Source organism: Salvia splendens, chromosome 14 (assembly GCF_004379255.2).
Source record: "Salvia splendens isolate huo1 chromosome 14, SspV2, whole genome shotgun sequence".
Taxonomy (NCBI): Eukaryota; Viridiplantae; Streptophyta; class Magnoliopsida; order Lamiales; family Lamiaceae; genus Salvia; species Salvia splendens.
Window position 1 is genome coordinate 4,912,472 of NC_056045.1, and position 72,089 is coordinate 4,984,560.

General features: G+C 38.3%; 7 protein-coding genes, 1 long non-coding RNA gene and 1 pseudogene across 9 annotated transcripts in view; 6 read left to right on the top strand and 3 right to left on the bottom strand.

Moving 5' to 3' along the window:
• The first annotated feature begins 7,936 nt into the window (after positions 1–7,936).
• Positions 7,937–10,089, top strand: LOC121764662 (extensin-2-like). The gene has a single exon (XM_042160683.1). It carries the CDS (start codon positions 7,974–7,976, stop codon positions 9,753–9,755), a length of 1,782 nt encoding a protein of 593 aa, XP_042016617.1. The 5' UTR covers positions 7,937–7,973; the 3' UTR covers positions 9,756–10,089.
• A 9,580-nt stretch (positions 10,090–19,669) lies between these two features.
• Positions 19,670–22,408, top strand: LOC121764055 (extensin-2-like). Its single transcript, XM_042160145.1, has one exon. It carries the CDS (start codon positions 19,700–19,702, stop codon positions 22,079–22,081), a length of 2,382 nt encoding a protein of 793 aa, XP_042016079.1. The 5' UTR covers positions 19,670–19,699; the 3' UTR covers positions 22,082–22,408.
• A 1,893-nt stretch (positions 22,409–24,301) lies between these two features.
• Positions 24,302–27,132, bottom strand: LOC121763425 (ADP,ATP carrier protein 1, mitochondrial-like). The gene is made up of 4 exons (XM_042159435.1): positions 26,999–27,132; positions 25,454–25,957; positions 24,982–25,353; positions 24,302–24,887 (listed from the first exon to the last, which is right to left on the bottom strand). Exons 2-4 carry the CDS (start codon positions 25,949–25,951, stop codon positions 24,591–24,593), a joined length of 1,167 nt encoding a protein of 388 aa, XP_042015369.1. The 5' UTR covers positions 25,952–25,957; positions 26,999–27,132; the 3' UTR covers positions 24,302–24,590.
• A 2,082-nt stretch (positions 27,133–29,214) lies between these two features.
• On the bottom strand, positions 29,215–32,140 carry LOC121764056. The gene is made up of 3 exons (XM_042160146.1): positions 31,399–32,140; positions 29,982–30,524; positions 29,215–29,280 (listed from the first exon to the last, which is right to left on the bottom strand). The coding sequence occupies exons 1-3, from the start codon at positions 31,543–31,545 to the stop codon at positions 29,215–29,217; spliced, it is 756 nt and encodes a 251-aa protein (XP_042016080.1). The 5' UTR covers positions 31,546–32,140.
• Positions 32,141–36,267: 4,127 nt separating this feature from the next.
• Positions 36,268–47,261, top strand: LOC121765171 (ABC transporter G family member 12-like). Its single transcript, XM_042161216.1, has 9 exons — positions 36,268–36,665; positions 38,896–38,978; positions 44,232–44,693; positions 45,080–45,202; positions 45,285–45,410; positions 45,487–45,771; positions 46,199–46,471; positions 46,551–46,658; positions 46,718–47,261. The coding sequence occupies exons 1-9, from the start codon at positions 36,452–36,454 to the stop codon at positions 47,081–47,083; spliced, it is 2,040 nt and encodes a 679-aa protein (XP_042017150.1). The 5' UTR covers positions 36,268–36,451; the 3' UTR covers positions 47,084–47,261.
• Positions 47,262–48,556: 1,295 nt separating this feature from the next.
• Positions 48,557–53,531, bottom strand: LOC121765172 (protein TRAUCO-like). The gene is made up of 4 exons (XM_042161217.1): positions 52,389–53,531; positions 50,873–51,112; positions 50,125–50,237; positions 48,557–48,805 (listed from the first exon to the last, which is right to left on the bottom strand). Exons 1-3 carry the CDS (start codon positions 53,476–53,478, stop codon positions 50,143–50,145), a joined length of 1,425 nt encoding a protein of 474 aa, XP_042017151.1. The 5' UTR covers positions 53,479–53,531; the 3' UTR covers positions 48,557–48,805; positions 50,125–50,142.
• On the top strand, positions 49,025–49,121 carry LOC121766209 (annotated as a pseudogene).
• A 1,481-nt stretch (positions 53,532–55,012) lies between the features above and the next one.
• On the top strand, positions 55,013–59,026 carry LOC121765148. 2 transcript variants are annotated; one of them, XR_006042740.1, is made up of 4 exons: positions 55,013–55,231; positions 57,017–57,861; positions 57,942–58,332; positions 58,401–59,026. It is a non-coding gene; the product is annotated as an uncharacterized LOC121765148 (long non-coding RNA). The 2 variants fall into 2 exon arrangements; XR_006042739.1 differs by having other exon boundaries at positions 57,017–58,332.
• Positions 59,027–70,139: 11,113 nt separating this feature from the next.
• LOC121763724 (NAD(H) kinase 1-like) overlaps positions 70,140–72,089 on the top strand; it is a 7,688-nt gene continuing 5,738 nt past the window's right edge. Inside the window, exons 1-3 of the mRNA XM_042159789.1 lie at positions 70,140–70,471; positions 70,940–71,087; positions 71,267–71,386. Coding sequence (XP_042015723.1) covers positions 70,424–70,471; positions 70,940–71,087; positions 71,267–71,386 — 316 coding nt within the window. The 5' untranslated portion in view covers positions 70,140–70,423. The remainder of the gene's footprint in view (positions 70,472–70,939; positions 71,088–71,266; positions 71,387–72,089) is intronic.

Here is a 72,089-nt window from a genome sequence, read left to right on the forward strand (position 1 = left end):
GTTGTCAATGTTCTTCGCAGCTATTTCGAATTCCACCTTGAGGGCAAGGTGGTTTTCAACGGCGGGAAAGTTGATAGGGTCCTCGATTTAGTGAATCTCGCTGAAAGTCATCTCCAGTATCTTTATCTTATTTGATTTAGTATCTTTTATTTTAGTTAGTTAATTTCCATATCTTTTGTAATCTTTTATTTTAATTATCTTGCTTGATTAGCAAGATAGGTTTAGAGTTTAGAATTCTATAAATTATAGAATTCTCTAGTATTTTGATTCATTGAGAAATAAAGTTAAAACTTGTTCTCATTCTGATTCTGGCGGAAATCGCCCCCTAGCACCTCAACTAGGGTTTATCTTGTTCTTCGTTTTACTACAAATCGTTAGTGCTCTAAGGGTCTATCAGGGTTGCAGATGTTTACTTGTTTTTATTTAGGACTAATAATAGCCATTTAAATTACGAATTTTGATCAATCATATAAAGATTGCAAACAAAATGTTAAAAAAACAAAAACTAAAACCGTAGGGGTTGCAGGTGTTTACTCGTTTCTATTTAGGACTGATAATAGCAACGTCTTTTTAAGCATTCCAAAAATAACCTTTTGATTTAATATATTTGATCAATTCGTGATTTAAATTATATCTATAGATCGATACTTACTTACTCGTGATTTTAGAAGTACCTGCAACGACCATGCCCCCAATGAATGAGACAGGCCAGGGTAGCGCCAGAAGGGCTTAGGGAGGTCGGGAGGAGACGGAAGAAGCCGGCAGTCATCATCATAATACCCTACCAACAATCAAGTAATGATAAGGGAAGGTATAGATGAAAAGAAGCAGTGTTTTTTTTTCACTTACAAGAACTCCAGCTCCAGCAATGATCCCCATCAAGAAGTTAGGGACTAGTGAAGCCACAATCATCATCACACTCTCTACCATAGCAATGCATCCGAATAAATTCAGACAGAAGAAGGCGTAACGCGAAAAATCATACCGGTATTTCACCATAAAAAACGTTATGGTCCCGGTAATAGATGAGATTACAACCAAAAACGGCAATGAAGAAAAGAAGTTTGACAATATGAACACGGCCACCCCATAGTAACCGTTTAGCCTCTCGCGACCTGTTTGTCAATACACGAACTTTCACTCAAGTTTTTTTGTTTCTTGGTTTCCACCATGTTTCTTCTTTCTAAACAACTTGTGGCTTTTCACTTGTACTTTTCTCGGGTATGCCCAAGTGTATGATGTAAACCAGAGTTTCCTTTTTTAATTTATTTATTCATAAAAAAAAATGGCACCTTCCACCAATAAATTAAAGCATGTTTATTATTAGCCGATGATATTAAAATATCTTCTAAATGATAGAGATTTGATATTTCGTAGTTTTCATTCATGGCTTTAATTATGTCCATTTAAGAGAGAGAATAAACAAAGTGGAATAGACTTTTAGTTGTATATTCAAATGTGCAACAGTAGCGGATCAAAAAAATTTCATGTAGGGAGCAATAAATAGAAGTATAATATGTATCTTATATAAATTATTTATGAAAGGTTTGATTTAATTTTGAAAAATATTTTGTTATATGATAATAATATAATTAACAAAAAACAATAAAATAGAATAGTAGAAAAAAACGATGAGTAACCAAAAAAACGAAAATTGCTTGTAGAAATGAGCAAAAATGAAAGTAAACAAATTAAAACACAAGAACCACAGTCGCAAAGATTCAAACTCGGATCTCCAAGTTAACAATGGTTATACATTGTCACTTCACCAACAAAGCTTTAGATGTATACTTGGCTCAATATATATTAATTATTAAACAATCAAATATTTAGGGTACCGCTATATCCCCTGTTATACATTGGATCCACCGCTGTTCCTAAAGATTCGAAAACTTACTTTCGCAATTGGTTGAATAACCAGTTTAGAAAGCTTGGTAAAAACAATTTGTGGATCTCCATGTTATATGAAAAGAAGCTCGGAAGCTATAAAGAAGAAAGAAGACACGCTGGAGATGTATTTGCAGAAAGCTTTCAATTCCACATTTTTCATTGATTTAAATGTGTTGGAATAAGGAAATCAATTAATTGGAGAACAAGAAGGCAAGAGATGAAGTTATGGCAAGAATATAGAAGGAAATCAATTAAAGATTATGGAAAATCAAATAAAAAAGGATATTAGTATAATTAGAATATATTTTCCAACTATAGCTAGAATTAGAGCCTATAAAAGGTTGTGTAACCATTGAGAGAGAATTAATTAAAGTCATTCATAATGTAGTCTTTGAAGTTCTCCTCGTCTTTTACTTTCTGCAATAATATTTTATTTTCCCCATTATATTTTCTAACATGGTATCAGAGCAGGTTCGATCACTAGGATCGACGCTGCCTCTATAGCAAAAAAAAAGGCCTCATCATCGTCCCTTCCAAAAACCAGCCAAAACCCTTTCAAAAACAGCCATGTATCAGCCCCAAAAATCTCCCCCATAAGGAGAAAGGAGACTGATGGCAGCCAAGAACCACAACAGAGGAGGAGAGAAAGCAAACAGCTGAACAAGGATGCCGAGAAGATGGCCACATAGAATGAACACCGTGATAACCTTTCCGGAGACAGCTTGTGTCGGGTTCTAAAGCGGAGTCCATCACAGGGGGAGAGGCTGTCACCGGAAATTGGATACCAAGAATGCATCCGCTTGAGAGTGAGAGTTAAAGATATACTGGAAATAATGTTGAGATGGAGATGGGACAGCGGAAAAAGAGAAGAAGGCACTGCAGCGTGTAGACGATGCAAAGAAAATAACAGTCTTGTCACCGAGAAAAGACCCATGAAGAAACATAAAGGAGACTAATGATTTCACGTCTTCATTTTTACAGAAGTAAAGTTGGGCCCAATGGTTATTAGGTTCAAGAAGAAAAAAAATTGAAATGTAAATAATGGGCTCATAGTTTGAGCTAGAATGGACCGAGAATGGTCTTAAGATTAGCTCCTCGACGAGAGTCAAAACTGTCTGAATTAGCTCCTTGACAAGAGTCAAAACTGTCAGAATGAGCTCCTCGTACGAGTCAAAACTGTCTGAAGACACAAGTCAAAACTGTCCGAATTAGCTCCTTGACACGAGTTAAAACCATCAACAGAAAATTGAAGAACTCCTTGAAATGAGTCAAAACTTTCAATAACTCTTTGATACGAGTATAAACTATCATTGATGAATTGAAGAAGCTCTATGATACGGGCATAAACTAGCAATGGAAATTGAAGAACTCTTAAATACGAGTATAAACTATTTATCAAACTAAAGATCGTGCAAGTTAAGTGTCGAAAAACTCGATACTCAACTTGAGGGGGGTGTTGGAATAAGGAAATCAATTAATTGGAGAACAAGAAGGCAAGAGATGAAGTTATGGCAAGAATACAGAATGAAATCAATTAAAGATTATGGAAAATCAAATAAAAAGGATATTAGTATAATTATAATATATTTTCCAAGTATAGCTAGAATTAGAGCATATAAAAGGTTGTGTAACCATTGAGAGAGAATTAATTCAAGTCATTCACAATGTAGTCTTTGAAGTTCTCCCCGTCTTTTACTTTCTGCAATAATATTTTATTTTCCGCATTATATTTTCTAACAAAATATAACAAGATGCAATACATATATTCTTCATTCGAATGATCTACAACATTGTACTAATCTACTTTAACAGACTCTGAACATTGTACTAATCTACTTTAACAAACTCTGCAAAGCATGTTTCCTCTTTAAACCTCGCAACACCACGTCGTGCCAAGTACATATGTGGTCCTCCTTCTTAGCTCGCTTGTCTGCGGTTTCAACACGTGCTAGGTTGATCATTGGCTCCTTTTGTGCCGCACACTCCTTACTCTTCTTTGTCTCATTCTCAGCTCCAGTTCTCGTAGAGTTCGTGATTGTTTTGGCTCGTGCACAATGCATTGCAACTTGATCAGCTTGACGGTCCAGTGACTTGAGACAATGCATTGCTGCTTGATCAGCTTGGCAGTCCGGTGACCTGAGATCATGCATTGCGGCTTGTTGATCAACTCTGCATGTGGCGGCTTGATCAACTTGGTTAGCAGCGGCTTGATCAAGCCGCGGCATGCAATGTGAGCGTCGGCATGCAGCGGCTTGATCAAGTTGATTAGCAGTGGCTTGATCCAGCCTAGGCGTCTGATCATCTCTTCCAACAATATGTGATCACATAGTATGTCTAGAAGATTCGAAAGTGGACAACATAGCAAAAGCAATAACCCGACCGGAAGATGGACAAGACACGCTTGTTTTGGCGACTTGGCACTTGGCGGTCTATTAGATATGGTGCTCAAATTTCCCCTTTAAACTATTCTCTCCATCTCAACTTACTCAAGTTACATTCTATTTTGAATTATCTCAAGTTACTTTTTCTTCGCTAATTAATTCCAAATTCAGAGCATCGCCTGGCCCTATATTCATTAATTTTTTACTCCATGCTCTTCCCCAAGAGCACAACACCCACATCTATGCTCTTCTGCAAGGACATGCTCAAGGGTCCCACCATTAAATTATTTAATTTAAATACTTCAATTACTAAAAACATGTCTACAATATAAAAATACATTAAAAATACTCGAACTACTACTACAAATTAAAAAAATATTACATACTTAAATCCTAAAAAATAAAAATTACATAATTAAAATACCTTCGTGGAAGACTATTCTATCCCCAATGCTTTTCGGAGACCTCGTATAATTGCAAAATGTGCATCAAGTTGCTCGGGAGACTTGTGCGACGTATTGGCCATATTGAGTTGAGCCAAAAGGGTCCACAATGAGTTGGTGGGCGGTTGAGGTGGCACAAAGGGAAGAGGAGCGGCAACGGCAGCGGCACGACTGCGGTTGGTCGTCGCCTGTTTCCTTCCTTGCGGCCGGCGTTGGGAACTACTCGGGCCGACATCGAGGCTACCCAAGTTAGCTGCCAAGCTGGCTAGCCACCTCATTCGAGCCGGTGTTGGATAACGACCTCGACCGTTTGTTGGAGGAGCTAGAGGAGAATGATAAGCATCCCTTATACTTCGGATGCGTACGCACCTTCTGCCAAGTTGAGGTACTTGAATGCTTTGTAATAACAAGATTGGTAGGTTGCCATGGAGGCACTGATGATGTCGAGCTCGCTCTTGCCGCTCCCCGCCGACTCATGTTCCTGGAGGTAAATCCCCTGGAACTTTTGGATTTCTTCGTTGGCTCTGAAGATGACATTGCGCATCATACTCTCATTGCGCTTGATGGTTCCCTCCGGTCGGATGACATTGTACCGGCGAGAGATGCGGAACCAAAACCTATCCCCGGTTTGATTCGTGCCAACCTCCGGATCTTCAGAGATTTCCAAATAGGCTTTGAATAACATATCCATCTCCCTCGGAGTGTACGGGGTGCGGACATGAGGATCGCCGCCACGACCCATGACACGAGTGCTACGAGGAGGAGGAATATGAGGAGTTTGGGAGCGGCCGCTCCCTCCCGATCCTTGTTCGGGTGCCCACCCGTATCACCCATCGGGGGCATCTTGCTCGTCCACCGAGTAAGGATGGTAGCCACCAGGAATTTGAGAACCTTGGGTTAGAGGAGGGGGCGAGAATTCCATTTCCGGACTAGGGAACCATTCGTGGTTCCAACCACGGGAGTCGGAGGGGTGATCGCCGGAGCCGGATATTTTTTTTGCAAGAGTTAAGTGAAAGATTGAGAATTGATGAGAGAATTTAGATGAGAATTGTACTGTGTTGTGTAAAATTTTTTGTGTGGAAATGTGGGTATTTATAAATGAAAAATGTGAATTTTGGGGAAAAATATTTGAAAAATAAATTAAAAATAGTGAGAAAACGGTTATAATTTATTGGGAAGTGAAAAAATATTTTTTTATTTAAAAACGGTTTTTAAACTAATATTCGAATTTAAAAAATGAAAAATGCCAACAGCTAAGCCGTTGGCCAATGGTGTGCTGCCACGTCGCCCTGCTCAGCGGCACGGACGTGCTCGATGTATCGAGCAGCGCCGTGCCGTCGGCAAGAGGGCAGCGGCGGACGTGTCGCTGCCGCACCGTCGGCACGGACGCCGTTCGTTCCAGCAATCACCGTTGGGGATGCTCTCATGTACTCCCTATATTTTTCCCTTGGGCCACTTTTTTAAACAACGGTTAATTGTGGTTTATGTCCTTAGGTTTTTCTAAAATCTCTCTAAATCACATTTTCATTTAAAAATCCTTAAATTTGCAAATTTTTAATCTCTATCTTATTTTATGGCGACAGAATCACAGAATTGTATAGTAATGTTCTTTTCCACCTGAACATTATAATGTAGTCAATTTTAGCTTAGTTGCAAAATAAAATCTAAAAATCGGTCTCTCTTCCCCAAACGTAGGGACCTCTCTCATAAAATTCAAATTTTAGTGGGATCTGTTATTAATTGGGCTAGAAGAATTTTATGACAAAACAATTCCAAAGGAAAATTAAAGTGATTCAGGCCCATTTATATTTTGCTTATGGATTTATTTATTTTCTGAGCCCAGGATGCACTTTATTTTCCTACAAATTAGGATTATCGGAGTACTAAAATTTTTTTTGTTTATGAAATTTAATTGGAATTTAGAATCTGTAGGGTTTAACTGCATTATTGATCAATACTACATGAGTTCTTTCAAATTCAATTCCATAAAATTCCAATTGCAATACAATTTCAATTTTATGGTATCAAATGCATCCTTGTAAAATATTGGCGAAAGAGATTCTGGTAATAAAGTAGCATAGGAATTCTAGAAAATTTCAAAATCAAAGCTATAAATTTCTCTCAACGAATCTGTCTTCTGCGCAAGAGATTTTAAAGTCTTTGATTTTTAGTTTTCACGTTTGATCAGTTCTTCATGCTCATAATAGTGTTACTGTGCATCGAATTACCTTTTCCCCTATCTAAATACAAAGATATAATTAAAACAGATGTTCTAATATAAGAGAACATAACTTGAATTTCATGTGATATTTTTGTCTTCAAAAGTAATAAATATTATAGTATGTGTTATAATAAGGATCTCGATATTGGAAAGAACCCCATGACATTCAACGATTCTTGGCTCAATTCGAAGCCAGCTTAGACGAATTTTAGTAAACAATAATCTTAGATTAAATTGTTCTTTATCTCATTCAAAAAGCGTTTTATTCATCTTCTAAAGTATAAGTACTGAATTTATTAAGGTTAACTTTATATCTCTATCATAAACTGAAGTCAAGAATTTAATATTGGGGCTCAAACTACAGTTAACAATTATGAAAGATTTTTCGAACACATACAAGCATTCTATTGAGTCATTTTTTTAATCAAATTTTTATTAAAATTCATACCGACACCGTGATGATATTATAGATGAGTTATACTGAATATTATTAAACCTGTATATTTCTTTTGTTTATTCACCGTACATAATAAGTTTGACATGTGCAGGAATAACATATGTATGTTTCTTATTTTCTAATTGTGTGAATGCTAGACTTTTTCATCACATATTTAATAAAATGTTGTGTAGTTATCATGCGAGCCACTAAGTGTCAAATTCCCCCACGATGTATTCAAATTTTGTGCTGTTTAAATGTAGTTTTCTATTAGTTTTAACATCAAGATCATAACAATCAATAAGGAATATAAGTCCATTGACATTTAAAAAACAAATTACATAATTGCTATTTTAAAACAATTTCCAGCGTTGAATGAGATGAGGTATATTAGTTGTTTCATATTAAATGACTAGCTCTTACGGCAATCCCATAGGCATCCACCAACTCTTAATAAAATAATTGCAATTTGATTGCAAATTGTAGACTCATTCAATAAAATTGTAGAGAAGATGGCTATATAATGCTATAAGTTGCACAGAGGAAAATCAGAAAACAAAAAACATCCAACTCCACAACCTCATAGTCTTTCACTAGCAACAATGAAGAGCTTCATGGAACCCCGACTGTGGGTTCTGGTGGCTCTCGTCACCACCCTCGCTGCTACGACAAATGCCGACTCCACATGGAAGCCCGACTTGCCACTTCCACATCTTCCTTATCTTTACAGCTCACCGCCCCCGCCACTTTACAAGTATGAATCCCCTCCTCCACCGCCTTACAAGTACAAATCACCACCGCCGCCACCTTACAAATACGAATCGCCTCCACCACCGCCGTACAAGTACGAATCGCCTCCACCCCCACCCTACAAATACGAATCACCACCACCACCTCCATACAAGTATGAGTCTCCACCACCACCTCCATACAAGTACGAATCTCCACCACCACCACCCTATAAATACAAATCACCACCACCGCCACCTTACAAGTATGAATCACCTCCACCTCCGCCATACAAATATGAATCTCCACCACCACCTTACATGTACAAGTCACCTCCACCACCACCATACAAATATGAATCTCCACCACCACCACCTTACAAGTATGAATCACCTCCACCACCACCATACAAATATAAGTCTCCACCACCTCCTCCTTATGTGTACAAATCTCCCCCACCACCGCCTTACAAGTACGAATCACCTCCGCCACCACCCTACAAATATAAGTCACCACCACCACCTCCTTACAAGTACGAGTCACCTCCACCACCACCATACAAATACGAATCTCCACCACCACCTCCATACGTTTACAAGTCTCCACCACCACCACCATACAAGTATGAATCACCTCCGCCTCCACCCTACATGTACAAATCTCCACCACCACCACCTTACAAATACGAGTCACCTCCACCACCACCATACAAATACGAATCTCCACCACCACCTCCATATGTTTACAAGTCTCCACCACCACCACCGTACAAGTATGAATCACCTCCGCCTCCACCCTACAAGTACAAGTCTCCACCACCACCACCTTACAAGTACGAGTCACCTCCACCACCGTCATACAAATATGAATCTCCACCACCACCTCCATATGTTTACAAGTCTCCACCACCACCCCCTTACAAGTATGAATCACCTCCACCTCCACCCTACAAGTACAAGTCTCCACCACCACCGCCATACAAGTACGAGTCACCTCCACCACCACCATACAAGTATGAATCTCCACCACCACCTCCATATGTGTACATGTCTCCACCACCACCCCCTTACAAGTATGAATCACCTCCACCACCACCATACAAATATGAGTCACCACCACCTCCTCCTTATGTGTACAAGTCCCCCCCACCACCACCCTACAAATACGAGTCACCACCACCACCACCGTACGTCTACAAGTCTCCACCACCACCACCTTACAAGTACGAGTCACCACCACCACCACCGTACGTCTACAAGTCTCCACCACCACCACCTTACAAGTACGAGTCACCCCCACCTCCTCCATATCTATACAAATCCCCACCACCACCCCCTTACAAATATGAATCACCTCCACCTCCACCTTACAAATACGAGTCACCACCACCTCCCCCATATCTTTACAAGTCTCCTCCACCACCACCCTACAAATATGAATCACCTCCCCCACCACCTTACAAGTATGAGTCACCTCCACCACCACCCTACAAATACAAGTCACCTCCACCTCCTCCTTACGTTTACAAATCTCCACCACCGCCACCATACAAATATGAGTCTCCACCACCTCTTCCTTACCAATACAAATCTTCACCAACACCACCTCACAATAATGACTGTCCACCACCAGCATCTCCACCAATCAAGTACTAATCACCCCACTCCCTTCATACATCTCCTCATCCACCATGATCCAGTTTGTTATTATATCCCTTCACCTCCTTCAGATTATTTATTTACCAAAACCACCATCATTATCCCATTCAAACAAACCGTGGTTCTTTTTTTGTTTGCTCCATCATTAAAATTGTTGAAAATAAAGGTCTCGCCTCTCTTCGAGTATCCCTAATTCTCATAATCCTACCAAGAAGGAGTTGCGGAAAAAAAAGAGACGGATGATCGATGCTTTCCAATCTTTCTCTTTAATCTTAATTGTAACCTATGTTTGTTCATGTACTTATATATTTAATGGATTTTTTTATATCAATGTCTTCCTTGCACATATTGGATTTTGACAAACTAAGACTCATTATCTACAAACTAATTAGTCGGATCCTTATTAAGGGTTGCCAAACTGATTTTATTTAATAATTATAATCATACACTAATCACTTTTTTGTCACATATCTGGAAGAGCATTTTTCAAGTAACAAGAGTCAAATTTGTTGAAAATTGTTTGTAACTAATCATTAGACGACGTGCTTCTGTAATTTTTCGCAACACGAGATTGTTTTAATTACATCTGTCTGAGGAGAAAAAGTCACAAAATCTATCTCTTTTATCATTCGTGGATAGGTATTATTTTTTTTTGTTGATTTTCAAGATTTTTGATGGAGTACGAAATAAACAAGCCCAACAGCAGTAAAGCCCGAGACAGAGTATCAGTTCGGCATGACTAAAGAGTATCAGTTCGGCATGACTAAAGAGTATCAGTCCGGCGTGACTAAAGAGTTCAGTTCGGCACAACCAAAGAGTTCGGCCCCAGCCTACAGCTCGGTGAAAGCCAACTCATCAAGCTCTGCTCTCAGGTCGGCATCAAGCTCTACTCTCAGATCGGCAAAAGCTGCTCGGCAATAATTCAGCAGTTCGGTCTCAGTATTCGACCGAACTAGGAGATAGTGGACTCATGCAAGATTTCCACCTCCACTACACCGACGATCTATTTTAGTGGTGTCAAGCAGTCATTAACTCAGGCAGGATAGTGGACCCATGCAAGGTCGCCACGATCTCCACGACATCCACTACCTAATAAATGCTGCATGCCACGATCTTGGTTCGAAATATAAATAGAACCTAGGTCAGATAGATAAAGGGGGATCTTCTTCTGTTAAATTCTAAAAAGCTCTCTAGAGAGAATATCATAAAGCAGGCCAGTGTTGTAAGCTGTAATTCGCAGATCAAGCAATACAAACCTGCCCCCATTTCTCCCCGTGGACGTAGATTTACCTCAGTAAATCGAACCACGTAAAATCTCTGTGTTGATCTTCATTTATTTCCTGCATTTACAAACATCAAAAATTCGCCGCATCATCACTGGCGCCGTCTGTGGGAAACAGAGAACCAAATTTGTGATAAAGCGAATTTTTGATCCTTTTTCCACCCAAAAAAAAAAAAAAATGCATACCAGATCGCATAACACCCATAATACCGTTCGTGATAACCGTGAGGAAGCTAGTCCAGCTCGCAGGTCTGAAAAACGGCCTCGGGAGACATCTACCTCCAATTCTCACGAAGGAGCAAGCCACTCCAGGAGTCATCGCACAGAATTTTCCCAGCAGCCCGATTTAAATGAGGTTGTCAAGCTGTTTTTGGCTGAGAAGCAGGAGGAGTTCTTAGCCTTCCTGCAAAAAAGCCAGCAGCCAGAGAAGAAAACGGGGGATTCTCCCTCCTCCTTCAGACATGAAAGTCACTACCGCAGTAGTGACGTGTCCTCCAGGAGAGAGAATCCTCACCCCCGACATGTTCTTCCTCGCCGAACTCCTTTTGAAAGAATTCAGAGGGCACCGGTACGAAGTAGATTGGGACCACGTCTCAATCCTGAGACGCCACCCGCTCAGTTCGTACCATTGAACAAGTCAAGAGCGGAAATTTTCGAACTACATTCCGAAATGTTCGAAAAACCAAAACGGATGACGAAATCGGCCACACGCCGAAGTCTTGACGCATATTGCTCCTTCCATCAAACCCACGGTCACGATACCGAGGAGTGCCGAAATTTGGCTGCAGATATTGATGTTCTTGTGAAAACAGGAACGCTAAAAAAATACCAAAGCAAGCAGCCGAAAAACAAGAAACAAAAAGCAGAGGGGTACGAGCTGCTTTCCTCAGAATCCGAAAAGGCAACAGGATCCCGAAGACGATGACGAGCAACAATATGAGGGAGTAATCCTGACCATTGATGCTTTCCCTGCCGGGAAGACTAAATCGTCCCTGAAGCCGTAATTCCGGTTGAGATCGGCATACCCAGTTTCCGGACTCTAAACTTCTTCTCAGCAGAACTGAAGGAGGACGGACTGAGAGCCGAGCTAGATCTTGCCGAAGAAAGAAGAGAATTGGCCTGCATAAAAGCAGCCAAGTACAAGGAGCAAGTAGCCCGGTATTACAACCAAAGGGTGAAGAAGCTGCAACTTCAAGTGGGAGATCTCATCTTGAGAAACAACGAAGTCGGCCGAGCAGAAAAGCTGGGCAAACTCTAACCCACCATCAAAAATTTCCATATCGGGTGTCAGAAGTCCTCGGCAAAAGGTCTTATAAATTGACTCTCAAGTCAGGAGAATAAACGCCCCGAGCATGGCATATTTCCAACCTCAAAAAGTTCCATTTGTAAGAGACAGTTCAGTCAGTCTTATGTGTTTTCTTTGTTTTTTACTTGTTCTTGTCTCTACGTGCGTTGTGTCTGTCTATGTGAGTGTCGTCTCTTACAAATATAACTGAGGTATCTCGTTCTTCAAAGGCTAATCCCCTTTTTAGAACATACAAGCCAAAGATTGTGTGTCAAAGCTTCTACAGAAGATACAAGACCACAATTCAGCTTAAACAAGCAGTTCGTCTGAAACGAGCTGCAACAAGCCAACAATTGTGAGTCAAAGCTTCTACAGAAGATACAAGACCACAATTCAGCTTAAACAAGCAGTTCGTCTGAAACGAGCTGCAACAAGCCAACGATTGCGAGTCAAAGCTTCTACAGAAGATACAAGACCACAATTTAGCTTAAACAAGCAGTTCGTCTGAAACGAGCTGCGATAAGCCAACGATTGCGAAGTCCAAGCTTCTACAGAAGATACAAGACCACAATTCGGCTTAAGAATCAAGCACTTCGTCTGAAACGAACTGCAACAAAAGTCTGATTCTCGCGATAAAACTTGCCTGAATTACGACTAGGGAAAGTCCGATCCACGCGATAAAACTCGCCGAATTAGGACGACCAAGTTCGGTCAAAGCAGTTTACCTCATAAGACCGAGGACGACCATGTCTAGTCAAAGAGGTTTACTGCATAAGACCACTTCGGTTAACTGGGAAAGTCCGATCCACGCGATAAAACTCGCCGAATTAGGACAAGGGAAAGTCCGATCCCCAAATTAGGACAAGGGAAAGTCCGATCCCGAAATTAGGACAAGGGAAAGTTCGATCCCGGCGACAAAAATCGCCAAATTAGAACACAGACCAAAGACGAGTCCGGTCAAAGATGTTTATTTCATCAGACCGACAAGCCAAGTCCGGACAAAGATGTTTATTTCATCCGACCGACAAGCCAAGTCCGGACAAAGATGTTTATTTCATCAGACCAAAGACGAGTCCGGTCAAAGATGTTTATTTCATCAGACCAAAGACGAGTCCGGTCAAAGATGTTTATTTCATCAGACCAAAGATGAGTCCGGTCAAAGATGTTTATTTCATCAGACCAAAGACGAGTCCGGTCAAAGATGTTTATTTCATCAGACCAAAGACGAGTCCGGTCAAAGATGTTTATTTCATCAGACCAAAGATGAGTCCGGTCAAAGATGTTTATTTCATCAGACCAAAGACGAGTCCGGTCAAAGATGTTTATTTCATCAGACCGACAAGCCAAGTCCGGTCAAAAGATGTTTATTTCATCAGACCAAAGACGAGTCCGGTCAAAGATGTTTATTTCATCAGACCAAAGACGAGTCCGGTCAAAGATGTTTATTTCATCAGACCAAAGACGAGTCCGGTCAAAGATGTTTATTTCATCAGACCGACAAGCCAAGTCCGGACAAAGATGTTTATTTCATCCGACCGACAAGCCAAGTCCGGACAAAGATGTTTATTTCATCAGACCGACAAGCCAAGTCCGGACAAAGATGTTTATTTCATCAGACCAAAGACGAGTCCGGTCAAAGATGTTTATTTCATCAGACCAAAGACGAGTCCGGTCAAAGATGTTTATTTCATCAGACCGACAAGCCAAGTCCGGACAAAGATGTTTATTTCATCAGACCAAAGACAAGTCCGGTCAAAGATGTTTATTTCATCAGACCTAAGACGAGTCCGGTCAAAGATGTTTATTTCATCAGACCAAAAACAAACATCAACTTACCCCGTACCTTTATCCAGAATGCCGAAGTGACTCGCTTCGCCGAAGTAATTCACTTCGCTTTTCGGGGGGGGTAGTGATGGAGTACGAAATAAACAAGCCCAACAGCAGTAAAGCCCGAGACAGAGTATCAGTTCGGCATGACTAAAGAGTATCAGTTCGGCATGACTAAAGAGTATCAGTCCGGCGTGACTAAAGAGTTCAGTTCGGCACAACCAAAGAGTTCGGCCCCAGCCTACAGCTCGGTGAAAGCCAACTCATCAAGCTCTGCTCTCAGGTCGGCATCAAGCTCTACTCTCAGATCGGCAAAAGCTGCTCGGCAATAATTCAGCAGTTCGGTCTCAGTATTCGACCGAACTAGGAGATAGTGGACTCATGCAAGATTTCCACCTCCACTACACCGACGATCTATTTTAGTGGTGTCAAGCAGTCATTAACTCAGGCAGGATAGTGGACCCATGCAAGGTCGCCACGATCTCCACGACATCCACTACCTAATAAATGCTGCATGCCACGATCTTGGTTCGAAATATAAATAGAACCTAGGTCAGATAGATAAAGGGGGATCTTCTTCTGTTAAATTCTAAAAAGCTCTCTAGAGAGAATATCATAAAGCAGGCCAGTGTTGTAAGCTGTAATTCGCAGATCAAGCAATACAAACCTGCCCCCATTTCTCCCCGTGGACGTAGATTTACCTCAGTAAATCGAACCACGTAAAATCTCTGTGTTGATCTTCATTTATTTCCTGCATTTACAAACATCAAAAATTCGCCGCATCATCAATTTTATATACTATATTTCATATAGTTACCTGAAATGAGTTTTGTGGATGTATGAGATGTGCATAAAATCACTTGAGATGAATTTCAAAAAGTCAACTACGAACTTGTAAAACAATTTAAAAGGATTAATATCTACAAATTTTACAAAAAAACAAAGATGCCCTCTCCTGATTAATGCTTTTCAGTCTTGATTGAGAAAAATCTGATATGCGTCACATTCTTTTTATTGACAGAAGAAAAGAAGTTAATGATACGATCTATGACATTTAGTGAATTTATTGCTTTTATTTTGTAATTTGTCAATTTTATCTCAATCTTAAACAATATTAGCGTTATCCCAATCTTTTAATTTATAAAAGAAGTTCTCAACTTTATAATTTGTACTAATTTTATCAATCAACTTTAAGATTGTTTTTTTTGTTTAATCACAGGTATACCGAATCTGTCTTCGGCAGAATCCGACTAATCTTGCTCGACCGAGTTTGCGGATGAAGGTCGAAAGTCTCCCAACGGGTATTATTTTTATTAAAATAAAAACAAAAGTGAAATACTACTCCATAATATCATCGTGCACAATTTAGTGCCTCATTGAACACTAGTTAAACAATTTATCTACACAATATATAAATTCTTTAACTCACTAAATTACAATTAGGGTGTGTTTGGTAACATGGAATTGGAGCTATGGAATTGAAATTGGAGGCTCCAATTCCAATTTCATTGTTTGGTTTCACAAAAATGTATAGATATGGAATTGAATTGTAATTCCAAGTTTTTCAATTCTTCAATTTGAATTCCATATCAAAAAGCAGAAAATTGGAATTCCAAAAATTCATAAAATTAGATAGCTTCACTATATACCCACTACACACATTTCACATACACTACATACAATTCACACACTACACACACTACACAAATTTCACAAACTACACACATTTCACTCACTACACAAATTTCACGTACTACACACACTACACAAATTTCACACTACACACATTTCACATACTACACAAATTTCACACACTACACAAATTTCTCATACTAGACATAGAAAAAATAAACTAAGAAAAGTTGCAGCGCAATTGGTTCGGAATGAACAGATTTGCAAGAAGAAACTCAGAAAATGCCAAGTTTTATTTAGCTGAACGATTGAGCAAACCTTCTAAATCAAGCACCCAGCTGCACTGACAATTACGTCAGCCAACTTATGCAATGTTTACTACCATCCAAAGTTGAATTAAGCAACAGAGTTTTGGGGATACACATGCAACCCCCGTAAACAAACTATTATTCAAAATTGAATCAAACCGGTTGTTATCGATAAAAACCCAAGCCCACGTCGTCGTCACGAGCATACTAAGAGCACCCACAATCGTGCTTTTGCCAGCGAGCACGGTTATGGGCTCGACCCCACTTTTTCTGCCTGCTCTCTGGCAAGAGCACAACACCCACAAATGTGCTCTTCCGCAAGGACGAGCACAATTCAATTTAAAATTCAATTAAACAAAACATTTCCATAATATTAAAATTCATTAAAAAAATCTAAATAATATTACAAATGACAAATAAAATAAAAACGACATAATTAAAATCCTAAAAATTTAAAATTACATAATTAAAATACTAAAAATAAAAAAAAAACACTACTCGTTGCCGAATTTCTCCCACATGTGTTTGATTAGGTCTTCTTGTAGCTCAATGTGGGTTCGGGTATCGCGCATTGTGTGTCTTGTCTCGATTCTCTGGCCCACCGTCGTATGCACACCTCGGCGTGGGGGAGACCTTGCGGTTGAGCTTCCGGCTTCATCCTCGTCGTAGAAACTAGCCGCCCTCGGTCCTTCGTCGGCTATGCTCATGTTGTGTAAGATAATACACGTGTACATGATGTCGGCGATATTATTCACGTACCAGAGCCGAGCCGGGGCCTTCACAATGTTGAATCGGGCTTGAAGGACCCCAAAGGCTCTTTCGACGTCTTTCCGCGCGGACTCTTGACGCTGCGCAAAAAGAACCCGTCTTGGGTCGTGCGGGTTGCTGAGCGTCTTCACGAAAGTCGACCACCTTGGGTAGATACCATCGGCGAGATAGTAACCCATGTGGTATGCATTTCCGTTGATGGTGAAGTCGATCGTCGGTGCTACACCATTCATCACATCATTGAACAGTGGTGAAGAATAGAGCACGTTCAAGTCGTTATTGGATCCGGCAACGCCAAAATATGCATGCCAAATCCATAGGCGGTAGTCAGCGACCGCCTTAAGGATAATTGTTGGGTCGCCGCCTTTGTGACCGCTTAGGTGTTGCCCCATCCAAGCAGTCGGCCAATTCTTCCACCTCCAATGCATGCAGTCAATGCTGCCAAGCATTCCGAGAAAGCCATGGACTGATTCGTGAAGACGAAGCAACCGTTGGCAATCATCGGTGGTGGGTACCCAAAGGAATTCATTACCGAAAGCTGAACGAACGCCCTCGCAAAAATTTTTTAGACAAAGGATTCCAGTGTACTCACCGATATGCAAATACTTGTCGAAGAGGTCGGCCGTTTGCCTAGTAGCGAGTTGTCGGATGGCACACGTACACTTCTGCAACGGCGTGATACTTTGCCGGCCGGCTGCATCTGGACCTGTTTGGAAGAATTCAACACGTGCGGACAATGTGTTGACAATTCGCATAAACAAGCGTTGTGACATCCGAAAACGGCGCCTGAAGTAATCTGCCGGAAACCGCGGCTGGTCGGTAAAGTAGTCGGCAACGAGCCTTTCGTGGGCTCTCTCCCGGTCATGATGGATGTAGCGGCGAGTTGATCTAGTTCGTTGAGGAGGAGGAGCGGGGGTATTCGCCGCGACATATGCTTCGTAAGCGGCACGATGTTGTTCGTAGTATTCTTGTTCTTCGCGCTCCGCTTCCGCCATAAGATGGGTGAAATCCATTTGAGGTTTTGAGTGAGAGATGAAGGTGTAGATAGTATGTATGATAATTATGAATGAGAGATGAATGAGAGATGATTTGATGTGATAAGTGGATGATGAATGTGTGTATTTATAGATAATTTTGGGGGGAAAAATAAAAAAATTAAAAAAAATCAGAAAAAGGGCAAAAAACGGCCATATTTTTGGGATTTGGAAATTTTTTTTTTATTTTTTTATCAATTTTTAAAATTAATACCGAATTTTAAAAAAAATTAAAATATAGTCGTTGCCCAATCGCGTGTCGCCACGTCAGCTGCTCGCTGGCACGGACGTGCTCGATGCATCGAGCAGCGCCGTGCCAGCGGCGCGAGCGTAGCGGCGGCGGAGCTCGTCCTTGCCAGCGGCACGGACGGACGGACGGCGTCCGTCCACCGTTGCAGATGCTCTAAGCTTTCACCTGAAAATAGAGTTTATTACTCCCTCCGTCCCTAATAATTCGTCACTATTTGACTCGGCACGGGTTTTAAGAAATGTTATAAAAAATGAGTTGAAAAAATTGGTGGCATGTGGATCCTACTTTTATATACTCCCTTCGTCCCACCACAAGTGATTAACTTTCCATTTTGAGTTATCCCACCACAAGTGATCAATTTTTTTTAGCTAAAAACAAAACTTCAACCATCTCTTATTTTATTTTGCTCTCTTACTTTATTCTCTCATTCTTATTTTATTCTTTCTTTATCTCTCTTACTTTTTCGTCTCTCATACTTTACGCTCTCCACTTTAACTCAATATATATCATTTTCTTAATTTCCGTGTCCAAAAGAAATTATCATTCGTAATGGGACTGAGGGATTGTTAGTTTTATAATAAAATGTGAGTGTGAATGGGTTACTGGAATATAGGGTCAACTAGCAAAAATAGTAAAAGTGAAAGATCACATATTTTTAGGAACACGCGAAAATGGAAATATGTAACTTAAGTTTGCAAATTCTTCGCATTTAAACTTCATAAAAGGTAGACTACTGAATATGAGCTACTTAAATGAGTATATGCAGATTTAATTTTCAAATTATTTATTAGAATGTATAAAACAGTACTTAATTAATTCAAAGTTTTAATTAATAATTTATAATTAGTCATTGTTATTTCATAACTAAGCTATAAAAGTATACACGATTCATAATTAGATACTATGAGAAATTTACTACGTACATTGTAATGTTTATATAAAATGGAGTACTTCATGTAAATGGGATGAGGGTCTTAATTCAAATAATCTAGTGAATTGCATTTAAAAATCAACCCAAACTAATGATCCCATATTATAATAGAAAAATACAAAAAGATCTCATCTTCATTCATCCCTACCAACTAATCATTTGTACGAATGCTAGACTTTTTAATCACATACTAATAAAATGTAGTTAAATTATCATGCGAGCCACTAAATATCATCTTCCCCCACGATGTATACAAATTTTGTGTTGTTTAAATGTCATTTTCGATTTGTTTTAACATCAAGATCATAACAGCCAATCAGAGAATAATATGTCCATTGACATCAACAAAAACAAATTATGTATAGCTACTTTAAAACTATTTCTAGCGTTGAATGGGATGAGGTATATTAGTTGTTTCTAATTAAATGACTAGTCTTGCCGGCAATCTCATAGGCATCAACCAACTCTTAATAAAAAAAAAATTCAACTTGAAAGCAAATTGTAGACTCATTCCATAAAATTGTAGTGAAGAATGGCTATATAATGCTATAGGTTGCACTAATGAAAATCAGAAAATAAAAAGAAAGATCCAACTCCACAACTACAAGTCTTTCATTAGTATCCATGAAGAGCTTCATGGAACCCCGACTGTGGGTTCTGGTGGCTCTCGTCACCACCTTCGCTGCCACGGCAAATGCCGATTCCACGTGGAAGCCCGACTTGCCACTTCCACATCTTCCTTATCTTTACAGCTCACCATCGCCGCCACCAGTGTACGTTTACAGCTCACCGCCTCCACTACCTTACAAGTATGAATCCCCTCCTCCGCCGCCTTACAAATACAAATCACCACCACCGCCACCTTACAAATATGAGTCGCCTCCACCGCCACCCTACAAATACAAATCACCACCACCTCCTCCTTACAAGTATGAGTCTCCACCACCACCACCTTACAAATATGAATCCCCTCCTCCGCCACCTTACAAATACAAATCACCACCACCACCTCCTTACAAGTATGAGTCTCCACCACCACCACCTTACAAGTATGAGTCTCCTCCTCCGCCACCGTACAAATACAAATCACCACCACCGCCTCCTTACAAATATGAGTCTCCACCACCACCACCTTACAAGTACAAGTCCCCTCCTCCCCCGCCATACAAATATGAATCTCCACCGCCACCACCTTATAAGTATGAATCACCTCCTCCCCCACCATACAAATATAAGTCACCACCACCTCCTCCCTATGTGTACAAATCTCCCCCGCCACCGCCTTACAAGTATGAATCACCACCACCACCACCCTACAAATACAAGTCTCCCCCGCCACCATCTTACAAGTACGAATCACCTCCACCACCACCCTACAAGTACAAATCACCACCGCCGCCGCCTTACAAGTATGAATCACCACCACCTCCGCCATACAAATACGAGTCTCCACCACCACCGCCATACAAGTACAAGTCACCTCCACCACCGCCATACAAATATGAATCTCCACCACCACCACCATACAAATATAAGTCACCACCACCTCCTCCTTATGTGTACAAATCTCCCCCACCACCACCTTACAAGTACGAATCACCTCCTCCACCACCCTACAAATACAAATCGCCACCACCACCTCCTTACAAATACGAGTCACCTCCACCACCGCCATACAAATACGAATCTCCACCACCACCTCCATATGTTTACAAGTCTCCACCACCACCTCCCTACAAGTATGAATCGCCTCCACCTCCACCCTACAAATACGAATCCCCACCACCACCGCCATACAAGTACGAGTCACCTCCACCACCGCCATACAAATATGAATCTCCACCACCACCTCCATATATTTACAAGTCTCCACCGCCACCACCATACAAGTACGAGTCACCTCCACCACCGCCATACAAATATGAATCTCCACCACCACCTCCATATGTTTACAAGTCTCCACCACCACCTCCCTACAAGTACGAATCGCCTCCACCTCCACCATACAAGTACGAGTCTCCACCACCTCCTCCATATCTTTACAAGTCTCCTCCACCACTGCCATACAAATACGAATCTCCACCACCACCTCCCTACAAGTATGAATCGCCTCCACCTCCACCCTACAAATACGAATCCCTACCACCACCTCCATATGTTTACAAGTCTCCACCGCCACCACCATACAAGTACGAGTCACCTCCACCACCGCCATACAAATATGAATCTCCACCACCACCTCCATATGTTTACCAGTCTCCACCACCACCTCCCTACAAGTACGAATCGCCTCCACCTCCAACATACAAGTACGAGTCTCCACCACCTCCTCCATATCTTTACAAGTCTCCTCCACCACCACCATACAAATACGAATCTCCACCACCACCTCCATATGTGTACAAGTCTCCACCACCACCTCCCTACAAGTATGAATCGCCTCCACCACCACCCTACAAATACGAGTCTCCACCACCCCCGCCATACAAGTACGAGTCACCTCCGCCACCGCCATACAAATACGAATCTCCACCACCACCTCCATATGTTTACAAGTCTCCGCCACCACCACCCTACAAGTATGAATCGCCTCCACCTCCACCTTACAAGTACGAGTCTCCACCACCACCACCATACAAGTACGAATCACCACCACCACCTCCATATCTTTACAAGTCTCCACCACCACCCCCTTACAAGTATGAATCACCTCCACCACCACCCTACAAATATGAGTCACCGCCACCTCCACCTTACGTATACAAGTCTCCACCACCCCCTTACAAATATGAATCACCTCCACCTCCACCTTACAAATACGAGTCACCACCACCTCCTCCATATCTTTACAAGTCCCCTCCACCACCACCCTACATATACAATTCACCACCACCTCCTCCATATGTTTACAAATCTCCACCACCACCACCACCCTACCTTTACAAATCACCTCCACCCCCATCTTACCTTTACAAATCTCCACCACCTCCACCAATCAAGTACTAATCACCTCACTCCCATCATACATCTCCCCATCACCCCATTCACCTTCATCCAATTTGTTATCATATCTCTTCACATCCTTCATTGTATTATTTATTTACCAAAACCATCATCATTATTCCATTCAAACAAACCTTGGTTCTTTTCTGTTTGCTTCATCATTAATATTGTCAAGATAAAGGTCTCACCTCTCTTCTAGTATCCATAATGCTCAGCATCCTATCAAGGAGTTGCGGACAAAAAAGAGTCAGATGATCAATGTTTGCCGATCTTTTTCTTTGATCTTAATTGTAACTTGTGTTTTTCATGTACTTTATATATTAATGTCCATTTTTATACCAACGTCTTCCCTCAACACATTGGATTTTGACAAACTTACTCGTGATCTACAAACCAATTAATCGGATCCTTATTAAGGGTTGCCAAATTGATTTTATTATAATTGTCATTATACGCTAATCACATTTTTTACCACATATATGCAAGAGCCTTTTCAAGTAATAAGAGTCAAATTTGATGTAAATTGTTTGTAACTTATAATTAAGACAACGTGATTCTATAACGGTTTTACATCTTTGTGAGGTGAACAAGTCTCCAAGTCTATTTCATCTGTCATTGGTGGGCAGGGATCGGTTTCTTTTTGTTTTGTTCATTTTCAAGATTTTATACTCTCTCCGTCCTCCAATAATTGTACACTTTGTTTCGGTACGAATTTTAGAAAATGTAAACGAAAGTAGGTTAAAAAAATTAGTGAAATATGAGTCTTATTTATTATTTATGATAAAAAGTAAAAGAGAAAAATTAATGCAGGAAAGATGAAAATGACAAAAGTAGAGAATTAAAGGGAACTGAGAGAACATTATTTTTCTATAGTTACCTGAAATGAGTCTAGCGGATGTATGAGATGGTGCATAAAATCATTTGAGATGAATTACAAAAAGTCAAGTACGAACTTTTAAAACTATTTAAAAGGATTAATCTTAATCTTAATATCTACAAATTTTGCAAAAAAACAAACATGCCTTCCCCTGATTAATGCTTTTCAGTCTTCCATTGAGAAAATATGATATGCGTCGCATTCTTTTTATTGAAAGAAGAAAAAGATATGACATTTAGTGAATTTATTGCTTTTATTTTATAATTTGTCTATTTTATCTCAATTTTTAACAATATTATCCCAATCTTTTAAATTATAATTTTTTCTTATAACTTTTAGATTATTATTTTTATGAAAATAAAAACTAAAGTGGAATATATAATATCATCGTGCACAATTTATTTTCAGAGGAAAATATCATCCAACACATCTTGTCAAGATTTAATTGTTAGAATGAATTTTCATAGATAAATTGATAGTACAATTTTGAAAAGATTGGTGTAAAATTGATAATTTAAACAAGTTAATAATTGTTTTCAAAAAATAAAAACTAAACTGAAATATTAATATCATTATATACAACTTATATTCAGTGAAAAATAGTAGTAATACTTAAATCATCTTCCAACACATTATGCTAAATTAAAAAAATTTGTTAAAATAAAAAAGTTGGGATAGAATTGGTATAATTACTAAAAATAGAATAAAATTGACGAATTTAAAAATCAGAATAAAAAAGAGATTCAATCATTAATCCTTCAATAGTTTTTCTTAAAAAAACAACTAATTGACAATTGCGACGTATATTCTTTTCTTTAATAAATTAATTAGTAATCTCCGTCATCATTTAAATCTAATTAATAAATCAATAAATTATGATTCCATGATCGTAATAATTTGAACGCCATACAAAAAAAGGGAAATTGGTCCCTAAAATCATAAACTTTACCTAAAATTTGGTATTTTCCACCAACTATAAAATAGTATAATATCACAAACTTTGCACTTTGTTTGATATTTTCCAAAGCATATCTATTACTATTATATTTGACTAACTTACGAGACTTTTTTATCATACTTGTCACAATTAAATCAACATCGTTTTCAACGTGGCATTATATCCTACATGTTATAAACATAAAAAGTGATTTAAAATATCATAAAATGTATCACAACTGCCTACATAAAATAAGATTTTGATGAAAATATCATATTTTAGTGAGTTTGGAAAATACCAAACAAAATGCAAAATTTGTAATATTATAAACCAATTTCAAAACTCATGAAAAATAGCAAATTTTAGGCAAAGTTTATAATTTTAGAGACCAATATTCCAAAAAAGAAAATGAGAAACTGTCTTAAGTTTTATTTAGCAGGGCAAAAATGCAACTGTTCCGAGTAAGAAAACTACACGCCTCAAACTCACCTGTCCGAAATCAAGCACCCAGCTGCACTGACAATTACGTCAGCCTACTTATGCAATGTTTACTACCATCCAAAGTTGAATTAAGCAACAGAGTTTTGGGGATACACATACAACCCCCATAAACAAACTATTATTCAAAATTGAATCAAACCGGTTGTTATCGATGAAAACCCAAGCCAACGTCGTCGTCGTTATCGTCATGCGCATACTTAAGCACCACCGGAACCGTATTTCTTACCGAGGACGAGTAACTGCAGCTTATCGTAGCCAGCAAGCACACCAGCACCGGCAATGGCCCTCAGAATGTTTGCTCCAGCTCCCTTGAACAGAGATTTGGCACCCTCGTTCTTCAAGATCTGAGAGAATGCGTCCAATGAGCTTTTGTATTTTACTGCTTCACCAGACGTCATCATCATACGTCTACGAACGGTGTCAATTGGGTACGATGCAAGACCAGCACCGTTTGTGATCAGCCAACCCAGGGCAAAGCTAGCAAAGAAACTATCCTGAAACCAACAAATTATTTCAAAGACAGGTCGGGTCAGTACAATCCAAATTGTTCAGATGCAGACGAAGATTCATATTTAGAGTTATAGATACCTGCAGCGTGCCAGTGAGAAGAACTGGCTTCAATGAATCGTACATTCCAAAGTAGAGACCGCGGTAAACAATGATTCCTACACATGATATGTTGAATCCGCGATACAGTCCAGCAATGCCATCGGACGCCAAAGTCTTCCTGTAGACATCAATCAGGCCGTTGAACTGCCTCTCTCCTCCCTTCTTTGCAGCCTTGGCATCATTAGCCAATCTAGTACGAGCATAGTCCAGAGAGTAAACAAAGAGGAGAGAAGAGGCACCAGCTGCACCACCTGAAGCCAAGTTCCCAGCAAACCACTTCCAGTAACCATCCCTGTCTTTCTTAAAGTTGAAAAGCCTCTTGAAGTAATCCTTGAATGCAAAATTCAAGGCCTGTAAACGATTCAAAAGATTTATTTAGTACTACTATATACACTAGGGGGTAAAGGAAACATATTACCAGTGTCCAGAAAACAAAAATCATATAACTTGCCTGGGTTGGGAAGTAACGGATCACATTAGCAGTGTTTCCTCTCCACAAAGAGCCAAATCCTTCTTCTTTAATTGTTCGTGAGAAACATTCACCAATACCTCCGTATGGTTTAGATAATCTACCAGTCTTAAGCATTTCATCCTGGTTTTGTATCAGTAGTTTCACACGCTCAATAGGAGCTGCAGCTGTTTTCGACACTGCCGCAGAGACTCCACCCATGAGAAAATCAATGGCAAAGCCCGCAAATCCTTTCTCAGCAGGAGCTTGTGCAAAAACTGGGGAGGCAGTAGACTTGACCATAGAAAGGTCACATGTCATTTGACATGGATATGCCAATGCAGTGTTGGTGTAGTTCCCATATTTGAACTGTGATTGATAGAGAGATGGTCGGGGCTGGCTTCCTTCAAATGCTCCAAAACGTTGAGTGGGGGTTGTCCGGTAGAGCTTCCCAGTCACCTTCTGAGCAATGGTGGGATAGTGTGGCTGATCCATAGTCATTTCTTTCTGTGAAAATGAAAAATTCAGCTATCAGACTACAAAATCAAATGGCTATTGAATGGACAGAATGAAATAGCAAGCAACAGAGTAGCACCTGACAAAAGTATGGAGACATTATTCTTTAAATAGTGAAAAAATAATACTGGAAACACATCAGTGCATAGAATATCCCAGAAAAACAACAGCACTATTAAGAAACATATAGTATATAAATGATTTTGAGGAATGGTGGTTCCAGTACAGTAGAAAAATACTTAACCGCGTACACACAAACACACACACATCGATCAGCTTCCACAAGGTCATTATTATGTTTACAACAAACGAGCTCAAAGATTATCCAGAAAAAGTGCCATTTATTTATAAATTATAATATCTCGTAACTATCCAAAAAGAAAAGATGGATTATAAAGATTTTCAAATCATCAATTGAAAATGCCAGAAAGTGCAAACTCATGACAGCTTAATTGAGAATCATCCTAGAAACGGAAATAGAAATGTCATAACGACTTCAATAATTAATCCAGGGTAATATCTGGAACACAGTATTTCACAAAATATCAGAAGAATCACTAGAGAAAATGGCAAAAATAGAAATCCCTCATAATTGTGCAAGAAAGTGGCCTTCCCATCCCATAAAAACAAAGCCTGTCAAAGTCACATCCATTTGCGAGAATAATAGAACTACCATGATTTAGTTCTCACAAAAGTAAACAACTGAAACTGAAACTAAAACGTCGGAATTAATCGATTAAATTCAATCATGATAAGAACTTCATGAAATCAGTTGAAGATACTTATTCATGAAAAAAAACAGCACGATTTGCATCTACATCCATCAGATCTACTATTTAAGTGATTAAATATACGAAACGAAAGCAACAATCAAGGCAAATTCCAAAAGGATTCTGCAAGCACCCAATACACTAGACAAAGTTAAAGGAACAGGCAGATCGCTATATATTAAAGAGAAGTTCCGAAACCAATCCAGCTGCAGAATTTATTCCGATGAATTTAGAGAGTCGAAGGGTGTGAAAATTGTGGTACCTTCGCGTAGACGATGAGAGACAGAGAGAGAACTCCGCCTTGACCTAACAATTTCTCACGCAATTCAACAAAGTTAAGAGCACTGTTATATAGCGGCTACTTTCCCCTTTCTTTTTTCATTTTCATTTTCCATTTTTCCATTTTTATTTGGAAAATTACTACTTGAATTACTCTATTTTGAAGTAAAATCATAAAAAATCTAAATTAATAAACAAAACGGTTAATAATATTAACATCCATTAACAGATATTATTGCACGACCAGCTATATTTTTTCCGGCATCAAATTCTTAACATAGAGTTACTTTTAAAAGATTATTTATTCATAATGAATCAAGCAAAAATAAGCTTAAATGGGTAAAAATGATCAAACGTGTGATATATTTAAACTTCAATCCACCCTAATGAATTAACATATCCTACTATTGTTATCTATTTTTGATCATGCACGGATTCTCCTAAAAATATTACTCCACATTATTGCAGTGTCGAATACGCGCATGGTGTGGGTGCGACTCACGTGGGATATGTCACTCGAAAAATTCCTTAGAAATACGGCACGTCCATCACACGAATCTGATTCGTCTATTTTTCCTTGTATATTTTTCTTTTCTTTAGAGTTTATTGGAATCTTTGTTTTAAATTTTTCAATGAAGTGTCCTATTTACTTGATTATTTTAATTGGTGTTTTCATTTCTTTAGAATAGTAGTATTTTTTATTTATGGATTTGTTTTTATTTTTTATAAATAGGTACTAGTACTTAGAACATTACTTGACGAGTCACAGCTTAATTTCTTCTAAATATGCGTACACACATCACATCTCCTCCACATGCACTTGCACCCATCCAACACAAATTTAGGCTAATTCTAAAAAATAAATAGTCCAAAAAAAGTTTAGAAAGATTTTTCCTCTAGCGGTGCATGCTGTGAATTTATATATTCTGATTAAGTGATTATATTTAGACTTGATACCAAGATGTTTGTAGTCTTGTAGATGAAAAATCAACGATTGTATAGTTGTAGTACAATTCACTTGTTATGACTTAGGAAATTTGTTCTTCGATTCACAAATACTATTCAACTAGGGGGAACTCTCCACGCAAGTGATCAAGCATGCAAATTCAAAGCCAGCTAACAAAAACCAACAATATCAAACACCTTCTCATCAAATCATTTTGAATCAACATTTACAAACACCTTCTCTCATCAAATGGAAATGGCTTGATGCTAGATTGAAAAAAAATAACAAATACCTCACATCAATTCACACCATAACTCTAATTCTATTTAAAAGGTTACATTAAAAAAACTCGTCTACATACAGTTGATATCCTCCCACATTTTGGTGCAAAATTAAGCTATGATCTCATCTATCTTGCACTCCCTAAGTCCAACTTCCATTTTCCCACCATCCACCCTAACAATATCACAACATTCACATCTATCAATCTGCAATAAGAATCAAACAAACCAACATAAGATCACCTTTTCAATAGACACACAAACTTGTATAAAGAGCTACACTAAACAAACAATCATATGTGTGGGGATGACCAAATAAAAACATATTCAACTAGGAATCAATTTGATTTTTGTTGGATTTTGGGATTACAAGAGATACAACCGGGCGTAATACAACCCAAAAGAAGGAATACAAATGAAAACTGAACTGAAATTACAACTAAAAATCAAAACAACTAAACCGTGAAATTTGTTAGCCGAGTCGAGGAGTCCTCTTTCCGCAAGACGAGATACGCCCCGGTAGTGCTCTTCGGATTGGCGTTTCGTCCCCAAAGATAAAACGGCTACGTCTCTGGTGAAGCAGCACCGCAATCAACAGAGCTCCGGCGAACTGGATGGAGGAGAGGGCAGAACTTTCGACAGAAAAAACAATGCAGAAAGAGGGAGAGAGCTTATGATGCAAATGCTTGTGAATATTGTGTCTAATGCAGTGGAATGGCTAGTCTATTTATAGGCCAAGCCACCATGCTGGGTCAACCAAGCCATGAAGCTCATCATGGCATATTCGTAACCGTCGGCGGTTACGAGCGTGTGTCAGGAGTGTGCCTTTCGCGTGTGGATTTCTCACGTGGCGCTTGACTGTGCCACGCTTGACGATGTGTCAAGCCACTAGGATTGCTGACTCAGCGGTGGTCTAAAAAGATTACTACGGGTCCAAACCCAAGCCCAAAGACCACCCAAAGACCATCGGGATCAGGCTCGGGCAGGCGGCGACGGGGCGCGCGCTCGCGTGTGGGCTCTTTCACCCATCTTGGTCCACTATAATTATTAAGTAACATAAAGTCACTTAATTTAAACACGTTAAAAGATGTGTCACTTCTCCAATGTGGGATATTAACACTAGTTAATCATTCCCTAAGCTCCAACTCCAAAATTTAATTAAAAGCTAATTATGCCCAACTTTAATCCACTATTTCTCACTCACGGAAATCGGTTTTGAGAAAGTGAATATACTACATTTATCTACGTAAAATGTAGATCGACGCTATATCATTTAATTTCACAAAATTAGATATCTCGTCATATTTATTATTTGGTCAAAATCCATTAACGAGCATATTTATTCCATGATTTCTACAATTTTTGTATAATTTTCTGATATCACAAAAAATTACTCATTTTTAAAATTATTTTCACTAGTAGGATTTTAAAAATGGTATGCAAAAGCTGCACGAAAGATTTTTTCTGCATCCACCATTGTACTCCCTCCGTCCCGTGCTACTCGCACGTTTGCTTTTCGGCTCGTCACAAAGTCCTTACACTATTTATAATTTAAGTTAGAATTAATGCATTTAATTAATATGTTAGTTTAAGTTAAGAGCTCTTTTATTAAGTGATGTCTCATTACACCTAAAATTCTTTTTTAATTACAAAAAAAAATCAATCCCAAATTTACGGCCTAAAATGAAAAGTGCGAGTAGCATGGGACGGAGGGAGTACTATACGTATGTGTTATATACCTGGAGGCGTTTTTTTGGTGGCGAAATAACTTTAATCTTAGTTATAGAATCAGTAGAGTGGTTGCCGGCGGAGGAACAAGGAGGCAAGCCCCGCGACCGGGCGCGTTTATAGGTTGTAAGAATGTGATGAGGTGAAGCGGTCTTGGAGACGGATTGAAGGAAGAAGAAATGAGGCTTTTCGCAAGAGTCGTTGGACAGCGGGCGCGTGTTGAACATGTAGAAAGGGCGCTCGGAGCCACTCGCCCACGGTGTGAACGTTTCGATGGGCAATTGTAGGTAGCTCCGCGGCAATATTCTCTCGTATATTTGGGTAGAGTAACCCCACGACACGGAGATAGACCAGTTGGTTTTCCGGTGGTAGCAGATGGTCTGTTGAAGAAGCCGGGACTGGTCAGCGTTGGCCGCCCTCATGAGGTGGCGCGTGGATTGGATGCGGTCCATGGAAGGGAATATGGGATCCATTGCGTCGAAGTGATGGAAGGTCATCACAGGAACTTTGGGATGGGCTGATAGATAGCCTGAGAAGTCTCCATGTAAATCTACCTGCAAAATTTAGTTACACTACTTCACAACCATGAAATAGTCATCAGAAAAAATGTCATATATTTGGATCGAAGCAAGTTTTAAGAAATTGTTTTATTTTATAAAAAATGAATAAAATTGTAGTATCTTATAACACCGTAGAAAAACTATATTATTCATATAGCATTATCAAATATATTTGATATTTTGTATGAATTATAATGCAAAAACCTCTATCATCAGGAAAATTCTTATTTTAACATTTTGAATATGGAATATATTCCCTCCGTCCAACTTTAGGAGTCTCAGTTTACTATTTTTGGATATCTCATTTTAGGAGTCTCGGTTGGAATATTCCATAAATTAATGGTAATAGACCCTACATTCCACTAATATTTTTCAAGTCACATTTGATTATAAAGCTAATATATAAAAATAGAACTCACATTTCACTAACTTTTTAACCACCAAATAGAACTCCTAAAGTGGGACAGAGGGGTTAGAAAAAAAACTCTAATCCAATTTTTATCACATCCGTCCATGCATCTATTCATTAAGAAAATGGTGTTGTTTAGTTGAAAAATATCAACAATATATTACATGTTCACGAACGGATTTAATTGTTACCGGATAAGTGCAAACAGGTCTAAACTTCATAATTTTTTCAACTAATTATTGCCGAACAAACTAGAATCATATCTGACATTATGGGATCGTCCAAATGATCGACATTGTCCATTTCCATCAATTTGGTGATTCCATTTCCAGTGTGTAATAAATTAATATGACTAGGAATAGATCCAAATCATATTTGACATGATTGAATCTTCCAACATGAGATTGTCCTATTCCAGATTTGGTTAATCCCTTATCCATATATATGAATCAAACTAACCTGGTGAATTCCTTTATGAGGAGTGAGGCTGACCCCAACATCAGCAATGCACGCCATACTAATCCAATCAGCCGACCAGCCACCCGCATGCCTAATCAAACACCCATCCATGTCCCTCACCAGCGCCTTCGCCAGCGGGTAGCTCATCACGATCCCCCCGCCCCGAACGCCTGGTCGAACGACTACCACAAGTTCGATATCACGCTCTCCGAGTGCCACCCGAGATAATAGTACTTCCTATGATCCAACTCCGCCAGCACATCCACCACGATCTCCACAAATACCACCGTGTCGTCGTCCCCCATCACCACCCACCTCACCCCCTCCCGCTCCTCCCTCAGCAGCTCCACCAGCCCGTGCACCATCCGCGGCATCAGCTCGAACCGCGGCTTCGTCTCCCGAAAAAGCCCCGACAGGTCGTCCACAACTTTTACAGAGGGGCGGCCTTGGAACTCTGGAGGTGGGGCCAAATCCAGGATGACGTACCCGCGGGTCTTGTTGGGCCGCCACCACGCCTCCAGGTAGCCCCTCCGGTGGGGCCATGTTGGGACGGACCCCATCATGCCGAAGGCTATGTGGCTCAAGTTGGTCCGATGGTCGTCATTGCCCGGCCCACCGGGGCCGGGACCAGGACCGACAGGAGTAATTGGTGGGGCTTTTGGGTGGTGATGATCAAATTGAGAAATAGGCCTATGACTATGAGGGTTTTCCATAAGGTGGAGCTTGTGAAGAAATTTTTTAAATTGGGAGAAGCCATTAGTTTGATTTGTGATGGAGTTATTAGTTTTACTTTTATGAAGAGTTAGTAGTGATTATTTCGTTTTGGGGCACATTGATTTGTCAACTCTATAGGGATTTCTTTTGATTAATACGTATATCACAATCACATGGCTCTGACCAATACTTTTCTGGCAATGTTAATTCAGGAAAAAAAAAATTAAGTGGCAGCCATAGAGGAAAAAGAATAATAAGGAAACGTGTATTAGTTTATACTCGAATAATAAGGAAAAAATTGATCAGTCAAATATTGTGCAACTTGAATATGTTAAATCGAACTATATGATAGGGTCTTCTCTTCTCATTGGTTGATACTATTATTAGAATAATTTAGGGTCTTCTCTTTGGTTGTAAGTCTATACAACTATAATTCCAAAAGGAGGGTGTCAATTTGGAAGTGATTGAAAATGATTTCATGTACTATAATTTTGTTATAAATACTAATAAATGGTCAATCAAACTCAATTATTCATATCTTTATTATAATCTTTCTAATTCAACTTTTTTTTTATTCATGGTTAATGCTGGTCTTAAAATTACTAACTTTTCAAATCGTGCAAATTTCCTATGACGATTTTTGTCCATGGTTTGAATCGACATTTCATTTTTAATCTGATGTAGGTCTTTGTGAAACTAGACGTGACCTAAAATGGACAAGTAATCGCATCGAAAAGCCACATTCACTATCTCAAACTTTCGAAGAAAGAAACGGAAGAGAAGAGGGTGCAAATACATATTGTCTTCTACTTCTATCAAAGAAAATTCATCATTCCTGGACTCAATCTGGAAATGGACTTATGTAGCTATGTGATCTACGCATTGATTAAAAATAAATAGGGAAGGAATAGAAAAATCAGTTGTTCGGATACGCATAATTAAAAATGAACAAGAAGGAAAGGATTCTTCAGGTAAAATCTCAGTTTCATTAAAATATTACACGACTGACGACACCCCAATGCTTGAGAAATACTATATGCATATATTATAAATAGCAAATTATAATAAAATGTTTTGACCAGAAATACAGTTATGACACGATCAATCAATCGAATAAACACGTTGGAACATGTGTATAAGCGTAATATACGGGTGTATGTATTTATCAATGAAATTTTGAGTCATAGAAAATGGATCGAGTTATAGATAAACCTGTTTTTAATTTTTATTTTATATTTTTGGTCATCCACGACGCATCTCTCTTTTTTTGGGGGTGTCGAACTGGGATGTAGTGGAGGAGTTCGAGGAACTGAAGCCCAATTTTTGGCAATCGATATTTCATCCAAAATAATCATGTTGTGCCATATAATGCATGTATACATGATGTCAGTAAGCACTTTCTTGACAAATTTTCCAATGACAAAGCATGATTGTCAAGCATGTCGGGGAAATTGCGGGGTGCTTTGTGATAGAAATCTATGGGTTCCATCCAAGCTTTGTGATAGAAATCTATGGGTTCCATCCTAAAACCAATTGGTGATAGGAGAAGTGGCCCATGGGATTTGTATACTAGTTATCCATGGGTTCCATCCTAAAACCAATTGGTGATAGGAGGAGTGGCCCATGAGATTTATATACTAGTTTCAGTTTTTCTTTTAACACCGATGTTGGACAGTTATATGTTATTTTTCTAGTTTCAATTGCCAACACTTTGTGGAGATGGGGCAATTATTGACAGTCGTTTGTTGTGGGCGCCCTCGTGTTTTCATGTATTCTATCCAGATTGCATCGCAAATGCCCCTAGCAATATCATTTTATCATTCTCACACAATGGCACAATGTCTCGCAATGTGAAAGTACTTGTCGAACATATCAGAATTTATGTCGGTCACGACCGGTCGATTTGCCGATGTACACTTTTATAGAATAAATTTTCACATATAAGAAATTGACGATGAAATACATCTTCCCACCATCGCGACTTGTCAGTGAAATAATGTACTAAGTTGAATAAACACTCCCATAAAAATGGGAATTTTGGCAATTAACATGTATTTTAATGCAAAATTAGTAAATTAAGAGGGAGAAAAAATAATTATTGGATATTGTTAGTGGAGAATGAGGTCTAATTCATAAAAAAGAAAAAGTTGCCAAAATAGAAGTGAAATAATTTTGTGGAACGTACCAAAATGGAAAAGAAAGAATATTTTCATGAACAAAAAGATTATATTAAATAAGGTGATTAATATTTAATATCCTCGTCTTCCCAACTCTCCTCGTGTGCATAATAGTTGAGATTGATAATTGTAAGAGAAAACGGAGCAAAATGATTAAAAGAAACAATGAAGGATGTGGAAGGGGATAGTAATAGGAGACATGTAGAAATTAAAAATAAATAAAATAATTGAAATGTGACCATTGTTAAACCGCACGATTTCAAATATAGAAAAAAATTAATGCTAGAAAATAGTATATTTTCATTTTTTTTTTAGTAACAAAATTTTGAGATATTCATATTTATGCCGCATCAGTGCATCACACATGTCACTGAATGGCCACGAGGGGGGAGGGCACGTAGCGTAATGCACACCCCTCTTCGTTTGCAGAAGAGACACAATGTGTTCTGCAATGGTCCCGTCCTAGGTGACGTGATCACGCGGATGTTCCTGGAATTAGCATTGTCTAAAAATCAAGTAATGTTAAGTTAGGTCTCTTTGTATCGCTTCAATTAGATTCCATCATTGCATTGGAATAATTTGGAATGCATAATTAATTATATGATTATTTCAGCCCATCCAAGGATAGCATGGGCTGGTTTTATAAGTTAATACCAGAACCCCATTGTTGAGCCCAACTAGCAAATAAGAACACGAAACCATTTGTTTTATTAGAAATTTAATTAATACCATCGGTAATCACCAAATAAGGCAGTATGTTCGGTGACCAAATCAAAAGGAAATTTTAGTACTAGTACTAACAATAACATCGTTTTAGTAGAAACTCAATTAATTTCTTTTTCAAAATCCAGATGCGTGCTTTTCGTCTCTAAACACTGAATTTGTGATATTAAGATTTTGATAATAATATCATGTAACTTTCAAAAAAAATTTATTTTTTTCCATGAATTTTGAACTTGGCAAATAAGATTACAAATTTAAAAGTATAATATTTTTAAATTTAAAAAAATAATTAAAAATAATAGTAATTTTATTTCTTAAAATAACTCGTATACAACCCTAACCCAACCCGAAATCATCGGATTCTGATTGGGTCGATCCAATTAGGACCCAAACCCAATAAAGCTTGACCTAAACCCATTAATTTCGTGCATGTTCGTGTCGGGTTAAAAATTGCCGGCCATACTTTTGATAATTGATATTTTATTATATTTTTCCTTCAACCATATATTTTTAATAGGTCAACATTCTTCATGTCATTAATATTTCAAATATTAATGGAATGAACCCAAGACTAAATGAATTAACATTATATATTCCATTTTCCTCTAAAAATAGTCATAAATACGTAGTTCGGAAAACTGAAACATTGAAATGACAAAGAAAGTTACCTAAAACAAGAAAAAAGAATTGGCAAATAAAGTTATCCACATTAGTTTGCCTTGGACAAGACATGAAAATCCCAAGTAACGAATAGGCCTAATATATTGTTGATAACATGAAATATCCACATTAGTTTGCCTTAAAAATGCCTCGTTGTAATAACCATTAGGCACCAAACGTATCATTTTCAAGAATAAAACATTTCATCACTTTTTTAACAATTGAAATACTAACATGACATTTTAAATTTTACATCATTTATCTACGTAACAATGGACATTTTATATATACTATGTAGAAATGTTTGCTTATTGATTTTTGGGATATTGGCCTAATATCATGGAATTTTTTAAAAGTTGAGATTTTCATGGCCGCAAATAAATTAATTATAAAGTTATATTGCAAAATAATTTAACTCTAAAAGTCTTATCTCAAATGTGTTAGTGGAAGTGTTTACGTCCAAGTATGACCCATTGAGGAATATTTTTGTGAATTACTTGTTTTATTTGATTTTTGGAAATGTGAAGCTAGTTAGGGGGAATTAATATTCATCGAACTCGGAATATTAAGATAAGATTTGGCCCATAAATTGGGGTAATAAAATTAGGTGGCTTTCCCTTAACTCCCTCTCTGCAAGGCCATTGATGGCAGCACTCAAGTGTATGTGTATCCCTTCATTCACCCATCCAAATCACAACATCCAAAGCTCATTGTGTTTGGTTTATTAATAGGAACACAACACAACACCCACACATTGTTGAGAGTGAAATTGAATATATATGGAGATAGAAATATCAGCTGCTCCTGAGCTTCGCGGTGGGGCGGCCGCGTTCCTAGCTTGGGAGGACTTGACGGCGCTGCTCCCAAACTCCGGCAACGGCCCCACCAGAAGGCTCATCAATGCCTTGACCGGTTATGCCCTTCCCGGCCGAATCATGGCCGTTATGGGCCCTTCCGCCTCCGGCAAGTCCACTTTTCTTGATGCTCTTGCAGGTATATCTCTCTATATTTCCAGCATAGATTGCGTGTTTTTATAATGACTCGAACCCTCAACCTAACTAATTGAATGTGTTAGCAACTTGATTGTGTTCGTCGCCTTGTGTATTTTGTTTTATGACCTTTTTGTGGGGACTAAACATACTACTCCTTTCGTTGACCCCTTACTTGAGCGGCACGGGATTTTAGGTAGCTTTATTTTGTGTGTTAAGTGGAGAGAGTAAAGTAAGAGAAAGTGAATAAAGTAGAAATAAATGTGTTTCCATTTTTAGTAATGAGTCATCTTAATTGGGACAAATCAAAAAGGAAAGTGTGTCATCTTCAATAGGACGGAGGGAGTAGTATTGTTTTTGTTGCAAAATCTAACAAAATATTTCTACTTATATCCATCAGAAAATAATCAAAATATGAATATGCATATGATGAAACTGAGGAAGATTGTGTTATATGCAATTGAAACCATGCATTAAGCTTTCGGCTTCGTCCAATAAAAATAGGCTGAATTTTTTTTTTCTTGTCCCATAGAAATAGTTCATATTTCTTTATAGAAATTTTTTCACATTTTTTTACTTTATTATTTATGGGCTCTACTGTTCACTGCATTATTTTCAACTATTTTTTCTTATTCTCTATTACTTTACTAAATATGTATTAAAGCTTGTGTCATCTTCAAATGGTTTATTTTTTTATGGGACAGATGAAGTATTATATACAGATGTGTGATCAAATACTAACTTTTTATAGTAATAACTAATAACTAACTATCAATTTTGTATGTTAAAAATATCAACACAAACACATAAATTTATCAATCTTCTTGTGTTGATATTTAAATTTACATGTTGTATTGATATAATTATATTTTTGTGTTGATAATTTTAATACACAGAATTGAAAGTTATTAATTATTACTGTAAATTAGTTAGTAAACTAACGCAACCCATTATATATGTCCTCACACCCATAATTGTATTTAATTTAACTTTGACATAATGAATAGTACTTGGTAATTAAATAGAAAGTCTATTATGCTAATATCATTTGTATTATTTATTGATAATTGACACTAATATAGTACTGGTAAGTAAAAATATATAATCAAGTAATTGTTCATAACAAATTCTGGAAAAGCAAGGCATGAGCAGGTAAAATATCTAGCATACTGAACATATTAACTATTCAACGCTATTCTATTTATTTATTTGTCCGACGCTTTAAAGAAGCATTTAATATGGTTTCTATTAACGGTTGACAGTCACATGATACGTACTCATTATTTTGGAATTTATATTTTATAGTACTCTGTTTAATTAATTGAACATGGTATATAAACGTGGTAATCAGTCTATTTTAACTCTTGCATGAGTATTATGTTGAATTTTGGTTCTCTTTTCATTAAAGATGGAGGAGTCCTGCCAAATTAATTCTGTCAAATACTCAAATGGTCCATTTTTACTTTATTTTATTATATTTGAACCCTCTTTTTATATTATGACATCATTATCATTTAGTCCACAGCTTTTCATTGATTTTTGTTCAATCCCACATAATTTAAAATTAGAATATGAATTGTAAATTTTCATTTTTCATAATTGTTCCAAGATGATCAAAATCAAAATTAATGTGACAAAATCAAAGTAGATATAAATGGCAACAAAACCACGTCCTTTTGGATAAATCGGTGTCTTTTAATTAACACTCAAAATATAATGATGTTGTTTTGTTGTCCTATCATATTTGATTTTGTCATATTAGTTTCAATTTTAACCATTATTAATTATTGAGAAAATTATAAAACTGTGAATGTATATTCTGATTGTGAAGTGTTAAATTATTAACAATAGGATTAGGGGTTAGGATTAGTTTTAAAGAAAATTCCAAGTTTGATATTCTATAGTGTGATTTTTCTGTCAAAAAATTAATGACATTTTGTATTTGTAACATGTTAAAACAATTACTATTGGTTCAAAATTAACACTACAAAAAGTGAAAAAAATAATATTAAATGGGAAGGGCATTCATTAATATGATTGAACTTTGAGACAGTTTTGCTTGACCATATTTTCTGAGTCGAGAAAGACATTCACACTTGTCCTGCTGCAACAATTGTTCAAACTTTTTGACACTTTTGGAGTAGTTTAATTGTGGTAGTTGATTTTGAATTATATATGAAGCTTTGCATTAAATATGTATCTAACATACTTTATCATGCATTTGATTTTTGCAGGCAGGCTTTCTGGAAATGTGGTCATGTCTGGTAACGTTCTTCTCAATGGAAAAATAAAAAAGAGTCTTCACTACGGCAATGTTGTAAGTAAAACTACTAACTAAGCTTTTTCTTTATTGAAATATTGTAAATACTCCTATAATATATTTGTTAAAAGTTGCACAAGCCCATAAACAAGAAATTGAATGAGCCATTCATGCTAATAGCTAATTTTTGGCGATTTATACTGATTTTATTTTTAAAATATATATGATCGTTTAACACAATTAATAATTTATAGGCTATAGCTCAAGAGGCATACATGAGAGAGAGATGGTCATATGGTGCAGAGTGTATTGAATTTGTTGTTGGGTATATGAGAAATAAATACGGATAGAATGATTCCTCATAAGTGCATCTGCAGTGGTGCGGACCCGGCGGAATTTCCCGCGGACTTCCCAAAAACACCTCATACCATGTCATAAGACCATCAGCAGTGAGGCGCCCTAAGGCGCGCCCTATAGCGCGCCACGTCAGCATTTTTATCTTCCTCCTTCTCCACCTGCAGTGGGGCGCCCTAAAGCGCGCCCTAAGGCGCGCCCTATCGCGCGCCACATCATCAATTTTGTAATATTTACAAAATACATACGAATTAAAAAAAAAACTAAAATACATTTAAAATACGAATTTTAAAAACTTCATTCATTTAATAAAAATTAATACATTACAATGCGAAATAATAAAAAACGCAAACTCAGCGACGGCGGTTACGAGCCCACACTTCTTCAATCATGTCGCTCATGAGCTGCGCATGCTCCTGTTGGTTGCGCATTGAGGCCTGCCTAGATAAAACCTCATCGAAACCTAACGGTAACCCTCTATCGGGTGTCTCGGTCGATGTACCGGCAGAGCTAGATGCACGGTCGTCGTCATTCCAATCGGTGATGCTTCCGCCTTCACTCTCGACTATCATGTTGTGCATGATTATGCACGCATATATGACATCGGCGATGACTTCCTTGTACCAGAAACGAGCCGGCCCTTTCACAATTGCCCACCGTGATTGGAGCACCCCAAATGCCTGCTCTACATCCTTCCGCGCCGCCTCTTGCTTTTGCGCAAATAAAACCCTCTTCTCACCAATCGGGCAGCTGACCGTCTTTAGGAAAACTGGCCACCGTGGGTAGATGTCGTCGGCCAAGTAGTACCCCATATGGTATTGGCGTCTGTTGACAGTGAACTCTATGGCCGGGCCGTTGCCGTTACATTGGTCGGTGAAGAGGGTGGACGAGTTGAGAACGTTGATGTCGTTGTTCGACCCGGCTATGCCGAAGTAAGCATGCCAGATCCAAACCCGATAGTTAGCGACGGCTTCGAGGATCATCGTCGGGTGGCTGCCCTTGTATCCACTTGTGAATTGGCCTCTCCACGCCGTCGGACAGTTCTTCCACTGCCAGTGCATACAGTCGATGCTCCCGAGCATCCCAGGAAACCCGTGCGCCCTCTCGTGCATCTGCATCAGACCCTGGCAATCAGTGGCTGTCAGCTTGCGCAAATATGTGTCGCCATAGGCCTCTACTATCCCCCGACAAAAGTACTTCAGACACTCGCGGCCTGTAGTCTCCCCACAGTGGAGGTACTCGTCAAAAAGGTCCACCGTGGTGCCGTATGCCAACTGACGAATAGCAGTCGTGCACTTTTGCAATGGTGTAAGGCCGGGTTTCCCGATGCCGTCCTCCCGAAACGTGAAGTATTCTTCACGTGAAGACAATGTACGAACAATGCTGAGAAAAAGGTACCTCGACATTTGAAACCGGCGGCGGAACACAGTCGGGCCCCAACGTGGTTGTTCGGCAAAATAGTCTTCAACCAGACGCCTGTGAGCTTCCTCGTGGTTGCGTCGGACATACGTCTTATATCGAATAGGACGATGGACTTGCTCAGCCGCCGCCTTCTCGCGCTGCATTTGCGAATAGCATGCCGCCATGGCCTCTTCAACGGCTGCATCTAATGCTTCGTCAATCGAACGACCGGAATCAGACGAACTAGAACTATTGGTGTCTTCGCCGGGATTCATTTTCGTTGGATGTTGAGAGAGAATATGTTGAGAGATAGTCGATATGTTCGTATGCACAACTGAATGAGAAACGAGATTTATATAAAAAAACGAAACCGCGTGCCATCGTCCGCGGCCTTCACAATGGGGCGGACGATGTCGCGGACGATGGCCATCGTCCGCGACCATCGTCCGCGACGTCCGCAAAGGAGCGGACGATGGTGCGGACGATGGCCATCTTCCGCGGTTTAAGTCGCGCCCGAAGCATAGGCCGCGACTATCGTCCGCGGCCTATGCCACACACCCACAGTGGGGGCGGACGATTAATGGCGCGGACGATGCGCGCCATCGGGCGTGCCATCGTCCGCCCATTGTGGATGGACTAAGGACTTCCCACTGCTCTGCCACGTCATACGGAATTCCCACTGCACAGTGGCGGACTTCCCCTGCGGAATTCCCGACGGAATTCCCACATTAAAAAAAATCACAAATTCACAAATTAAATAATTTTCGGAAGTAAACAATTTATGGGATTAAAATTTCAACGCAAATACGGAGAAAATGCAACCACTCTATTTTAAAAAAAAACATACTTCATTAAAAAAAATTGCATAATTACTAAAACAAGTACATTATTTTTAAAATAAAAACCGGCTCCTCACTCCTCGGATTCCCCGCCGTCGGTTCCCTCGCCGACCCCCTCGCCGTCGCTATCCGACATCGCGTCGAACCCCAAGTCGCGGCGCATACTGTTGAGGAGGGGTCTAAGCTTCCGCTTGTAGTGGGGGTCGGTCGCTTGGCGCCATTCCTGCATCGCACGTAACAAGGCGTCATGTGCGGTGATGCGGGCATAGGAGGGGTTCTCGGGATCCGGATCGTTTTGGGTGGGTGCTGCCGATTGGGCCTCGGCGGATCCGCTGGGACTGAGACTTCCTCTCGACAAACGCGCCGTGGACCTTTGCCCAATCAGGCGACGGCAGCGGGCAGACGATGTGGGAGTGGGGAACTCTGCCTCGGAGGGGGGGAGTTCAGCGGAACCAGCACTGCTACTGTACTCTCCGGATGCGCTGATCCTCGTCCGCTTCGGCCAGCCGGATTCCACACCCTCAGTGAACTTGGGCGAATCCTGAACCGCGAGATACACTTCCCAATATTTGAATTCCCCGAGGCACTTTTCGGGGTCGGGGAACTGCTGGTGAGACAGCATCTTCACGTCCTCGGCAGACATGCCGCTAGTTGCCGTGCGGAGGTTGTTTGTGTAAATGCCGGCAAATCGGCTGAGCGGCTTCTTCAACCGATCTCACTGTTTCCGGCATTGCTCCGAGTTGTGGGGCTTCCCTGTTGGCGGTTTGAACTGGAGGTAGCTCTGGCTAATGCGCCACCACATCCGGTCGATGTGCTGGTTCGCCCCGACGTATGGATCCTCAACCACACTGATCCACGCCTTCGCCAGCGCGACGTACTCGTCCTCTTGGTCCCGCTGGATCCCTCCCCCACGTCAGCAACGTACACCGGGACGCCCCATCCCCTGTCCCCCCCTTGGCCTCCCCCTCCTCTCTGTCGCCGGCCGGATCCTCCCGGATCAGAGAAAGCCTCAACTCCTCGAACGAGAACGTGTCAACGCCAGTGAACTGAGTCTCGAGAGGAGTACTCACCGGGTTGCCCATCGACAGTAAATCCATAAAGGGTCGATAGACGTTGTCTACCGGCGATTAGGGGACACCCGACCTACTCACCCCCCGAAGCGCCAGGCGATCCCTGCATCATCTCGGGCATCATCATCCCCGGCATCTAGGGCATCACCCCCGACATCTGGGGCATCATCACATACCACTGTGGGTACATGTTGTAGTACCCCGGCATCATGCCCGATGGCATTTGGGATTGTGGCAGCATCCCCGGAAATTGGGACATCGACTGGGACAATTGCGTACTCCAGTCGATGGGAAAATGCGGCGCCGGTGAATTGCTCGAGGCGGGAGAAGAATCGCTATCGTTGTGCTCCATTGATGATTCAAAAGAATGGTATTTAGAGAGAGATACTCGTTAAAACAAGTGTTGCGAATGAAATGAAGTTCAACGGGATGTATTTATAGAAAATAAAAAAAAAACATTTAATGCACAATACGAGATGTCCGTGCGGAATTCCGTTACAGTCCACGCAATGGCGGACTTTAGGACGAAATTCCGCGCGGAATTCCGCTAAATTCCGCGGACCTGCGACGTCCTCAACCCAATTCCGTATCCGCGCCTGGTACGCCTAATGGCGGACGTCCGTGGGAATTCCGCGCGGAAGTCCGCCATTGCGGATGCTCTAAGGGAATTCTTTGGAATATTGAAGCTGCTAAGTTTTGTTATTTGAGTAGACAGAACCAATTAATTCTTAGTAGGGTAGTTGAATTCTCAGAAAACTGTTGCAAGTTGCAACATCTTAAATGTTGTGCAGTAATACTAAATTGCAGGGTCTCTTTCACTAGCTTGATGATTCAACAAATATTTAAATCCATTGATCAATATATGTCTGACTGTTAGCCTCCATATTTACTTTTATTTTGTGGTAATTTTTCTATAAAATAAAGTTGTTTGGGTAAGCTAAGGTAATCAAAAGATTGCATCATACAATTAGAAAAACAATGGAGTATAAAAGATAAAAGAAAAGGAAGTAATTCCAGCAGCATTTAAGATGTTAATTAATTGTCAAAACCATGGGTGAGAAAAAGATATCTCAAATACTCTAAACAAACGAACTACTTATAAAAAAAATTCCAAGTGTAAAATAAAAGTTTATTTTCTGCTGAGTTCTCAAACTGACTTATATCCTTATAAGTTTCTAAACAATTATATAAATAAGTTAATTTCATTTCAAAATAGAACTTATAAGGAGATAAGTTAATTGGATTACAATTCATACTCTTTTCGCAATTAATGCTTATGAATTTATTTTTTCATAACTGTTGATATGGCTTTTTATTTGACTGGAGTGATTAACCAACCATCCAGCTTGTGAACAAATACCGAATTTCAATTTTTTAGGGCCCCATATATATAGTGTAAATAGTAATTCTACAACCTCTACTATAAATTAAAGATAAGATTTACCCCTCCATAACTGAAACGTATACGTCGTCTATTCGTAATGAAAATATCATCGTAAATGAAAATATCATCGTAATGAAAATATCATCGATTGGTTGAAAAACATCAATAATATACTGTAAACAAATTCAAACTTCATACTTTTTTTCAGTTGATTTTTAAAGTTGAGGGATGGATCTCGTAAATTTGACCAAACTTCATGCAGGCTTACGTAACGCAAGAAGATGTGCTAATGGGGACTCTAACGGTGAAAGAAAGCATTGCATACTCGGCATCCCTCAGGCTTCCAAGCAGCCTTACAAAGCAAGAGATGGCCGATATCGTGCAAAACACCATAGCCGAAATGGGATTGGGAGACTGCGCGGATCACCTCGTTGGAAACTGGCATCTCAGAGGGATCAGCGGTGGCGAGAAGAAGAGGCTCAGCATCGCCCTCGAGATCATAACGCAGCCGCGTCTTCTGTTCCTTGATGAGCCAACCACTGGTCTTGACAGTGCCTCGGCTTTCTTCGTCGTTCAGGCTCTCAGGAGCATAGCACACCGAGGCAGAACCATCATCACCTCCATTCACCAGCCTAGCAGTGAGGTTTTCTCTCTCTTTGATGATCTCTTGATGCTCTCCTCCGGTGAAACCATCTACTTCGGAGAGGCGGAGCCCGCAGTTGAGGTTCGAAATCCATCAACATCCATCTCCATAGATATTGATATCAAAAAAGAGTCCTCATAAAACTTCAAATTTGTTATATGACTTGCTCCATATAGTACTAATTTATTGCACATATATATTCACAATTTAGTTTCATAGGCTTAGAACAGTATCGTTTAGTTGTCCATGTCGTCACAGTAATACACCTCTGTACTACTATTCACCCACATCACCAACTCGGCATCACATTTGTAAGTTCTACTAGTAGTAGTACAACTAAATTAGGCCAATATTACTTCTTCACCATGAAAGCGACTAGTAGTTCTTATATGATTTGAAGATTTTGGCTACTATCAAAATGGTTGTTTATTATTGACTCAACTGTTTATTTACTGATGCTACTGCAGTTCTTTGCTGAGGCTGGATTCCCATGTCCGCACACACGAAGCCCTTCCGATCATTATCTTCGTTGTATTAACTCAGACTTCGATTACGTAAACACTGCATTGATGGGTTCACAGAGAATAAGAGTAATGCTCCATTTGGTGCCTCTTTTCTCTTACTTTGCTCTACCATTCTACAATCTGTAAAACTCAAAACTTTCTCCTGCAGAATATAGAAGATGGGATCTCCCCCAATTTAACAACAACAGAGATCAGAGCGAGGCTTCTACACAAATACCAAAATTCGAAACTCACGGAAAGAGTGCGAGCTAAGATCAGAGAATTCTGTGTTACTGTGAGTATTTGAAATCTAGATATAAATGTCATTGGGATAATACGAGTGATCATACATTTATACATACCGACCGCAGGAAGGATTTTGTTATGAGGAAAGTAGAGGGAGTCAAGCAACGTGGCGTAAGCAACTTAGAACATTGATAAACCGTTCCTTCACAAACATGTCTAGGGATTTTGGGTATTACTGGCTGCGGATTGTGATATATATTGTGGTGTCTCTTTGCGTGGGTTCAGTCTTCCACGACGTTGGATCCGGTTACCATGCCATTCTTGCTAGAGGAGCATGCGGTGGATTTGTGTCTGGTTTTATGACATTCATGGCCATTGGAGGCTTCCCATCCTTCATTGAAGAAATTAAGGTGAGTTCACATTTCTAATAACCACAATTAAACGTCGGGATTTACCAACGAACACAAACCGTCGTCAATACCCTTGTCGCATAAAAATTTACCCGTCAGAACATTACCAACAGACTAGGCCATAATTAGTAATACACAACACTAATATTTAAAATTTACCGTACTTTTTTTTAAAATGGATGAAAAGTTTACCGATGGTGGCTTCTGTCGTTAATTTTTCCCACATCCATGTATGTCGGTAACTCAGCTGGTAAATTTGGCAACATATTACCTTTCAGTATTCCGTTGGTAAACCTTGATGCATATCAAGTCGTTGGTAAATCCCGTCTTTTTGTAGCGAACATCTCCGCGTTATGCGTTAACATTTATTTCAAAGGATAATTGAAAAACTAATCACAAACTCATACTTATTTTGTTATGTAAACAGGTATTTTGCAAAGAAAGGCTCAATGGACATTATGGCGTAGGAGTGTTTATACTATCTAACTTCATCTCTTCGTTTCCTTTCTTGGCTGTGATGTCACTGACTTCAGTGTCTATCACATACACGATGGTGAAGTACCACCCTGGCTTCTCCCACTTCATGTACGCTTTCATCGACCTTCATCTCTCCGTCTCTGTTGTTGAGAGCTGCATGATGGTGGTCGCTTCCCTCGTCCCCAATTTCTTGATGGGCGTTGTTGTCGGCGCAGGTTTCATTGTAAGTATATACTACATCATTCTCCTCTTCATTCATCGAACCATTTGTCAAAACGAATAAATCAAACGTCTTGTTTTAGGGCATCATGATGGCTACAGCTGGTTTTTTCCGGCTGCTTCCCGATCTTCCCGTGATATTCTGGAAATATCCTGTCTCATACATCAACTACATGGCTTGGGGCTTACAGGTAAGATTCATAACCTTAAATTCTCACATATCCAAAATTGACGATTTTATGAAACACAGGGGGCCTATAAAAACGACATGATCGGGATGGAGTTCGAGGGAATGGTGGCGGGACAGCCGAAACTAAAAGGGGAATATGTTCTAACCTCATTGCTCGGGATACCACTGCACCACTCCAAATGGTGGGATTTGGGCGCCGTTGCAGCCATTCTCTTAGCCTACAGACTCCTATTCTTTTTTATTCTCAAGTTGAAGGAGAGAGCTATTCCGGTGTTTCATACTTACTATACGAAGAGGACTCTTCACCATCTCAGACGGCGGCCTTCCTTTCGAAAAGCACCGGCGGCCTTCTCTTCCAAGAGGCATCATGTTATCCATTCCTTGTCTTCTCAAGAGGGCCTCAACTCTCCACTTCATTCAACCTAGCCAGGCTTTGCTTTGCTTTGTTTCGTTTACAATATATACACTCATTTCCACTCTCATATAATATTATATCGATGCATATTAGTACTTTCTTAGTTTAACGAACCTCTATCTAGATCCAATATCTAGTGTTCGTATCAAAGTGCTGTGACAACGAATTTGAACTCGTTTTAATTCTCTACCTAGTAGCTAATAGTATAGGACTATATATGAATAATTTTTGTTGCAAATATAATTCATTGAGATATCAGAAATACGTTTCGTGTAAGACTTGATTAGAAATGGCCAGTTTAAATCTGAGTTTGCCATTATTAACTAGAATGTATTCTGATAAGAGAAATGGTTTAACAAAAATCATATAATCAGACAATTAAATATCTAAATTCACTTTATCGTTCTTTATGGTTCGACGTAGCTTATTGATACATTTCTTTCAAAGAATGACACATTGTACATTTGTACATGAAAGTCTAAGGTTAATCACCGTCCTTATCCCCCAAAGTTTTCAATTTTACGACTAAAATAGTTTGTAGTTGTGAATAGTACAATTTAATATTTGTGGCCTAGATGGAGCCTGCGGGGTCTTGGGAGTTGTGGTCTAGCACAGAAAATGATAGGAATGATAACTTGCCAGGAACTTGGGGCTTGGCCCTTGAGACGGGTTTACGGATGCCCTTATTTCGCATCCACAATAAGTAACACAAGTTTGCTTGTTTTTATGACATGACTTCACACTATACTTTATACCTCAATCTTACAAACAATTCCTATTTTGCAGAAAAAAAAAACACATTTTCTATGTAATAGAAACATCCGTAATAAAAATACATCCAACAACCCCCACCAACTATTTTCTTAAAATCTGCTCAAACTTTGTATAATTCTCCGTAGACGGATGGAGTATTTTCTTGCATGGTTAGAACAGAAATTTAAACATTTATCTAACATCAAAACTCAATGCAGTTTGAAGTTCATTCCTTGTCTTAGGTTTCCTCCCTTGTTGCAAATTTATTCATCAGAAGTTTGGAATCGTAACTCAAAACGATATAAAACCTCAAACTCGGCAAAACATTGACTCCAAACCCGACTAAATTACCCAACCATCAGACTTCAAATGGCTACAAGAGGACGACTGAATCCATCACTCAAATTTTGATTTCGAATACATGTTTAAATCTCAACTCCAAAGTAAATGGTAGTAAAAAGTAACTAACTTCAACAAACCAAAATATTATGGCAATATTAATGCACTTTAAAGATTGGATCCAATTTGCTACAAGATCCAAAATTGGGGTTTAAATTTCAATTATCTTAATAATAATCATAATTTTAGTGAAAACTTGGGCAAAAGGTTGCGCACACAACCCGAAATTTCAGCCTGCCATAAGCATATAAAAACCTAACACCCAATCTGAATTAGGCCGATACAACACAAACAACCATGGACATAATGTGAAATTAATCAGCATAATTACATCCTAGCAAATGTGAAAATCCTTTAATACTTCCAATTTAGTAACTAAGTCTCACACTATTCCATACATGATTAATCCACGTTATCTAGCTAGGAGCTCAGAAAGTTAAGGTGAAATAGAAACAAGAGGTAATTTTGAATATGGCACACGCATGAGTACACGCACCTCTATGTATAAACGTGCGTAAGCCAAGCAAACACTGGGTGTATCGTTGTTTGAAGCTCTTCACTTCAAGTTGAATCAAACTGAGCTGCAAAGAACAAGTAACAAGATTGTCATGCATACTAAAATCATCAACCCTTTTTGATCTCATCCTCATTTTCAATTTTGTCTTAGCCCAACATCTACATTTTCAATCATAGTTGACCGTCTTACTAATCTCCTTTTAGTTAGCATAACATAATTACATTCATTATGATAATATGCAAATGAACATTTTCAAACTTGCGAATAAATACAGATTATTATTGTCCCTTTGGGAACATCCGATACAAGTGGAACGATACATAGAAGATTAGCATGACTCAAGGATGACATGCATAAATCGAGAAATGGTTAGAATAAATACACATTATTGTAACCTTTTTCTAAAATTGAATCTGACATGGAACGAATCCATCAGAATGACATCGTTTTACTGGTGCAAATTTTGATGGCTAAGCACACAAATTTTGGAATATTTTGATTTTGCACACAAACTTTGGAATAGGGAATAAATGCACGAGCTTAAATATAATTGCAAATTTTCAACTTTGGTCAAGAGGATCCGCAATGAATAATACTCCCTCCGTCCCTCTGTAGTAGAGGCGTTTCATTTTCAGCACTCGTTTTGAAAAAATTATAATAAATAGCTAAAGTGTAAAAAAAGTAAAGTAAAAAAAAGAATAATATAGTTAAGAGTCTTCTCTATATTATTTTTTCACTTATTTTACATTTTCTCTATTTTAATTATTTATTATTATTTTTCCAAAACAAGTGCTGAAAATGAAACGCCTCTACTACAGAGGGACGGATGGAGTAATCATTATGTCCCTTAAAATAGAAAATTTGGGAACGACACGGATTTTAGAAATTAGTAAAGTGGAAGAGAGAGAGAAAGAAAAAGTGATTTGGAATATTGTTAATTGAGAATGAAGCACACCTCATTAGAAAGAAAAAGTGACCGAAAATGTAAGTGTGCTCATTTTAGGGGACGAACCAAAATAGCAAAAGTGGACTATTTTATTTTGGGACCGAGGGAGTGGCATTGAAGCAAAACTGAATCATTTTGGACCAAAAATTAGGTTCACCTAACTGTTAATAGTAATTTTCCTCTTGTCACGTGAAAAGATAATATGCCCAAAAGACTATCATCTTGAAAGCAACATAAGTATAAATCACAGCCCACCAACAAGTCAGTGCTCCAAGGCAAGGATGCAGGACATGCAAGACCTACCCTTGAAGCTATATATGTATATCTACAAACCTAATTGGACTCTACAGAATGGTTTCACAAGAGTGTCGTTCATGCAGTTAGGCAAAGACTATATATGACCCAAGTAGTTTCATAAATGAAACACCACCACCAACCTGAGAGCATGCTCAAGCTTAACCAGACATTTCAGCAGCTTCGTCAATATTACTATTTTCTTCTTTTATCACTTTGAACATAGGGGACATTCGAGTAATATTCCGTGGACTACCTGTAATCACAAAGAAAGTTTTTATCATGTAGGGTTCACCAAGCATCCCCACCCATCCATTACTTTTAACACAATAAGAGGGCCAAACTGCAGCAATTTTACTGTAAAATACCATCTTCATGGTTCTTATTTTTCTAGATTTATTCCTTTCCTTCCTTATCCCTATGGCCCTCCACTCTAAGAAGAGATAATTAAGATCTAGGCAATGTGATCACCAAAGCAAAATGAGCTTAATGCATCTACCTAGCAAAGTAAAAGAAATCAGAGTGGAATTGCAGATATTCTGAAAGGATGAGATGTTAGGAAAATAAAACATATCAAGCCACTTTTGTACAGATAAAGATGACAGTTAATAAAGGAGCTGATGCTTTGAATTTATGAAAAAATGACGAAAGGGCATATCATTCCCAATCGGTTGCCACTTCATCCTTTCATCCACCCACAATGGGTAAGGCAAAAGATTTTGAGTTTTGTCTATAAGGAAAGCTAAGCTCAAAACTAAAACTGTTCATTTGTTAGTCAAGTTGTCGACAGAAATAAGAAAATACAACAAAATCTAAATCAACTTATCATTCCCAATCAGTTGACAAATATGGGAACCAATTTTTATCCAATAATTTTCTCAGTGGACACACCATTCTCAACTCTGTCATCAAAACTTTGATATAGAACTTCAACCATAGGTCTCGGACAAGGACGTTCACCAAAGTCTTCAGGAAACTTTTCAAAGTCAGGACCAAAATTGAACTTAACAGCACAAGGTGGTTGGTTAGGGAGGGTGTACATGGAAGCAGCAGGATAGTAACGACCACCATAGAGATCCGTGAAAGCAACCCCTTGGCATATACCATTTTTGAAATACGATATCTCACTCCCTGCATATAAAATGCAACTGTTTAAATGAATACCAATTACCAGAATAACTGCAAACAAAAATGTAACATAAATTTCGGGCCAGAGCCCATGACTACAGTACTGCATACATTTTAAGCCAAAAGGTATTAATAGTTGAAGTGTGCAGGAAAAAGTTGATTTATTAAAAAATGAAGTACACACATATTTGGCTTTTGTTGTGATTTAAGCACTTCAATCTCATTTATTCCAACTGCAGCACTGCTAACATTCATTTGAAGTGGATAGATCTCATGCATTACAAAATTACAATACAAGACGTATCACTCTTTTTCTAATGGTTTTGAGCCTGAATGTCTAGCTAAAAAGACCATTCTAGGCTTTTCTCTAAAAGAGCAAAGCTGTAAATGTGCCCAGCACCTCTGAATAGGGACATAATGAAACAAACTAGATTTCTCTACAAAAGAACCCTTCATTACACATATGAACTTCCAAAACAAGGCATATATATGTGCCAATTTGCAGGTCAGTGCCCTGCATCTTGAGGCTTTCATGGAGAGGCATTCTAGACATGATTCACATCAAAAGGATGTAGAGGGCATCAGGCATTCCATTTCTTATTGCTAATTAAATTGCACTCCAAATAGAACACACAAGTTACTATCAATTTAAAGGTATTTCTGCTTCAATAATAATATATAAACATTGGATTCCAACAAACTAGTTATACTAAGAATTTCAAAGTGATTGAACCAGATAGAAAACAAGGCATCAAATGCAATAACTAGAATTTCCTAATCGCTATCTTAACATACATTTAGCCAGGAAATTTACAAATCAACAATGAAACAAGAATTTGATATGACATGACTATCACCATTATTATCTATTTTATGCTCCATATAAGGATCACTTTACATCGAGAGTGATGCGGAGGATATATAAAGAAGAAATGGTATATCTTCATTAACCCAGCATTCAGCAAAACACTATGATAGGGAGCTCTAATCATTACCAATTTCCTAGTTCTAGTTCACCATATTCTATGGGACACCTAATATGAGACATTACCCCCATAAAAAAAATTAATCTAATAGCAGAATGAACCATCGAGTAAACAATAAATTTCACCATCCTATTACCTAAACCTCTAAGTATGTTCACCAAACCAATCAAATATGCACATTGCAGTACAAGCCTACATCAACACACTAGGCAGAAAGCTAAATCAATTTTACACAAATTTAAGTAAAATGGCACACAAACCACTCATCTCAACAATCATAACGAAGTACTAACCAGGCACAACGTTTAGTGCATCCTCCTTAGCATTGGGGGCACAAATGTAGCGCTGCCCCTTGTGCCAAACCAACCGCGGAGGGTCAGGCGCATACGACATTCCATCAGGCAAATTGATATAGAAACCTATAACATCACCTTCCTTATAACCTTCATCCGCATACTTATCTCTCAAGGCCTTGTGCACCTTACTTCCATCAATATCCCTGTAACCGAAGCTGTTAGCATCGTATCCAACTGGGGCCTGCAGGTCCCCTTTCTCGGTCGACCACCCCAGCCTCGTGTGCCCTGTCTCTCCCAAATGCACAACTTTAATCTCAAAATACCACGCGCCTTCGGTCACCCCCCTCGTTGCCCTAACCATCCTGTACCCCTTTGTGCTGCTTGCACTCATTCTATCCTCACTCAGCTCAACCTTCTCCGCCTTGTAAACCTTCGAGAGGCAGATGTCGAGCTCCGGAACATCGTCGTTTTTGTCGGGAAACCTGGGGATTGGAGATATGAACACTCTATCTTCAGCCAAGGCGCCCCCGTTCACAGGATTTTTGGAATTGTGGTTGCCATTGGAGGCTTGCTTTGCCTTCTTCTTCCCTTTCCTAGTGGTGGTGGTCCACACGTCCTTGCTCTTCTTCTTCGATTTTTTGCCGGACGATTTAGGGGCGAGGGGATTCCCGTCCTGTGGCGGAGGAGCGGCTGCGTCGGCAGTCGAGGGCGGTTGCGTGATTTCAGCGGCGGGGGGTTTTGGCAGGTCGGATAGGTGCTTCTGCTTTTTGGGGGAGGGCTCAGGGTCTTCCTCGTCCAATTCGTTGCCCTGGAGTTCCAATTCAGGGGGGAGATTTGGGGAATTGTTCAAATCGGGGTCTAGGGCTTGGGACGGCGTTCCGTAAACGGAAGCTTCTTCGGACGAAACGTCTTCGGAGGGGTCTACAGCAGAGGCGTCTGGCTCCTCCTCCTTGATTCCGTTTTCAGGCAATTTGGTGGCAGTTGTGGTGGGTCCTACATCGAGGGGGGCAGCGGGAGAGGGTGGAGAAGGGGAGGCGTTGGTAGCGTCGTCGTCATCCTCTCTGTAGGTGGCCTGAAGGGCATCCATTGGAATTGGAGTGAAAATAGAGAGTAGAGTAGAGTAGAGTAGAGTAGAGTAGAGTAGAGCAGTGCACTAAATTTTGAGGGTGCATGGGAAACATCTTATATACTCTCTCCGTCTCATGCTACTTGAACTGTTGCTTTTCGGCTCGTCACAAATTCCTTACTTTATTTGTAGTTTAAGTTAGAATTAATGCATTTAATTAATATGTTAGTTTAAGTTAAGAGCTGAAGTCTTATTGCACTTAAAAATTTAATTTAATTATATTAAAAAATCAATCATAAATTTAGGGACTAAAATAAAAAGTGCTAGTAACATCGCCGAAGGAGTACTTAATTTATAGCGAGGCAAATTTCTTAAAGGGGGCCGTTATGTGCGCAATCCGGTTTTGAATCTTGTGAGGACAGTTTATTTTATTTTGTGAATAGTATTACTACTTTTAACTTTGCATTATGGAATAAAACGATTGAATTTAGATTACCCTTTATAAAATCATACACCATTTTCATTTTTTAAATTAATATATAAAAATTGGTTTTTACTTTTTATATGAATAAGGAATTTAGTATTAATTTATAAAAATAATACTACTCCCTTCGTCCCCAAAGCATATGGGTTTTGAGTTCGGCACGCGTTTTAATGCAAAATTGGTAAAGTAAGAAAGAGGTTGGAAGAAAAAATAATTAACGTATTGTTAGTGGAGAATTAGTCTCACTTCATTAGAGATAAAAAAATTCCAAAATTAGAAAATGTATATTTTTGTGGGACGGAATAAAAAGGAAAGAGTGCATATTCTAGTGGGACGGAGGGAATAATACATTACAATTTTTAAAATTATCACACCATGTTCATCTATTAACATAATCTATATGTTCCACAATAGTAGTCATATTTTGTAATTTCTATCATTCCAATAATAAAAGTCTTATTTCATTTTTATCATAAACGATAAATAAGTCTCGTATTCAGTAACTCACACCACTCACAATTTACAATAAAATTAATACTCCATTTGTTCCCAAAAAATATGAAATAAGGGTTCGACACGAATTTTAATGCAAAATTAGTAAAATATGAGAAAGACAGAGAGAAAAAGTAAATAAAGTATTGTTAGTGGATGATGGGTCCCACCTCATTAGAGAGAAAATAGTTTCTAAAATTAGAGAGTGCATATTATTATGTGACAGACTAAAAATAGAAGAGTGAATATTATTATGGGGCGAATGGAGTATAAAAAAGTGGGCTTCATATTCTAATAACTTTTTCAACAATCCACTATTTTTTACACTTCTTAAAATCCATATCCACACTAAATATGATTCTTATTCTGAAACATACGGAGTAACATATAATAGAAAAATAATTAAGTAGTACTCCTTTCATCCCTGAAATTTGACAGTTATTTCCTTTTTCGTCTGTCCCTAAGAATTTGTCACCTTTTATTTTTACCATTTTTTCATTTACGTTCATATTTTATTATTGACAATTATTAGGAACGGAGGGGGAGTAGTATTATAAGAAGAAAAAAATACTAAAAAACAGTGAGCCCTAATTCTCACATTCTCTTCTCTCACGCCGCCAACTTTTTCTCTCAACGTCAATGAACCCAGATTTATAGAGTCCATTCATTCTCAGCTTGAGAGATATCCCATGGAGGAGGAGACACCAGATATTTGGAAAATCAAAGTTCTCGAGCAATCTTTCTTTGTCGGAATGGGCGGTATTGGAAAATCTTTGCATATCAAATCACACATTCAAGGTAATATGAACTCATTACTGAAATCTAAGCTTATCAACTAACATGTTGAATCTTGAGAATAAGTATGAATTCATTACCACACTCAATACCTGTTTAATTACTACTTTTAAGCTGAAATCTCGGATTAAATTAAAGTTCTCTATTACTCATCCGGTATGCAATTGATTAGAGACTAAATGCGTAAATAAGAAAAATAAGGAATACATATTCAGTCTACCTGATTTATTAAAAAGCAAATTCTACCGTTGAATTATGTTTGCAGATTAAATTTAATCTAAGAGTATCTCCAATGCACGGATGTCCGAGTCCCACTCGGACATCCACTAGGACTTCCCAAAAATACATCATGCCACGTCACTAGGACTTTCCATCCCACTGCCACGTCACTAGGACTTCCCCTGCACAATCCGCCCTTCCCATTGCCCTTCCCACTAGGATTTCCCGCAATAAAAAAAATCACAATCATTTAATTACATAATGGAATTATAATTTTGACACGGAATACGGAAAAAAATTGCGAATGAAATGAAGTTCAACGAGTCGTATATATAGAGTTTAAAAAAAATTTAAACTCGGACGTCCGACCGGGACGTCCGCCCGCCCGTCGCCCGGATATCCGAGGACATCTGACGTCCATACGGGACATCCGTATCCGAGTTGCTTTGTTACAATGGCGGACATCCCGGTCACCCGTCGCGGATGTCCGACCGGACGTCCGCCATTGGAGATGCTCTAACGTATCCTTCCTCCGTACTGAAATTCTCTTGAGAAAATCGGATGTATGGGGCACTCTACTACTACAATAACAAAAATGTACTCACTTTGTTAATTGTTCCATATATGGGAAAAACGCCAATTGAGCTGGCGTTTTATTAAGTGATAACGCCAACCATGCTAGCATTTTACATTTAATTTATGAATTAAAAAAATACGGTACTTATTTAAACACGCCAACCTAGTTGGCGTATGGGGTTTAGAACACGCCAGTCTGATTAACGTGTTACGATTGAATTTCTGAAAAAAATAAAGATTACTTGGAAAAACGCCAACCTCAATGGCGTTTCTTCACAGAATAGGGGAATATATCGGGATTTCTTCCCCAAATCGTCAAATCACACCCAATGCACAGTAGCAGCGGCGCATTCTTCCCCAAGCACGCCAATCTCTTGCAATTGCATCAACAAGGAATTAATCGGTGTCATTCTTCCGCATATTTGATATATCATTCAGTTAGTATGCTTATTTTTTATAATAATGGAGTAATTGTTTGGTAGTTAGTTAGAGTTTGTAATGAGTTGTAAATTGAGTTGATAATTTTGTGTTGTGTTATTATTTTGTGCAGTGGCTTGTTTGAATGCATTATTGTTGGTTAATGTTTGAGATATTAGTGTTTAGTTAGGGTATAAATGTTATTAAAATTAGGTTTAAACTAGGTAGTGTTGTTCTAGCTTAAAAATTGGGCAACTTGATTTGGTTTATGTGTATTTTAAATTGGTGTTGCATTATTTGGGTTTAGCTGTTACCTTATTTGATATTGAGTTCAATAATGAGAAATTATTGAAATTGTTTAGATTGATTTATATTGTTTAGTTTGAATTGTTAATGTTGTGTAGGTGAATTGTGTTATAATTTTGTGTACTGTTGTGTAGGTGAATTTGTGCATTTGTGTATTGTGCATTATTTGATATTGGTGTTCCATTTTGTGATATTGGCTTAAATAGTATTCAATTATTGAAATTATTTAGGTTTGTGTATTGTTTAATTTGAATTGTGAATGTTGCGTAGGTGAATTATGACATCACCTTCAAGTCTCGTCGAAGACTCTTATGCGGTCCTGAGGACCCTTCCGTATTATATCTTCAGAGACAACACGTCTCTAATAATATATGGGCAGGCAGAAGACGTACGTTGCAGAAGATATGAAGGAATCATTTGGGATGTTCCCATACATCCGCGTGTTTTGGCAGTAATAGACGAGATGGGGTTCAGCGGCATATTGAGGTGTGGTCAATCAAAGGACATTGACCACCATCTTATCACCACGTTGATTGAACGATGGGGGCCAGAGACTCACACGTTTCACTTTCCAGTCAGTGAAGCGACAGTGACAATGGAAGACGTGGAGGTCTTATGGGGCCTCAAAGTTGATAGTGATGCTTTGACGGGTTACATTCCCATTAAGGATGTCAACTATTGGATGCAACTTTCTCTGGATTATCTTGAATTTGTACCAGATACAGTTGAGTTGAAAGAAATGATTTGGAAACAGACAAGCTTATCAAATCAACTAAGAATTTAGTTGAGTGATGAACACGACCACTATATATATGTTCAACGTGCTCGTGTTTATTGTCTGCTTTTACTTGGTGGTCTGATGATCTCGAACACCTCCGGAAATAAAATTTCTTTCTTCTACTTGCAATTTTTCATGGATGTAGAACGATGTTCTAGCTATAGTTGAGGTGGTGCGACTCTTGCTTGTTTGTATCACAATTTATGTGAAGCTGTCCTTGCTAGTAGGAGCGATGTCGGGAGAGCTTGTACTTTGTTACAATTGTGGGCTTGGGAGATAATCCCAAATATTAGACCGAAGATGCTAAATCCCGTGACTACGCACCATGTGCAGTCGTGTAAGTTGTTCATTAATTAATTTTTTAAGCATAATTTTCATTAATTTCCTTGTTATTCGCTCATAATTTAATTTTTTTAGATGGAGTGGTATAGCGTCCATATGGACGTCGATCACAACCCATATTTGCTAGAATTTGGTTGAGTCATACTTGCCACAGCGAGTGCTGCGACAATTTGGGATTGTCCAACCGTAAATCCCGCTCCTCAACCGGTTCCACGGTACTGATTTTGTGAAATAGGATTGTCGTGGTAAATCTGGTCGAAATTGGGTTAAGTACCACGCCAATCATATACAGGAGTGGGACAATAGGCACAACTTGGTGTGGACTGATATGGAGTACTCAAATGAGCCTATTGCAACTGATGAATATATGGATTGGTTTCGCCGAATAACTGTGGTGTACTTAACTAAACCTGGCGTGCATGCTCAAGAGGGCTTCCATGAAACGACATCTTCTCATAGCTTCGCGGTAAATTGAAACAACTATTAATTATTTAAATTCATATAATGAAATGTAATTAACTTTGAAAATTGTAGGTGGAGACGCTTCAAAAAATACGTCACTTTCTAAGTGGGCAAGATATGACATGAAGACCAGATTTGGTAACAATTTCGAGGATGGTTGAAGATGGTCTGCAGATATCTGGGGAGGCTGAGATGATGGACTACCGTCATTCCCAGCGCTCTGAGCTGAACATTGACATGCCCGTGAGACAAAAAGGGAACGACGTGGAAAGAAGAAAATTGCTTGTGGAGAGTCGTCATCTTCAAGGATTGATGCTCATTTGGTAGATGATTCCGATGAAGATTTTGTGCCTCCACCTAGATCTGCAGTTCGAGGTCGTTATTCTGTCAGCCACACTGGTGGTACAGGTGAAGATATTGGTCTCAGTGATGTCCACCATTCTCCACCTCGGTCTTCTGTACGAGATGATTTTTTTGGGGTGGATTTAGATAATGTTGTTGTTCAAGATACTCCTCCCTCTAGACTCTCTACTTCCAGAATCGGGAAAGGGATCTGTGGCCTGTTTATACGGAGAAGGCGAGACAATTGAACTAAACTACATCTATTTTTATTTGTTTATTGAGTTGAACTTCGTGTTTGTGAACCTTGTAATCTTTATATTTGATAATTTTACAACTCATCTTTCTATTCTTATTTATATTTTTGAAATGAGAATGATTGCAATATTTCGAATAAGCATTGTAAAAAGCAGGTTTGGGTAGAATTGACTAAAAACGCCAACGTGAAAGGCGTGTTTACTAGAGAACGCCTACTTGGTTGGCGTTTTTACCAGAACACGCCAAGTAGGTTGGCTTCTTTAAGAAAAATCCCCAAATCTGTAGGCGTTTTACAACCATTTTGTATTGACTCGCTAACTTGGTTGGCGTTTTTAAGAAACACGCCGATCAGGTTTGCGTTTCAGGAAAAAACGCTGAAGTGGGTGGCGTTTTTAACAAAAACGCCATTCGTGTTGGCGTTTTACACTTGATGTTTCGTCTACACAACGCAATACAACCATTCTGTATTGCGATTCTGTATTGACTCGCCAACGTGGTTGGTGTTTTTATTAAACACGTCGGTCAGGTTGGCGTTTTCATGAAAAATGCCAGCACGTTGGCGTTTTACACTTTGATGTATCGCCCGAGTTTCTAGTAGACGCAATACAACCATTCTGTATTGACTCGCCAACTTAGTTGGCGTTTTTATGAAACACGCCAACTTGGTTGGCATTTAACTGAGTTCGTGAACACTGCAAAGTCCATCCAGATACGTCCCAATAATCTGGGTGTCTGAGTGGATTGAACACCCCAGAATATTGGTGCACCCAAACACTTGTGTGGCATACGGGATTAACAAGCGATATCATGTTGTCGTTTCTAAACCGCGCAACTGCCGCTGCATGTGAAGACGGAAGTCTCCACATCGGCCACTTTTGACATTTACAGTTCGACTCCAAGTACAACACCTTCCACTTGTTACCACTCTTTCCACCAATTCGACGTCTTGTTCGAACCACATAAATCCCTTGAATTGTGTTTGGTACTCTCACATTATGTAACTGACCTTTTGCATCATTTTTGCACACCTTTTCATGCGCCCACGGGGTAAGTTGTGTCGCACACTGTCTTTATGTAATTGACCGATCATTGAACCATTCTATTGTCCTCCAAAATGTCATATCAATGCAAGCTTTGATTGGGAGTTCTCTTGCGTCTCTCAACACATTGTTGTAAGATTCCACCATATTAGTAGTCATCTCACCCCATCTTTTGTGTTTGTCGTACGCCAAATTTCATTTTTCTAAATCCACGGTATAAAGGTACTGCAAAGTCTCGTTGTTGACGTCTCGAAGTAAATGACGTCATTTCTTAAACTTGCGCTTTTTTGTAGCAATACTCATTTTCCAAACCAATCTTTTAACAATGATACCTTTGTGATTCTGCAGAACATTCTTTCTAACATGAACCAAGCAAAACCTGTGATGACCTTTAGGTTCTTCTTTCCATATGGGAGAATTCATTGTATCTATGATTCCCACATGCCTATCAGATATTATACATATTTCATGCCTTGCTACATGAAGTCTTATGCGATCCACAAACCAATTTCAACTTTCTTTGGTTTCCTCATCAACAATGGCATATGCAATAGGCAAACATTTCTTATTAGCATCAAATCCAACGGCAATAAAAATTTTACCTCGACATCGTCCACGTAGATGAGTTTCATCAACTGTTAAAACTGGTTTGCATAGTTGAAAAGCCTCCACAGCTGGTCCAAAAGCCCAAAATACGTACTTGAATACCTTGTTCATACCATTCGATAATTGTACCAGGATTGTACCAGGATTGTGTATTTGCATTTCATTCAAATAAGACAGTAAAACTTTGAATGATCACTCACATCCACCATATACAAGCTCAATAATTGTCCTCCGAGCATACCATGCTTTCTTGTAACTAATTTTCACAAGAAATCTATTTTCAATATCCGCCACAATAGCTTTTACCTTGTAGGCAGGGTCGTTTTCTATCTGATGTCGAACACTCAATGATATCATGGACGATGAAAGATTAGCTTAAAATTTGGGTAAAAATTAGGTTTTAGTGGCTTATAAATTGGTGTTGCATTATTTAGGTTTAGGTGTTACATTATTTGATATTGGGTTCAATAGTGTTAAATTATTGAAATTGTTTAGGTTTATGTATATTGTTAAGTTTGAAATGTGAATGTTATGTAGGTGAATTGAGTTCAAATTTGGTGTAAGTAGCTTTTAAATTGGTTGTGCATTATTTGATACTGGTGTTCAATTGGGTTGAAGAGTATCCAATTATTCAAAATGTTCAGGTTTGTATATTGTTTAATTTGAATTGTGAATGTTGTTTAGGTGAATTAGAAGAAGTACGATGTAGAAGATATGAAGGAATTATATGGAATATTCCCATACATCCTCGTATTTTGGCTATAATAGATTAGATGAGCTTTGGAGGCATATTAAGGTGTGGCCAGCCAAAGGACATCGACTACCATCTGATCACTGCATTTATTGAACGTTGGAGGCCAGAGACCACACATGCCACAACGAGTGTTGTGACAATTTGGGATCGTCCAACCATATATCCAGATCCATAAACGGTTCTAGCCGGAAGAGTTTGTGAAATAGGATCGTCGTGGTAAATTCGGATGAAATTAGGTTGCTCACCACCATAATTATATACAAGAGTGGGACAATTAACACAACTTGGTATGGACTGATTTGTAGTACTCAAATGACCCAGTTACAACAGAAGAATATATGAATTGGTTTCGTAGAATAACCGTGGTGTACTTAACTCAACCTGGCGTGCACACTTAAGAGGGCGTCCATGAAAAGGCATCTTCTCATAGCTTCGTGGTAAATTGAAACAATATTAATTATTTAAATTGATATGATGAAATGTAATTAACTTTAAAAATTATAGGTGGAAACGCTTCAACAAATATGTCACTTTCTAAGTGGATGAGATATGAGATCTCAACCGGATTTAGTTACAATTTCGAAGATGGTTGAAAACAGTCTGCAACTATGTGGAGAGGCTAAGATGATGGACTATCGTCCTTTCCTGCGATCTGAACTGGACATTGTCATTCCCGTGAGGCAAAAAGGGAAACTACGTGCAAAGAAGAAAAATGGTTGTGGAGAGTCGTCATTTTCAAGGATGGATGTTCATTTGGCAGATGATTCTGATGAAGACTTTGTGTGTCCACCTCCACCTAGTTCTGCGGTTCGGGGTCGTCATTAGTCAGTCACACTGGTGGTATAGGTGGAGATATTTGTCTCAGATGACTGTCATTCTCCACCTAGGCCTTCTCTTCGGTGTGAGATGACTTTTTTGGGGTGGATTTAGAAAATCTTGTTATGCAAGATACTTCCAAGCCGAGGGCTTGTTTATGCGGAGAAGGCGGGAAGATTGAACTAAACTAGTTATATTATTACTACCTCCGTCCCACAATAAGAGTTACATTTTGTCATTTTGGTTTATCCCACAATAAGAGTCACATTTCACTTTTACCATTAATGGTAAGTATGTCTCATATTTCACTAACTCACTTCACTCACATTTTTTTATAAAATCAATATAGAAAAAGTGGACCCCATAATCCATCAATTTTTCCAGCTCACATTTTTTTATATTTCTTAAAACATGTGCTCGCATCAAATGTAAATTCTATTGTGGGACGGATGTAGTATTTGGTTATTGAATTGAACTTTGTGTTTGTGATCCATGTATTCTTTTTATTTAGAACTAAGTCTTATATTTGATATTTTTACAACTCAAATCTATTGTTATTTGTATTTTGAATAGGTTGTATGATGAGCAAGAATAATTTTGAATTATAAAATCATGTGATAACATTCTGCATAAAAACGCCAACCTTGTTGGCTATTTTTAATTGTTATCTAATTAAGACATGTCGACCTCGTTGTCGTGTTTGACTTGTGTTTCGTTTTTTAAAATCTGCAAGGGAAACATTCTCTAAAGAAACGCTGACTAGGTTGGCGTTTTACAATAGTGTAAATATAAAACGCCAACCTCGATGGCGTTTTACATTTTTTTTATTTTTTTTAAAGACACGCCATCCCTTGTGTTTCGTTTTTTTAAAATCAGAAAGAGAAACATTCTGTAAGGAAACACAGACCTCGTTGGCGTTTTACAATATTGTAAATTAAAAATGACAACCTCGTTGGTGTTTTTGACTTGTTTTGTTTTTTAAATCGACATGGGAAACATTCTGTGAAAAAACGCCAACTTGGTCGGTGTTTTTATGCACAATGTTCTTCCCTCAAATTTTTGTTTCTAACAAGCCCTAGAAAAGCCTATATTAAAATACAATACAATAAGTTCAAATAGTATCAATACATGAGTCAAAATATTGAATACTACATAATTCCAAACAAAATTCCAAACAAAATTTAACAAGACAAAAAGTAATCAATGCATAAGTTTAAATAATAAACACTACATAAGACCAAACAATCAAGAAGTCTGACCAATGGTGCAGTTGCGTCTGTCGTGGCCATTTTCACAGCAGTTTCCACAACAACGTTGGGCTCGTGGCTGGTCAGCTTCACGGACATCTATCTGATTAAGAATCCTAGTTGTACTGTATCGACCGCGTCTTCGAGGCATTAACTGAGAACTCTCTAAAGTCTATTCAGGCACGTCCCAATAATCTGGGTGTCTGAGTGGATTGAACATCCCATAATATTGGTGAATCCAAACACTTGTGTGGTATATGACATTAACAAACGATATCATGTTGTCATTTCTAAAACGTGCAATTGTCGCTGCATGTGAACACGAAAGTTTCTACATCTGCCACTTTTAACATTTGCAGTTCGACTGCAAATACAACACCTTCCCACTTGTTACCACCCTTCCCACCAATTCGACGTCTTATTCGAACCCCATAAATCCCTTCAATTGTGTTGGATGCTCTCACATTATGTAGTTAAGCTTTTACATAATTTTTGCATACCGTTTCATGCGCCCACGGGGTAAGTACTGCCAGACACTGTCTTGATGCAATTGACCGCTCATTGAACCATTCTATTATCCTCCAAAATTTCATATCAATGCAAGCTTTGACTGGGAGTTCTATTGCGTCTCTCTACACATTGCTGTAAGATTTCACCATATTAATGGTCACCTCACCCCATCTTCTGTGTTTGTCATACACCAAATTCTATTTTTCTAAATCAACGGTGTCAAGGTACTTCAGAGCCTCATTGTTAACATCTTGAAGTAAGCGATATCTTTTCTTAAACTTGCACTTTATTGTAGCAATGTTCAATTTCCAAACCAATCTTTTAATCGTGATACCTCTGTGATTGTGCAGAGTATTCTTTCTAACATGTACCAAGCAAAACATACGATGACCTTTGGGTTATTCTTTCCATATGCGAGAATTCATTGCATCTATGATTCCTACATGTCTATCAGAAATTGCGCATATTTAATGTTTTGCTACATGATGTCTTATGCGTTCCATAAACCAATTTCAACTTTCTTTGGTTTCCTCATAATAATGGCATGTGCAACAAGCAAACATTTTGTATTAGCGTCAAATCCAACGACAATAAGAAATTTACCTTGACATCGTCCACGTAGATGAGTTCCATCAACTGTTAAAACGGGTTTGGATGGTTGAAAAGCCTTCATAGTTGGTCCAAAAGCCCAAAATACATACTTGAATACATGGTTCATCCCGCGGCTTAATTTGTCATTATGCAACCATTCAACAATTGTACCAAGATTTTGTCTTTGCATTTCATTCATATAAGAAGGTAAATCTTTCAATGACCACTCTCATCCATCATATACAAGCTCAATAACTTTTCTCCGAGCATACCATGCTTTCTTGTAACTAATTTTCACATGAAATCTATCTTCGATATCCGCCACAATGTTTTTTACCTTGTAGGCAGGATTGTTTTCCATCTGATGTTGAACAATCAATGATATCATGGATGACAAATGATTAGCGTGCTTATTATAATTGCGATCCCCCGTAAAAGTATGAGCAGTATTCCACACTCAGGGACGGAATCTGAACTTGAAATGATAGTGTTAAAATTTAATGATAATTACGGTAGGACGCACAATGCTCCTAGAATCTCCGGTAGTGGCTTGCCTTCTCTGGTGATCCGAAGTGGTGTATCTAGAATCTTCGATTTGAGAATTCTAAGAAAGTATTAGTATACACAAGTATCCTAATATTTTCATACTATATTATAGTGTATCGTGATATCCTAAGAGTTTACAAATTAAGTTGCTAAAATATTAATTTGGCCTAAATATGGTACACCAACCATCCGCGATTACTTGTCCTACTTTGACTCGTTTCAAATATTAAAAATGTAAATTTAAAATGAATAGTGAATCATTTTAGTTATTAATTTTATAATGAATTATGAGTGAATTGTGGGTTTATTAGTAAATGAATACGTATTAGCAGAAAGACCGAAAATAAAATATGAGATTGAATAATTATTTTTATTAGTGGTAATTGATTCTTAAAACAACTTTTAGAGATAGAAGAAACAATAATATATTCTTAAAATAATACTCCATTCGTTCCTGAAAATTTGTCACATTTCATTTTTTGCACTCATTTTGAAAAAATAATAATAAATGGTTAAAGTGGAGAGATGGTAAAATAAGAGGGAAATAATGTGCATAAGAGTCTTCTCTATATTATTCTCTCTCTTACTTTACTCTTTCTCCACTTTAACTATTTATTATTATTTTTTCAAAATGATTGCAGAATATGAAACTTGACAAATTTTTAGGGACGGAGGGAGTAATCAAAACAAGAAATGAAATTATTATCAACTATTTCTAATCACATATATAAAAAAAAGGGATATAACATGGTCTCAGTTCCCTAGGTAATACAAGGTAATACAGTAATTATAAGTCCTCTTTTCTCATCACCCCTCTTTCTCCCCTCTCACCTCTCTCTCATGCAACTTCTTATTCAATACGCTTCTCAGTCTCTGCAAATCAAACCCAAATACACTATAGGAGAATCTTGGAGGACGGCAACGGCCAAGCCCCCACTGGAGCGGTGGCTTGGCCTATGCTATATGTGTCCGTGTCCACACTCTAATTTTCCCGTGTTCATCATGCTTGAAAACGGGCTAGAAATATTTGAAGATAGTGATTTGATGGACATCCATCTTTCCCAACTGTCAGTACTAGACATTGACATGCCATTGAGGCAAAAAGAAAAACATTGTGCAAAGAAGAAGTCTAGCCATGGAGAGTCCTCGTCTTCAAGGTGAGATGTTCGGTTGAGAGACTTAGACTTTGTTAAGTTACTTATACATTTAAACATGCAATAAACATCCATTAAATGTAAAACATAACAACATTATGACAAAAATAATCTGTTTCATCCATTGGAAAATAAAATAAAGAGTTTTACAGTATTCAATCACTCGAAATGTGATTTCTAGTATACAAACTCTAACAATATCTCGGGGAATAGTCACTTTAGCCAAAAATTCTTCACTTATCCGAAGAGTCTACATTACAACCTTTAAGAGAAGACCTATCAGATCTTAAATCTTTAATCACAATGTAGTAGATGAGAGTGTAGATTTCGAGTTAGCCTATGGTAAGCTATACATATCTTGATGATTTGAGAGTTATGTCATGAACCTATACTCTTTAAAAGTGAGTGAACTTAACAATGCACATTGCATTTTCCCTAGTGAGGCCATTTTATTACTTCATTTTGACAATGAAGTAATAAATAACGAGACTAAAGTACGTAACTTCTTGAATGGAGAACAATACATATGGAAATGAAGTAATAAATGTTTCACGGAAAATTCAGTAAATGAACACTAACAAAACACATATGGAAATGAAGTAATAAATGTTTCACGGAAAATTCAGTAAATGAACACTAACAAAACGATGTCGAATGAACAACCTCATCACTTATTTTTTCTCTTGATACATTTACGACCAGACTTGGACATATCTTTTATTTATTTCTCAAGGCATCTTGTACTTAGTTATCTTTGTTATCTTGTTCTATTTTGCATTCGGCTTGTTATCATCTCAGTAAACAGAGTAATATGATAAGAGGTCTTGGTAACAATGAATACATGGTAGTCTGATTCCTACAATAAGAATAAAAGATGTTCCACCAAAAGAATGAAAATACTTAAAAATGAAGATAAATAATGTATCTAAACTGCGAACCTAACTTTTCCTTCATATAGAACCCAAAATATTTAAGAATCATCTAAACTATCAAATTCCATATCCATTACTCCCTTCATCACTAATAGTTGGCTTATTTTAATTGGGAATGAGTTTTAAAAAAAATATAATGGAAAGTGAAAGTAAAAGTAGTAGAAGATGAATTCTACTTTTATATAATTAATTTTATAATAAAATATTAAAATGTGATTCTGATAACATTAGTGGATGTGGGTTTATTACCAAAAACAGTAAAAATGTAAATAAGTCATTTATTAGTAGATTGAACAAAAATAATGAGAGATAATTATTGATGGACAAAAGGCAAATGGAGTATAAGCTTAAAATCAGAATCTGATTAGAAGCCTCTTCTCTCAAAATAAAATCAAGCAGTTGAATATTTCAAAGTGGTTTGAAGTTTAAACACAAGAAGACACAATTGACCTTATTTAGTTGAACAAATCAAATTGTAGGGACTGTCGTGGGCAATCAGATAGAAAGCAATAGGGTTGACTAAATATTTTTGTTTTTTTATTTTTTGTTTTGTATGAAGAGAAGGAAAATGTATAACACGCCGGTCAACATTTCCGTGTGACCGTGTCTACTCCATTTTTGCATTTTCTATCTCATGCATCATGTTATATACCTTTAGGGCGTGTTCAGTTTTTCAAATATAGCCAGATTTGGTGCTATTTTGGGGAGATTTCATCCGTTCATCTTCACGGAACTAAATTTGCTCGGCCCGAATATATTGGCAAAGCCCTCACTGTTCCTCTTTGATTTATCAAAATTCGATTCTCTTTGTGAAGCTGTTATATGAAATCTGGAGACAGAGGTAAAGTCATACATCAGGGCAAGATTACTTTTATGCCCCGCAATTAATTTCCCACCTTCCAGCTTCACTTTCCCCAAAATGCAAATTTCATCTGAACCCTCCCATTACCTCTGTGCAGCGGGATTATTTGGGCTGCACCCTCAAAATACCAATTCAACTAATAAATAGAAAAGATGCATCAATTGATATGCTCGACTATTTGCTTAAGCATGAATTTATGGAGTTAAGGCCATTGTCGAAATCGAAAAGCTATGGAAGAATTTTTAAGAGAGAGACAGATGATGTAGCTAGCATGGTGCGTGACTCCCGTACAGCCCCGGCCGGATTGGAGCAGCGACGAAGACGGCGAGTCGCCGCTAATTCCATTCCGAATCCCGAACACATTGAGCAGTTTTCACAAAGTTGGAGTGGGAAGTTAAAAGGAGAAAAATTAGAGAGGCAGGGACAGAGGATTGGGGGGTGGGGGACGAATCTAGAGAGCAATTCTATACATCAAATTGAGGGTGTGTTCAAGAAGAGGAGATTGATTGAAGAAGAGGAGCTGTGACGGAGCATATACAGAGAGAAAGAGGAGCTGTGACGGAGCATAAGCATTGCAAACCAAAGTAATGAGGGCATTTTAGGCATTCAGTACAGAAAACTCTATCCATTAATATAAATAAATTAAAAATTGATTCATATCTAGATTTATTTCTGCTTCCCTAAACAACCGAAATGGATGACATATATGTGAGCTCTACAGAAATAAATCAAGTCAGATTTATTTATGGCCTTCCCAAATCGTGTAACCTGAACGAGTCCTTAAAACATTCATAATTGGGAGATTCCTCCGTAGTACTTTCCAAAAATTCATCCTACCAAATCATCAGCCAACTTCACAATCTTCCCACAGTCCTCTCATTCTTTCACACCCATCCCAAAATTCCTCTAATTTAATTCATTTTAATTATTGATATTTATTAAATATTAAAAAAATAAAATGTAATCAGTTTTATATATAGAGTTGAAATAAAAAGTTTTAAAAAAATTAAAAATTCGGGTCCGCGAGCAATAGGAGCCGAGAGAGCGTCGTCCACTTACGGCCATGCCCGTCCCATCGGCGCCGCCGAGCGCTGTCCCAACCACCGTCCTACACGGCGGTGGGACAACTCCCTGTTGTGAATGCTCTTAAAGTACTCACTCTCCTCGTCCCATCACAAGTGATCAACTTTCCATTTTGAGTTGTCCCACCACAAGTGATCAATTTCTTTTTTAATAATAAAAAACAAAACTTCAACTCTCTTTTAATTTATTTCATCCTCGTACTTTATTCTCTTTTTATTTCTCTTACTTATTCATTTCTTGTACTTTATTCTCTTCACTTTAATCTAATATATCATTTTCTTAAATCTCGTGCCAAAAAAACTCCATCACTTATAATGGAATGGAGGATATAAAACAAATCTCGTCATATTTTCCATTCTCATTATGCACATTGTCGATAGTTATGCAAGTCGACCACTTTTTGGCACAACCATTCATTTGTAAATTATAAAATTAAATTTTAGTTGACTTTTATTTCATCTCATAACTTATAAAATTAGTTAATTAAATCAATCCATATTTTTCAATTGTTCCATACAAATAATTTTAATGAAATTTGTTGTGATTTTTGTATTTTTGTCATTATATCTTTACCCATTATATAATAATCATCTAAAATTGACTATCTTAATATGAATAATACTAAATTTATCCAAAAGTTAACCAAGAAGCATAATTGAAATGACAATTTTCCCTTTTGCATTAGTGCATAAAAAATAAATATGTAAGTTTTATCAATTTTTGGGTAGTTTCATATTTTTCAAAAATTAAATGACAAATAAGTTTAAAATTTTGTTAATAATCCAATAATAATTTTTGAGGTGAATCCAATGTTAAATTAGTGTAAATGAGTGAAATTTTGGTAATGTCAATGAATATTAACGTAAATATATATTAACATAATGGCGTGAATAATTAAACGATATCGAGTCTACGAATCTAAAACGTAAAAGTAAAATAAAGCAAATTTGGTAAGTACATAAAACGAATAAAGATTTTAAAAAACTTTTGATTCATCTCTAATAAAAGGGGTGGAATAAACAAAAAATTAATCAAATTTCTAATTTATAGGCAATTAAACAAAACTCAAAAATCAAATTATGAAACACAATTTGGTGTCCAGAAATATGATTATGAAGAACAATTTGGTAGATAGCTGCTTACCAATCAGTCTTCCATGGAATCCCAAGCCACGCGTCTCGTATTTGGATCCCACCATCTCTACCAAGATTCTCCCTCCCTACTAAGGCACCCTACCTCCGTCTTCCTCTGCATACATTCATCAATTTAGCCTCTTTTTTTTCCTTCAGTATAAATATCGCAATCGCATTTTTCTCCGCTCTACTAGTCTTTGTTCTTCACCAGTTTTCAGAAATATATGCATAATAACAATAGACACAGCGACATGTCTCCAAGCAACTCCCGTGTACGTGAGTTATTGATTGTGAAGCGCGATTTTGGAGTGCTCTGTTTTGATTGACTAGATTTCTGCTGAATTTCGCTGTTATTGCTTGCGAATTTGAATGATTGTTTTTTTGACTTTTGATACTTGTCTGGTAGTTTAAAAGGCTGATTTCTCTGGAATTTATCCCCTTGCTTATAGGTGGTTGTAAATGCGGATTAGAATTTAATTAAGCTGTTGATTAGGGGTTACTGTAAAATAACTAAATTTTGTCCTTCAATAGTGCAGACAAACCTTATGAGATAATCAAATTGACAGATCACTGCTTGAAAAGACATGTGATTGCCATGGGAATATGTGGATCGAGCTGTGTTGTCTATTTTGTTTTTATGCACTTTTAGTCAGATCAATTTCTGCATGTGGTACTGTATTTATTTGTTTCAAGTGATCAAAAGGAATCATTTTTTAATCACTGAATGGCTTCTCTAACAGGGCAACGGAATCGTGTCACCGGCAGAGAATGGCTGTCTTGATTCTACCTCGGTGTTGAGCTCGGAAAAGTCTATAGAGGAACTTATTCAACAACCTCCTCTCCAAGGAATTGAAGATAATCTGGTTGAGTTCTCTGAGGCTTTGAGAAGTGAGTCTTCTGAATTTTCATTTATGGGAATATATGTATATATGCTACTATTGGAGCAATATGTTATGTTATGTTATGTTATGTTATGTTATGTTATGTTATGTTATGTTATGTTATGTTATGTTATGTTATGTTATGTTATGTTATGTTATCAATTATTTGATTACATGTGGTTTTAGCTGTTGCGAAGGCACTGCGAAGGGTGACAGAAGGCAAGGCTTCTGCTCAAGCCGAAGCTGCTGAATGGAAACGTAAATTCGAATTGGCGACAGCACATAATCTGCAGTTGGAGAAGAAAGGTTATTTCAGCACTGCTCACTCTAGTATTTTTTGTTTGATCTTTAATTGTTGGTCTTATATAACATGGAGTTCTTCTCCTGATACGAATGCTGTCACTCTGTTTGTTTTTCTATCTGTGATGGCAACCGGAATGCTATAGTAACCAAAACTGCATTATTCCAACATTGATCGAAGATTTTTCCTGAGTTGTCCTTATTTGCCAAAAATTCAAATTGAGAGACCAGTGTAGTGAATGAATAGGAAGTTTTGAGGATCGGATCCTTTGCTTTCTAAGAAGATATCTCCATTCGCTCCAGTTTCCAACATTTATGACATCGATTATTTGTGTACCAGTTCAAAAATTTCTTGTTACAAATCTGACTGACTATACATTGTTCAGATGTTACATAGTAGAATTTTATGTGGGCCCCATCCTTTTCTATTTGAGTCTCGTTATATTTGGGAATATGGCATTTGGATAGTCTTAATTGTGAGAAGACTTTTGGTGAGACTCTTTACGCAGGGCATTGGGTTGGATGAATTTAGATGAAAAGATGTAGCTTGTAAGCTTCTCCATTTAATAAATTATCGTATTTATTTAGAAATTTATTTAGTTTTTAAGATGATCTATACTCAGCATATAAGAAGATATTTTTGTTTTTGTCTAACGTTCCTTTGCCAATTGGTTGATCTGCTAATAAGAAAATTGAGTGCTGTGTAACC

Excerpts from the sequence above, each read along its gene's own strand:
- LOC121764662 (XM_042160683.1), top strand. The coding sequence starts at position 7,974 with ATGAAGAGCTTCATGGAACCCCGACTGTGGGTTCTGGTGGCTCTCGTC.
- LOC121764055 (XM_042160145.1), top strand. The coding sequence starts at position 19,700 with ATGAAGAGCTTCATGGAACCCCGACTGTGGGTTCTGGTGGCTCTCGTC.
- LOC121763425 (XM_042159435.1), bottom strand. The coding sequence starts at position 25,951 with ATGACTATGGATCAGCCACACTATCCCACCATTGCTCAGAAGGTGACT. Across the intron at positions 25,354-25,453 it reads TCCGTTACTTCCCAACCCAG|GCCTTGAATTTTGCATTCAA; the intron begins GCAAGTTATATG and ends AATCGTTTACAG. Across the intron at positions 24,888-24,981 it reads TTCTCACTGGCACGCTGCAG|GATAGTTTCTTTGCTAGCTT; the intron begins GTATCTATAACT and ends TGTTGGTTTCAG.
- LOC121764056 (XM_042160146.1), bottom strand. The coding sequence starts at position 31,545 with ATGAGCTACCCGCTGGCGAAGGCGCTGGTGAGGGACATGGATGGGTGT. Across the intron at positions 30,525-31,398 it reads CTCATAAAGGAATTCACCAG|GTAGATTTACATGGAGACTT; the intron begins GTTAGTTTGATT and ends TAAATTTTGCAG. Across the intron at positions 29,281-29,981 it reads CACCAAAAAAACGCCTCCAG|TGGACCAAGATGGGTGAAAG; the intron begins GTATATAACACA and ends TAATAATTATAG.
- LOC121765171 (XM_042161216.1), top strand. The coding sequence starts at position 36,452 with ATGGAGATAGAAATATCAGCTGCTCCTGAGCTTCGCGGTGGGGCGGCC. Across the intron at positions 45,203-45,284 it reads TGGGTTCACAGAGAATAAGA|AATATAGAAGATGGGATCTC; the intron begins GTAATGCTCCAT and ends TTTCTCCTGCAG. Across the intron at positions 45,411-45,486 it reads TCAGAGAATTCTGTGTTACT|GAAGGATTTTGTTATGAGGA; the intron begins GTGAGTATTTGA and ends TACCGACCGCAG.
- LOC121765172 (XM_042161217.1), bottom strand. The coding sequence starts at position 53,478 with ATGGATGCCCTTCAGGCCACCTACAGAGAGGATGACGACGACGCTACC. Across the intron at positions 51,113-52,388 it reads TGCACTAAACGTTGTGCCTG|GGAGTGAGATATCGTATTTC; the intron begins GTTAGTACTTCG and ends TTTTATATGCAG. Across the intron at positions 50,238-50,872 it reads TGATGACAGAGTTGAGAATG|GTAGTCCACGGAATATTACT; the intron begins GTGTGTCCACTG and ends TTGTGATTACAG.